We start from the raw sequence: 65,358 nt of genomic DNA on the forward strand, positions 1-65,358 counted from the left end.
AGTGTTTTCATTATTACCACCAGAGTGCCAGACAAGCACAATGGAAAATAGTTTTATCACTTGGAAGACTGAATGATGTGGAAAGCTGGGAGGATTTTTAATAACGATGTGAACTGTGAAGTAAGCGCAATCTAGGACACCATTTGTAGACCTGATAATGCCTCATCTCGCAAATTGTGGAAGGTATCTTATTGTTTAAAGGCAAAACTATTACTACAAGATAGTTCTACAAAGACAGTGATATTTTTGGGGAAGAAGGTAAACTCCAGCCTGGAACGAAGACTAAAAAGAATGAATTGCATCTCAATGGCCATTTCTTTTGAGCCTATTATATGGCGGATGGTCTACAGAATTTCCTGCGCCTTCCACCTGGTGACTTTGCTGCGTTTGCATCAGAATTATTTAAAGCGTGTCAACCCCCCTTCAGAAATATACCAGCATGCCTGGCTAGAGACTGTTCTCTCTGTGTAATTTCCCCCTCACTCTCAGCCAGATCCGCTGCGGGAAATAGTCACTTATCAATAGTAACGACGATGTGCCACTCAGGGAAGGAGAATAGACTTAGAAGTTCACAGTAAAATAGCTATAATGCAAGGCGGGCACCCAGAGCAATTGGAAGAAAAAGCTGTTATTACTCAGCCCCGGTGGCTGTATAATAATAAAGCAAAGGCAATGTTTCCCTGCATAATGCTAATAGAAAGGCCACTGGCTCTGACCCAGAATCCTTCTGTTGAATGACTACAAGATTCACATATCAGAAGCAATATGCAATAATGAACGCTCACAAAGGAAAATGCAGAGGCGACACAGTCACACTGACACTGGAAGGGTTATAGCTGACATTTCCCAGAATCCTCTGAGGGACAGACATCTCGAAAAAACGACCCCTGGAGATAGTGGGGGTCAGTAAACAGTAGAAGGTTTTTCTTATTCTATAAGCAAAGCATAGATATTAGCTAAAGGTGACCTTTTATACAGCTACCAGCCCCTTTGACAGAGCATAAATATATGAAAATATGTGTTTTGGCTACAATGTATGTAGAATGTATGAAGTCGAGGCTAAGGTTCCAGTGTATGGTGCATGGTAGTTACTGCAATAATTTGCAATTGCTATATACAGTAAATATATATATATATATATATATATATATATATATATATATACACAGTATATATATCCCCTGAAACTTGTGTGGTCCCCTAACATCATCCAAACTTAAGGGGTACCTAACGTGACCCTGGTCACTCACCGTTCTTCCACGTTCCTCCACTCAGCCGATGTCCCCCTGCTAAATCTGGCTGACTCAGCCAGGCGCGGGCGCGGGAACTATCTCTCACTGCCTGATGGTTTCACAGGATGGGGGCAGCTCTAGTGAAGTCCTATAGTCGTGCATGGGAGCGTGAGATGCGTGGGGTGATTAGGAGGAGGTTGTTGAAGGAGCAAAGTGGGTGGCCAGGTGTGTATCTGCTAACCAGGTCAGAGATGCAGGGTGGGCAGGACTTATGTATAGATTTGTTGGCCAAACATAGGATCTTGAAGCTGATTGTGAAGCAAATTTGGGGGGGTTGAAGGAGAGGACAGAGTTTAGAGTGACACCCAGGCAGCGGGCTTGTGTAGCAGATGATTGTGCCATTGACAGGGACATACTGTAGATGTCTGTGGGGGGTGAGACTGCACAGGATGGGAAGATTAGGAGTTCAGTCTTATCCAGGTTTAACGTTAGGAACCTGGCAGATAACCAGGATGAGATAGCTGAGAGGCAGGAAGATACCTTCTCCATGGTGGTGGTGGAGAGGTCCATGGTATGGAGGTAAATCTGGGTATCCTCTGCATATAGGTGATAGTTAAAGTCCAGAGAGGAGATAGGTTTGCCGATGATGAAGAACAGAGCCTTGGGGGACCCCAACTGAAAGGGGGCGGAAGTTGAGGAGGAACCATTGAAAGAGGTCTTACAGAAGCAATTTGAGAGGTAAGAGGAGAACCATGCCAGGACAAGGTTTTGAATACCCGCAGATTGCAGGGATTCAAGAAGCAGGGAATGATCAACAGTGTCAAATGCTGATGAGAGATCTAGGAGAAAAAGGCTGGTGTCCTTCACTCATTGTTCCCAAATAGCTGCTCCATTAGTCACATGACTCTCCACTAAGCTGCCACAGCCTGAAAATTGCCCGCACAGTGCAGTCTGCTGTTTTTGCTTGCAGCAGAATTTTTTTTTACCACACCAGACGTAAGAGGGACCAGGCCCGCCATCAGGGGGGGACATCCGTGACTCCCGTCACGGGCCCCGGGCCTGCAGGGGGGCCCCATCCCCGCCGTGGCCCTGGCGGGTGCCGCCCGGCCGCTGCTCAACCCCCCCTGGCCGCTGCTCCCTCCCTCCAGCCGCCGCGTCAGACCTCGATCAGGCGGCGACCAATCGTGCGGGCGCTAGGACCCAGCGCCCGCACTGATATGCGGAAGTGACGTCACTTCCGCATATAGAGCGGGTGCGTCCAGCGCCCGCTCTCACTGGTCGGGTCGCCGCTGATCATGAGGTCTGACGCTGCTGGCAAGGTAGGGGAAACAGCGGCGGCGGCTGGGGTGGGCTCCCTGTCACTCGCTCACTAGCTAAAGGGGCTCCCTGTCACTCGCTCACTAGCTAAAGGGCCTCCCTGTCACTCGCTCACTCCCTAAAGGGCCTCCCTGTCACTCACTCACTAGCTAAAGGGGCTCCCTGTCACTCACTCACTACCTAGAGGGCCTCACTGTCACTCACTCACTCCCTAAAGGGGCTCTCTGTCACTCACTCACTCCCTAAAGGGGCTCCCTGTCACTCACTCCCTCCCTAAAGGGGCTCCCTGTCACTCACTCACTCCCTAAAGGGGCTCCCTGTCACTCACTCCCTAAAGGGGCTCCCTGTCACTCACTCACTCCCTAAAGGGGCTCCCTGTCACTCACTCACTCACTCACTCCCTAAAGGGGCTCCCTGTCACTCACTCACTCCCTAAAGGGGCTCCCTGTTACTCACTCACTCCCTAAAGGTGCTCCCTGTCACTCAGTCACTCCCTAAAGGGGCTCCCTGTCACTCAGTCACTCCCTAAAGGGGCTCCCTGTCACTTAGTCACTACCTAAAGGGGCTCCCTGTCACTCAGTCACTACCTAAAGGGGCTCCCTGTCACTCAGTCACTACCTAAAGGGGCTCCCGGTCACTCACTAACTACCTAAAAGGGTTTCCTGTCACTCACTGCCTAAAGGGCTCCATGTCACTCACTACCTAACCTGGGGGTCCCTGTCAGAATCCAGGTGAGAGGTGTCTACCATAATAAGGGGGCATTCTGCCTATTTATGTGAAATGCTGTCTATTTATGTGCCTCATGACTGCTGAATTTGTCTTGTTGGGGGCCTAATGATTGAATTTTTACTTGTTGGGGGCCTCATGATTTGTTGGGAGCCTCATGATTGCTGAATTTGTCTTGTTGGGGGCCTCATGATTTGTTGGGGGCCTCACGATTGCTGAATTTGTCTTGTTGGGGGTCTCACGATTGCTGAATTTGTCTTGTTGGGGGTCTCACGATTGCTGAATTTGTCTTGTTGGGGGCCTCATGATTGCTGAATTTGTCTTGTTGGGGGCCTCATGGTTTGTTGGGGGCCTCATGATTGCTGAATTTGTCTTGTTGGGGGTCACATGCTTGCTAACTGCGAGACTATGGGAAAAGCTGAATCATTACCATATGAGACAATAGCATTAAACCTACTTTTTTAGCTTTTTTAAACAGAAAATAAAACTGGGAGGTTCTAAAAAAATGATGGAGCACTTCCTCCTTCCGGCTTGAAGGAGGAAGTGCTCGATATCGAGGCTTGCAATGCGTCCATTCGGACACTTGCACCTCGTTGAAACGCTGGGCGGAGATCGGCGTTCTGGGTAATTAACCCCGCCGCATCTAGCCGCTCAGCTGTGGCAATTAGAGCTAACTTGAATCACGAGTATCCACCGTGGTTATTCGTGATTAATTTGTGGACAGCAAGCCTCCAACTACCTCTGCCAACATGTAATGGCTACGCACATTTCTCAGTTTGGGGGGAGGGGGGGGCCCGGACTGATGATTTGTGAGGGGCCCCAAAATTTCTGATGGCGGCCCTGAGAGGGACACGGCTTGTCCGGGGCGATGGTGATGGATTTTCTGCTCTGCTGGTAGCGGGAATTACACTCTCTGTTCCCTGACGCCCCTGTTAGAAGTAATTAAGCTTGCGGCAGATGAGCGAGCTTCACTAGAAGGGGCCTGACTCGCTCACATCAGCCCGCGAGTCACGTTCCCGTGAATTGTATCTCTCTCTCTGCCTCTGTCCGTCATTCACACCTGACTGAAACCCATCTATCAACATGTCAGCCACGAACACTTCATTCTATGTGTGAGAAAGAAAGAAAATTCCCAGTCCGAATCCAGCCCTTCCACAAACACGTTGGACGTCCAATCTCGTATCTATCAGCCGTGCCGTGAGAGAGCGTTTGTCTTCCGCGGATGGCAATGAATCATACGCCAAGCTCCAGTTTGACTTGACACAACCGGGTTGGAATTATAATGATCTTTAGGAGAGGAGAGGATTGGAAACGTGACTTCTTTTTTTTAGCTTGAAGACTATTATTCATTTTAAAGAGAACCTGACGTGAGTTTTAAAAAAATCCAGAGGCTTAGAGTAAAGCCTCTGGATTCCATAGAGCCTTCCCAGTCCTCTCTCCATCCCCTCAGTCCACCGCTGTCCCTCCAGGGGAAACTATTGGATCTCAAAAAGGAGAGAAAAAAAGAGAAAAAAGGACTGGCACTGCGGTCATGGGACTAATATGGGGACGATTCTCCGGTCAGGAGGGATCAGGGTGGATCAGGGTATAAGCCTTCTGTGTGCTCAGGATGCTGAAGTAAACATCAAACGTATATACAGAGCAAGGAGATAGATTTATCCGGCACTACATATAAAAGTTAAGCATGTCTGTCATTTATTGTATCCATCTTGCTGATCATACAGAAATAGATCCATTGATGTTATATGTACAAAACGGACATACCCTTCTGGTGCTTGCTGTGGGGCAATGTGGGAGCAGCGGCCCGCCTGACAGCTGCTTCGCTCAAAAACGAGCTTCTTCTGAGGCTCCGTGCACGGTATCATACCCATCATTGGGTTGTTAAATAGTGCCGGGCATCCCCTCCGGCTTCCGCGTACGTCACGCCGCAAAGACGTCACTTCATGCCGTCACTATTGCGTCTTGTGCGCATGTGTCTAATAATCCGCATGACGCATGAAAAATACTGGTGGGCACGCGTACCTTTCTACGCATATGACGCATAACTCAAAAGGAGTAGGAAGGGGAAGTGTTTATGCACTCCACAGTGGTTTTTTGGTTCCAACTCCATTGTGGAAACTCAAAAAACCACTAGATGGTGCTAAACCCAGCAAGAAGCATCTGCTAATATAACCAAAGTTATTAAATAAAAACCACATCTTTATTCTATACAATTAAAAATAATATATTTAAAAAATGAATGGCTAAAAGGGGTGTGGTATGTATATTTAATTCTTAATGGGAAAAGGGGAGCTCGGTGATGCTAAACCCTCAAAGTTAACTTTGTATCCATGTTCTATGGATCCTTCTATCCTATTTCCACACCAATATTGTGTCCTAAGTTTAGCACCTCCAAAAATTAATTTGTTTTTCTTGTCCCACAATACCCCACAATCACAGCTACAACTCAATCCCCTTGGAGTTATGCATCATATGCGTAAAAAGGTACGCGTGCGCACAAGTATTTTTCATGCGTCATGCGGATTATTAGACACATGCGCACAAGACGCAATAGTGACGGCAGGAAGTGACGTCTTTGCGGCGTGATGTACGTGGAAGCAGGAGGGGATGCCCGGCACTATTTGAGAACCCAATGATGGGTATGATACCGCGCACGGAGCCTCAGTAGAAGCTCGTTTTTGAGCGAATCAGCTGTCAGGCGGGCCGCTGCTCCCACATTGCCCCACAGCAAGCACCAGAAGGGTATGTCCGTTTTGTACATATAACATCAATGGATCTATTTGTATGATCAGCAAGATGGATACAATAAATGACAGACATGCTTAACCTTTATATGTAGTTCCGGATGAATCTATCTCCTTGCTCTGTATAAAAGTATTGGATCTGTATGTCAAATACATCTTGGTCAGGTAGCCTTCAGCATTACTCCCTCAGTCCCTCAGTACTTCTGGAGATGGGCGGGTCTGTGGTGTGTATGCACAAGTCCGTTCTCACACATGCACTGTATGGCTGTGTCTTCAGAAGTGACTTATGGAGAAGTTAGATACTTACCTCAGTAGATGAAAGCCTCTGGTGGTGGACTGTAGCTGTGCAGAGTCTATATTCCACACCATTTATTAAATAGGTTTCTTCTGGCTGTGTATGCGGCTGTGGATGAGAGCATGTGTGAGGAAGGTCTGCACATGCCCAGTTCTTGCACAGAGGAAAAAAGTTGTGTATGAGAATCAGGGGCGTAACTAGGCCCCACCGGGCCCCCCTGCAGAATTTCAGAGCGCCCCCCCCCCCCCTCCCTGGGGCCCGCTCGTGGCCCGTTTTGTGGGGGCTGGAGGGGTGGCAGCATGAGGGGAAAGCCTTGGCCACAGTCAGCGGGGAGAGGGGAAGTCCCCCCCCCCCCGCGGTAGCATGGGCTGCAGGGCCTATTGTTACGCCACTAATGAGAATCTTCGTTGTACTAGGCATGATCGATCCAGATGCGCTCAGGGAGCTGGGAGTATTGCCAGAAGATTAAGGGGAACTTTGTGCTGGAACGGGGAGCTCTATGAGGATCCGGGAAGCCTCTGGACCATCCTACCCAGGTAAGTTTCTAACTTTTTGCCCCTCCCCACTTGTCACAGTCAGGCATGGGCTTTCGATTAGTAAACTCGGGATTCATATGAAGTCTAATGACTTCACCTGTGACCACAGGCAACAGGAAGCTAACATACTCACAAGTCTTTGGGGATGTCTGCGTTTCATTACGCGTCATAGGTATAATGAAAGCCACGTTCCACAACTCACTACCATGCTTCCTCTTTCAAGCCAGAAGGAGGAAGTGAGGAAGTGAGCCTTGGAATGTGGCTTTCATTACACCTATGACGTGTAATGAAACGCAGATGTCCTGAAGACTTCTGGGTATGTTAACTCCCCATTGCTTGTGGTCACAGGTGAAGTCATTAGACTTCATTTGATTCCTGAATTTGAGTAGTTTATTACTCGAAAGCTCATCCCTGATCACGATCCATATCTGCTGGTGATACTGTTATGAACTTGTTGCCTGAACTTCCTCTATTTAGCAGCAGAGGTCTTGCATTCCCTTCAAGAACTCTGGTAATTTATCATGATTCCTCCTGTTCACCAGCAGGGGGAAAACCTCCTCAGGAACTGTGTTTCCTGCAGATTTTGAATGAGAGGAAATATTAATCACCTGACTCCTCCTCTGCACAAGTTATAAGCCAGCACCTGCAGACCCAATGTTGCTAGTTCATTGATGCTGCTTAGCCTGTGTGCTATCCCTTCCTGTTTCCTGTCTGTGATCCTTTTGCCTTGTGATTATTATATCATATCTCCCAACTTTTTGAGATGAGAAAAAAGGGACACTTAAGCCACACCCCTGCCACACATCTGACCACGCCTCCAGCACACCCCTAGTCATGCATACTATAAAGATTCATAAGAAAAATATGTTGTTTTATAATTCAAACCACACTTGTCCTTTCTATCCTGGTTTATTATCCTTCATATTAACATTTTAAAATGAGTAATATACAGTGGGATGCAAAAGTTTGGGCAACCTTGTTAATCGTCATGATTTTCCTGTATAAATTGTTGGTTGTTACGATAAAAAACGTCAGATGAATAGATCATACAGGGGACACACACAAGGATATTTGAGAAGTGAAATGAAGTTTATTGGATTTACAGAAAGTGTGCAATAATTGTTTAAACAAAATTAGGCAGGGGCATAAATGTGGGCACCACAAAAAAAGAAATGAAATCACTATTTAGTAGATCCTCCTTTTGCAGAAATTACAGCCTCTAAACGCTTCCTGTAGGTTCAAACGAGAGTCTGGATTCTGGTGAAGGTATTTTGGACCAATCCTCTTTACAAAACATCTCTAGTTCATTCAGGTTTGATGGCTTCCGAACATGGACAGCTCACTTACAATTGACAACCACATGAGGACCAGGGGATTTTTCCCTGCACTGTGCTGGGTGGGCTCGTCAGCCCGCAGCACAGATCGTGTTTGCTGCAGGGCGATCAGACTTCCCCCCTTTTTTCCCCACTAGGGGGATATCCTGCTGGGGGGGGTCTGATCGCCGCCGCCTGTTTGTGCCTTGCGGGGGGGGCTCCTCAAAGCTCCCCTGCGCAGCGATATTCTGCCCTCCCTCTCCTTCCCTCCCTCCCCTCCTCGCTTTGGGCGGCACAGGACGGCGATCCGTCCTGTACCGCCTCTGATAGGCTTTAGCCTATCAGATGCCGGCGATCCCTGGCCAATCAGAGGCTGGGGATCGCCGATCCGTACGCTGTAAACACCGGGGATTTCTTCCCCGGGTGCTTACAATTAGCTTGCGAGCCGTGATCGGAGGCTCGCAGTATGTTCACGGAGACACCCTCCGTGAACTGACATGGAACGTTACCATGGAAACCCGCTTACGACCAGCCGCCGCCTATTGGCGTTAGGCGGTCGTTAAGTGGTTAAATACTCTTTCTCATAATGGGATTCACCTGTGTATGTAGGTCAGGGGTCACTGAGCTTGCCAAGGCAATTTGAGTTCCAATAATTAATTTTAAAGTTTTTGGAATCAATAAAATGACAAAATAAATAAAAACTGCCCAAATTTATGCACCTGCCTAATTTTATTTGAACAATTATTGCACACTTTCTGTAAATCCAATAAACTTAATTCCACTTCTCAAATACCACTGTGTGTGTCTCCTATATGATATATTTAATTGACATTTTTTTATCGTAACAACCAACAATTTATACAGGATAATCATGACAATTAACAAGGTTGCCCAAACTTTTGCATCCCACTAATGGGATTTGATTTTTATGGTGACAATCCCGCTATTTGTTCACTTTGCTTGTATTAGCACCTCAGTTTACCATTTTCATATTATCGCTCCCAGTGATGTTTAGCTTAGGCTGTTAAGCTATTCAGAATTGTCCTCCCAGAACAATCTGGGAGACCAGGTATTATTTTCACTGGCTTCTAAATTCTCAGGCTGGTTTCACACTACTAACCAGCGTTTTTAGTACGGTGCGATTGGATGATAGCAATGCACCGCAACACAAAAAAAGCCTTCCCAAATGCCTGCTCTAATGCGCGGTAATGGAAATTATGTATGCTAATGAGAGCCTAAAAGAAGCTCTCTCTTCTTGTGGTGGAAACACATATTGCAAGGAAAACAAAAGTTTGCTTTCCTAAAACAGAAAAAATTTGCGATAATTCAGGCTGGAGTGAGCTTGAGATGTCTCCCAGAGCAACACTGCTGAATATATGCAAATTAACCATTGTACCCTTAGAAGCTAAACACACCTCCAGAACCGCTGGAATGCAATGATGTGTCAGCTTGTTAAATTTAATTAAATTAACAAGCTGACACATCATTGCATTCCAGCGGTTCTGGAGGTGTGTTTAGCTTCTAAGGGTACAATGGTTAATTTGCATATATTCAGCAGTGTTGCTCTGGGAGACATCTCAAGCTCACTCCAACCTGAATTATCGCAAATTCTTTCTGTTTTAGGAAAGCAAACATTTGTTTTTCTTAACATCTTAGTAAGGGGGCTTTTAGGACCATTGTAGTCCCTTACACACTCCAATGAGTTCTGGGTCACCATGAGCTTGCTGGTTAGTCTGTGCCATATTGCAAGGAAATGTCCCGAAAAAAAAAACGTGCTCCCTGTACATGCGCCCTGCAACGTGAACACTTAACAGTTTAAAAAAGCTGTGTCACTATACACTTACATGACCTCCAGTTGCCGCACCTCACCGCGCATGCTGGCCCCTAACACGCTGTTACCGCGATTCAATTTGAAGACTTCCGGCGCATCACACCACGCCAGGTAGGAAATGCCCCATGGACTTGAATTGGTTTAGCGCAGTGATTTGCAAACTTGGCTCTCCAGCTGTTATGGAACTACAAGTCCCACAATGCATTGCAGGATTCTGACAGCCACAGTCATGATTCATAAAGGCAAATGCATTGTGGGACTTGTAGTTCCTTAATGGAAACCAGAGCTTAAATAAATAAAATGATTTATACATACATGGGACTTCCTCCAGCCCCATCCACTTGGATCGTTCCCACGCCGTCATCCTCAGCTGCCCACAACTTTGGTACCGGGTCCTGTCACTTCCGTCAGTCGGAGCCAGTCTACGCAGGAGAAGTGCGTATCTCACCAGCGGCTGCACTTCTTCTGCACGTAGAGGGCGCACTTCTTCTGCTGACAGAAGTGACAGGACCCAGTACCGAAGCTGTGAGCAGTGGAGGACAGTGGCGTGAGAGCAATCCGAACGGATGGGTCTAGAGCAGTGGTCCTCAAACTAAGGCCCGCAGGCCGAATGCAGCCCCCCAAGGCTTTTTCACTGGCCCCCAAACAGATAATGTATAACTTATAGATGCGGCCCACTGCACCATTTAATATCGGCGCCGGTGGACCACATATAGAACAGCAGTGCTGCCACCACCCATCCACATACTGTAGAAGCCAGCAAGCAGTCATTCGCTGGCTTCTAATACAATTCTGCATCAGGTGACACTGCTGTCCAACTGGACGGCAGGTTGTCCCCTGGGTGTGCTTCATTATCTGGTGCACAAAGACATTCTCCAGGTGCTGCGTGACTTAATGGCTGCTGCTGGGATTTCTCCTCCAGGCATGATAGGGGGGAATCAATACCTAGATTCAATGGAATGTTTTTCTACAACATTTTATGTATTTTCTGGCCCCCCAGCAGTCTGAAGTATGTTGACCCGGCCCTTGACCAAAAATGTTTGGGGACCCCTGGTCTAGAGGAAGCCCCAGGTGTGTATAAATCTTTTCATTTAATTGAGCTCTGGTAAACTTTAACAGCTGGAGAGCCAAGTTTGCAGGTTACTGGTTTAGTGCACCCCTGTGACAAGACAGGGTAATGCAACGTGCCAGTGTGAAAAGGGCTTCAGAAACAAACATTCCGCAGAGCTGCACCTGACGGGACTACATATGTTGGCACTTATGATAAATTTCCCAATCTAAAGTAAGATTGTAAAATAAATAAATAAGCATATTAGAAGCAATATTGTAAAAAAAAAAAAAGAATCAAAAAATGTTTTAATTGTTATTTTCACTTTAACATTCGACTTTAATGTAGCTTGTTCGTAGAATGCGTTTGCTCATTCCTATTCTCCAACCTCTACAAATCAATCTGTGTCTTCTGTATCCGAAGCACATCCCCTGTAGGAATGCGCGGACGCCGCAACCATCTCATCTGATTGGCCAATGCGAGATATTGGCACGCAATGCATGACTGATTTCCGATACTTTGTGGGATATCGTTCTGCGATTATAAAAAAAAATAATGAATGTTCTCTCCACACCAGAGAGATCTATTCATTTGTTTGGGTTTGTTTTTTGTTATTCCTGTGAAATATGTTCCTCTTTCCAGCTAATTTAATTTAATGAGAAGAGTCATATGGAAGCGGCGCCTATCTAAACAGTTTATTGATAATGTGACGGAGCAGGGAGGAAACAATTACGGGGCGCCCGCTGCCCGACAAGCACCGCGGACCTTTCCATTAAATTCTCCAAAATGGCCCTATTTGCAACAATATCGCCGAGCCTTTCAATTATAAAGTCATTTGTGAAGCGGCCGCGGCGCGTACATGCTAATATGCCTAGAGCCGATCTTCGTATTACCTTCTAAGCATGTTTGCATTTTTTTTTTTTTTATCAGTTAGCTGAATTGGCGAATCTTCCAGACAGTCCTGAGGACAATAAAGAGGTTTCGATCATTAATAAATGGAAGAAAACTGAACCAAAATAAGATTCAATCAGCATTCTCAGTTTAAAAAATTAAAATTGATTTCTCCTCATAATTATAACAACCTGAGTGAACCTCCACCAATATTGTCATTCTGCATGCTAAGTTTTAAAAAATAAATTCTCTGAAATACTTTTTCTTGAATCAAGAACATGATCACTCTGGTTTCAGCTTCCTGTGCCGTGGACCTCTGATCACTTATGGCCATTGTAGAGGTCTGGGGCAAGCCCATTTGCCAAGTCTAGTTTCCAAATAGATTCAAATGGAAAACAAAAGTTTGCTTTCTTAAAACAGAAAGTATTTGTGATAATTCAGGTTGGAGTGAGCTTGAGATGTCTCCCATGATGCATCACTGCTGAATATATGCAAATGAACTATTGTCGTGCTTAGAAGCTGAACACACCTCCAGATCCCCTGGAATGCAGTGATGTGTCAGTTTGCTAATTGTACAGAGCCACAATAAACCAACATGCATACAGACTGTTTCAGACTGGTTGGTCTTCATCAGTGCATGGCATGGATAAATGTGGCTCTATGGAGTAGGACTTGAAACACCCAGAGGTACAGATTACAGACTAACCAGCTCAGGGTGAACCAGAACTCAGTGGAGTGTGTAAGGGGCTTACATTGGTCCTAAAAGCCCCTTACTAAACTGCTATGGAAAACAAAAGTTTGCTTTCTTAAAACAGAAAGTGTTTGCGATAATTGAGGTTGGAGTGAGCTCCGAAATGTCTCCCAGAGCAACACTGCTGAAATATGCAAATTAACCATTGTCGTCCTTAGAAGCTAAACACACCTCCAGATCCGCTGGAATGCAATGTGTGTCAGCTTGTTAATTAGATTCAATAAACTGTGCCACAGGGCAGTACTACAACATGATAGTGCCCCTGAACACACCTCCATGATGACTTCTGCCTTGATAAAGAAGCAGAGGGTAAAGGTACTGGACTGACCTGAGCTCTCCCACTACTTACTGTCTCTATGACTCTCCCTTGGCACCTTCTGTGCATGTTGCATTCCCCTTTGTATGTGCGTAAGATGATGTCATGTTGATTGGCTTGCAGAATGACAGTCTATGACTTCTTGCAGAGGGAGGACATTGTCTTGGGCTAGCGGTAAGTTGACAATTGAAGATGGCCACATGATGAAAGGGTCATCCCCAAACCACATAATGACATAATTCACTCTGCGGCAGGGGACAGTAGTGTCCAGAACTGGTGTGCATCTATGATGCCGGCATTGGCATAGCCAGAGATCATGGGACCTCATAGCTAAACTTATAATAATATATAATAATCCGAACATTTGTATAGCGCTTTTCTCCTGTCGGAATCAAAACGCTCAAGTGCTGCAGCCACTAAGGACGCACTCAAGGGGCCACCCTGCAGTGTTAGGGAGTTTTGCCTTGAACTCCTTACTGAATAGGTACCAACCCTAGCCAGGATTCGAACCCTGGTCTTCCATGTCAAAGACGGTTTTATGCAGCCCTCAGATTTAGGCACTCTTAAGCAATGCCACCTACCTCTACCCTATGTCTATGAGTTAATTGGGCAATTTACATTCTCATGCAATCAACACTGCACATAGTTCATAGGCACTGAGACAAAGTCAGAGGCTGGAGAAACCCAAGAAAGTTAATGGTGATTACGTCAAGTACCACCTGGGCCCCATAGCTGTTGCTATGGCTATTGCTATGCCACTGGATGCAGAGCAGAGAGGGGGCAATCCAAAGCTGTCGCTGGCCAGGGCCCCATTCCAGATATCGTCTTCACAGGCGGTTTGATGCTTTCCCTAGCTGCTGAAGAAGCAACTGAAGAAGGGTGCTTCTGCTTCATCCCTTTTGTTTAGTAATAACTACAGTCTTTGGTTTTAGGGGCCATTAGGAGAGTAATAGGAGGGATCGGGAAGGAGGAGGGGGGGGACCTTTGCCATAGTTGCTCATAATGAGAACTCTAATCCTTTAACTTTTTGCTTACTGGCCTTACGGGCAGAGGTGCAGAACATTAACTTTTAATTTAAAAAGTGGCAACGTGCCCTGGATAGTCTTTCAATTATTCTGGCAGTCTAGATGGCAAATATTGGTTAATAATTACCGTCGGACAACGTTATCCCGCATTAAAGACTTGATCCGGGTCCCATCACATAAAATCAGTCTATTTAGATTGCAGAGTCTCTTCTCCCTCGGGAAATCCCACCACGCTTTATCCAGACGGTCTATCAACGTTTCGAAAGGGCACCTCAATTAATTTTCACCTACCACTAATGAAATAAAAAAAAACTCCCAAGACATAGATATTTCCCATCATGCTCTTCTTAACAGCGGTAAATGTGTTAGAATCAATGCCTTGCTTTTAGGCCTACTCAGCATTAAGACATAATTCCAGAGATGCTGATGTCCATTACCCACAGAAAGTTGGCAAGTTCAGAATATAAACATATTTCCCAGCGAACAAACTTTCCTTTTATCTAATAATCTTTATTGTTTTCTTTTCCTGATTGAGGATCCTCTGACAAATCTTCCCTCCGCAGCTCCCATTTATCTCCGTTACTCCGGCAGTCTGAAAGCCTCGAAACAAAATAAACTCTCAGATTAAAGGAGAACTCTGTGACAAGTCCTTCATTTGGGGAGTGCCCTGGTTGCAGAGATGGATTAATATGGAGCCCTAGGCAAGGTTTTGGCACCCCTTTGCGGTCCATTTGGCTAGCTGAAGTGGAAAGAAGTCAGAAAAGGTGGTAGGTAGGGCCCTTGACTCTCACGAGGCCCCGGGCATTTGCCTAGGCTGCCTGGTGGATGATGCTATTCTGCCTGGCTGCGATCGAGAGAAGACTCCGTACACTGGAGGAGGTGCGCCAGTGGACAGGTGAGTGTAAGTTCTGCTGCCAGCACTCTGCAAGTTGTTCGTCCCAAAATCCAATGCTGCACTCCCGACCCGATAACACCATTTTGTGCAATTGACCAATTGGAGTGATTTCAGGTGAAAACTTACGTTGAAAGACATCCATGGCTACAATTACTAGGTAATGCCTAATGATGTTGATCCGGGGATTTTATCTGATTGCCATCTGGAGTCAGGAAGCAGGGTTGCTCGTAAACTACGGCAGCGCGAATCTACGCATCGTAGTACGCAACTACGCATCGTAGTTCGTAGGCGAAGTTTAAGAACTACACGTACGCATTTCCGCGTAGTCGTAGTCCCGCTATGCGTATCTTCGCCCGCTACGCGTAGTTGACATATGTATTGCGAAGTCAACTACACGTGCGGTAACTGCATTTATATGGGTCATTGCACATGCGCAGAAATTTTGTTGCCCTTTATACGCATACAATTCCGCATTGGATGGTGGAATGTATGCTTATATTAGTTTGTGTATGCGCATAGTTAGCAGATTATTGCGGAAATTTTTCCGCATAAAGGCATATGCGGTCGCATCAACTACGCTACGCAATACGTGAAGCTTGCGTATTTTAATACGTAGTCTACGGTATGCTAACGTAGCGAAGTGGCTGATTTCGGAGCCGTAGATTGCGAAGCGTATTTGCGTAAAAATACGCGTAGTTCCAGCGTAGCGAAGTTGGCTGACTACGACCATCCCTGTCGGGAAGGAATTTTTTTCCCTTTTGGGGCTAATTGGACCATGCCTTGTAAGGGTTTTTCGCCTTCCTCTGGATCAACAGGGATAGGGAGCAGGCTGGTGTTGTACTTTGTTCTCTGGTTGTACTCAGGGCTGGATTTCTACTCTTTACTGCCCTAGGCCACTGTCACCAACCTCCCCCCTTCAGTATAGGTAGTGAGATGACCTCTCCCCCCTTCCCTCTTGTATAGGTAGCCTGATGACCCCCCCACCCCCCAGTATAGGTAGCCAGAGGACTCCGCCCCCTTTCCCTCCAGTATATGTAGCCAGATGACTCCTCCCCCTTTCCCTCCAGTATAGGTAGCCAGATGGCTCCCTTAATCGCTTGTCTCCAGTGCAGACGTTTCCTCTTCCTTTCCGTCTCCAATGCTGCCCATTCCATACTCGTGGCCACAATGTAAACATGCACAGAGTGCAAGGTGGCTGCTGCTCACCGAGTACCACGGTCAGGCCCTTGCCAGATCTCCCTGAATTGCAGCATTTGCAAGCTTGCAAATGCTGCACCAGTTTAGCCTGCTGCTTTGGTGCCCTTCCTCCTGTGGTGCCCTAGGCCATGGCCTAGGTGGCCTTGGCCTAAATCCGTCCCTGGTTGTATTCGATGGACGTATGTCTTTTTTCAACCCAAATAACTATGTAACTATGTAACTATGCATAGTTGAGGCATCGACTTCCAGCAAATTTAATCAGAGTGATCGAATCTGCCAAACGTTGATGGTAAAAATTTAAAGTGTGTGGCCACCTTAACTAAAAAAAGGACCACTGCCTAGTGATTTTCATTGTCATTAGATGTTGTCCAATGTAAGGAAAGTTAAGACTAAGTAACAATGGTATTGTGATGTTAGCCACTTATGAAAAAGAACTTTTTTGATGCAGAAGGAGAAGATTTCTTCAATACAAGCCCCTTTGATGCAAGTTTGTTAAAGAAGGGACACTAGCTTCCTTTATTATGTATGGTTAATCATTTTTGGTTATTTCCTTACTAGTTGATTTCTGCTGTCCAGACATCTCTAAAGCAGCAGGGACAGTCATACTATCCCTGGAAAAAAGAACACATATATAAGAAGATACATACTTGTTCTATATACAGAACATACAGTATGTATTGTACTGTCCATGTTTTGCTTTCAGTGAATTTTATATACTAAATAAAGAAAAAAAAACGTTCCAGGCATTTTCACTCTTTACTGCCTCTGACTGAAGCTAATCCTGATGTCATTTACTCCCTTACGCTTTTTTTTCTCCTGCCTGAAATGGGTTGTGCTGCGCATTGCCCACTCTCCTCCCCACTGAGCTCTATGTTAAAACTGCACTGTTATATCTAGCTTGCTTTGTAAAGACATGTGAGCACAGCATAGATAAACATATTTCAGCAGCTTCTGCAGAGGGATGAGGTGTATTTCCCTTTGCAGCCTCCTGTCACATTGAACTGCCCTCAGCTAGTCAGTGAGGAGCAGGAATGTGGGAGGGGAGACACAAACTTCCCTCTTCCATGCAATGTACCAGAATAGAGTCAGGCTGGCTGTTGATATAAGATTCATTACAACAGACACATTTACAGACACATTTACAGACACACAAAATTTGGGGTAATCGTAATTAGCAGATTATGATCATCACTAGTAGGCTGTGTTCCTTTTCTCTCTCACTGAAAGAGTTAAGAATTCAGAGCTGTGAATCACACTGTCACTGGACTGCAGGGTAAGTCTAGCTGATAAGTAATTGAAAAATTCTCTGTTGTAGGAAACACACATCTGAGTTCAAAAGTTCAAGAATCCTCTTCATGGGACAGCATTTTATACCATTTTCACTATTATCTTCATGAAAATTATCACGAAAAGAATATCAGCATTTTCACTCATCACTGATTTAATCCTTTTGTTTGACTCTAACTACCTAGTGAGGAATAGAGACGGTCAACAAGATGCTAAAAGTTCTGAGCTGATGCAAAATTATGCTAATGTATGCTAACACTCTAGAGGAGCTATCTTGCCTGCTGTTGCCTTAGAATTGCTTCCTGTGAACTGCAGACTTCCACTTTGCATGTAGGCCATGCAGGAAGACTGGGAAATGTAATCTGGCGTCAATTGTTCTCTCTACTTTGGGTTTCACAGGATCATTCCTTCCTGATTGACCCTTTCCAGCAGCTAAATCCAGTCAGGAGATGAAGCGAGCTGTACTGCAGTGATAAGCTCATTTTGAACAATGAAACAGACATTCTGCTCAATGCTTCTATAAACTATTTATAGTCACATCAAGTGCAGCAGCTGCTATATTTAATTTATTGGATTTCCAAGCTCCATATATTTGCAACAAATTTGCATTCAACTTGCGTCAACTCAGAATTATTAGCATTTGACAGGCCATCCCTAGAGCAGAAACATGTCGGTTTGAATCCCAGCCAGGTCAACATCTGCAAGGAGTTTGTATGTTCTCCCCGTGTCTGCGTGGGTTTCCTCCGGGCAGGGCTGTATTTCTGGAAAGGCAATAAAGGCCTGGGCCTTGGGCGGCAGGAGTCCATGGGGGCACCTGAACAAAAAAGAGGAATTGCTACATAGGAAAGAGGAGGCTGAAAGTGGGGAGCAACACATGGAAAAGGGAAACTGATGCCTAAAGGAGCTGTTCTTGAAGAGAAGAGCTACAGTAAATGCATAATACACATGGAAGAGTGGGCTGCACATGGAATGGGAGGGGGGCTGCTGCACATGAAGGCGGAGCCACAACATACTTGGCCTAGGGGGCACAAAAAGTATAAATCCGGCCTTGCCTCTGGGCATTCCAGTTTCCTACCACATCCCAAAAAACATGCAGATAAGTTAATTGGCTTCCCCCTAAATTGGCCCTTGACTATGATACATACACTACACGATACATCCATAGACATAAGACTATGGTAGGGATTAGATTGTGAACCCTTCCGAGGGACAGTTAAGTGACAAGACGATATATATTGTGTACAACGCTGCGTAAGATATCTGCGCTATATAAGTACTGAATATTAATAGTAATAATTCTTTGGACAGAACAATAAATAAAGTTTCCAAGTTCACAAGAGTCTAACTTGTTATAGTTGTTGAACAGAGTTGAAGTTCAGAGAGAAAGATTTTGATTGGCTGCCACCGTGCAGTAAGTGCAGTTCATCATTCTGATGTTTGGTCGCGAGGGATAGCGAATAGAATGACAAATATTTGCGGATGTATGAAAATCACAGTTCATAGAAACCTTACGGCACAATTTATATGCAGATATCGAGCCTGAGTCAACAGAATAAAAGGCAGTAATAGAGAAATACGCATTGCAATCAGCGATAACTGAGAGACACAAAGCTCTCGCCGTCGCGCACAGATTCTCATCTGGAGTAGAAAGCGCTGACGGTTATGTACAAAGCTCTTGATTTGTCACCGTGCCCCAAAGGAAAAGGACATGTTCTCTTCTTATAATTGTCATTGTTCGGTTAGGCGCGATAACGGGCGCGCTGTGACAATGAGACACAATTTATGTCAACCGTTTAACACCTTCGGGGGAAGCTGCCTTTCAGCATCCTATTTAGGAAGGGAAATATTTCAGTGAGACTCCAGTTTTGCTGCACTGACAAAAATAACGCATAGAATAGGGACACGAGATACCTTTTAGTCAGTATGATACTATCATTATAATACTGTTAAAACAAACTTGAGATGTAAAAAACAAAAAGCAAAAGTCCAATGCATGCATGAAAAAAGGCGTGCATGAAAAAAGGGCGCCAGGAAAAAAGGGCCCGGCTGGATAACGAATTGGCGCCGGTGGATAACGAAATCTCAATAATGATAAACATCATTAACGAAATCGGTTAATGATAAATACGGTTTTAAAACAGAGGGAGTTGATAATGAAAATATATTAACGTTAAAAATCGTAGCGTAATTATTACTATTTATTGCATTTATATAGCGCCAACGTATCACGCAGCGCTGCACAATACATAGGGTTACAGACAATGACAACAGGGGTGACTGACAGCACAGTAAAGATAATAGACAATAGATACAACAATACTGGTAATAAGCAATAAGGTACACAACACAATACAGGTAGTAATACAATGTCAGATAAAACACTGGAGTGGTAGTGCTAAATATACAAGTTCAAATATTCTGGGTAGAGTGCACAATCAGGTATGATACACAAGGGGAAAGGGCCCTGCCAAAGGCTTACAATCTAGAGGGAGGGGTGGTGACACAAAAGGAGAGGCGGGGGGTGCATCTAGAGGTTCTTCGCAGAGAGAGTTAGGGCAGCATCAAGGTGGGGTAGGCCTCCTTGAAAAAGTGAGCTTTGAGTGCGGTTTTGAAGGTGTTGAAGGAGGCAAGCCTGATGGGCAGTGGGAGAGAGTTCCACAGGATGGAGGCAGCTCTAGTGAAGTTCTGTAGTCGTGCATGGGAGTGCGAGATGCGTGGGATGGTTAGGAGGAGGTTGTTGGAGGATATACTGTAAGTGGGTGGCCAGGTGTGTATCTGCTGACGGAACTTAACCCAACCCTACCCTCACACAGAACCCTCCCCTGGTGGTGCCTAAAACTAACCCCCCCGGTATTGCTTAAACCTAACCACCCCCTAGGAGGTGCCTAACCCTAACCACCCCCTCTGGTGGTGCCTAACCCTAACCACTCGCCCTGCAGAAACACCCTTTTACACATAGAAACATTAATCTCTTTAATAATGTAGAATCTGTACATACAATTAAAATAATATGACAAAAACTATAACGTCACAAGCTTCTAAAACGATAACATACTTTAAAAACTTTAATGTTCTAATGTTGTTAACGATATTTATTGGGTGCCCTTTTTTTCAGCTTTTTAACAATATTGCCGTATTAACGATAATTGTATTAGGGTCTATGACGGCACCCATTTCGTCCACTAGCCACAGACGCCCTTTTTTCTTGATTCTGAAAAAAGGGCGCAGGATACAGCCGAATTCCTTATTTTACAATAATAAGTATAAAATATCGGTTTAGAAATAAATTTGGTTTTAAATTATCACTTTGTTTAAAATTCATTTTTAACGATTGTTATTATCCCAGATACACGTACAAGTTTATGTTTAACCACTTGAGGACCACAGTGTTAAACCCCCCTAAAGACCAGCCTGTTTTTTCTCTAATTGGCCACTGCAGCTTTAAGGCCAAGCTGCAGGACCGCTCAACACAGCACACGAGTGATCCCCTCCCCTTTTCTCCCACCAACAGAGCTCTCTGTTGGTGGGGTCTGATCGCTCCACATTTGTTAATTTTTTTTTAATATAAATATTTATTTCCTTTTTTAAAAAAATAAAAATGCTTTTTTTTATTAGTCCTCCCCTGCTCCTCCCCCCCCCCGCCAGCCAATCAGGGCTGCCTATGGCAGCCGATCACTGTGCAGCCTCAGGAGGGGACAGCCGTTTTCTGCGGAAGCGGAACTTGCCAATTTCGGCCATCCCTAGTTATCCAGCCGGGCCCTTTTTTTCCTGGCGCCCTTTTTCATGCACCTCCTTCAGTGCTAGCTAGGACCCCCGAGCGTGGCTGCACTGCACATATGCAGTAGCATGGACCCATTTGGGCTTCAGTGGACAAAACCAACCCTGATCGGGAGTCGGGTCCCTGCTACTGGGCAGGTGCGAGCTGTCGACGAGAGCTTGTCAACACTTTTTGGGACGACAAAATGCTGGAATAGCGATGATTGTAATCTGTTATTTTTGACAATTCCAGCCATACATAATTGTGATTTGGAAATGCAATTGATTTGGCGTAATCCATTCGTAATTTCACATAATTTTGCATAATTTTTTTTATTGATTTTTGCTGAAATTCGGCAAACAATTATGCAAAATTACGTGAAATTATGAATGGATTACGCCAAATCAATTTCATGTCTGGGTCCCCTTTCTACTCCCCAGCCATGTGCTGCTCCTCCCACATGTATATCACCCCCCCCACACACACACACACGAGGTGCATTAGCTTCCACTTGTGCAGGAGCAGCTCTCTTGTTCATGTGAAGCCCCCTCTTCCCTGCAGAACCTCCATGGATAGCAAACCCCTCTTCCATATGCAGCCCCTTATTCCTTAGGTAACAGCTCCTGTCTTATGTGCCGTCCCACACAGGGCCAGATCAAGGTCCACCAGTACTAGAGGTGGAGATTCCCCGCCCCCGTGTAGGCAGCCAGATGTGCCCCAAGTATTAGGTAGCCGCACTCCCCAGTATAGGTAGCCCCAAGTATTAGGGAGCCCCTCTACAGTAAAGCTAGTCCAATGTGCCCTTATTAGGCAACCCCACCCCAGTATAGCTAGCGAGATTTGCCACCAATATTACGTAGCCCCCCTCCCCAGAAGAGATAGCTAGGTGTGTCACCAGTTTAGGCAGCCCCCGAGCATATGCAGAGCAGAATGAACAGAGCAAACATCACTCACCAGCCGGGATCCCTCTTCAGGCATACATATGAATTCGCCGCTGGGAGACTTGGGTGCAGGATAGAGGCGGTATGGCTTAGCCTGCTCCTGCACAAGTCCTGGCGGCGTTAATTACTATTCCCCCTCTAGGTCAACGTGGATAGTGGGGAATGATGTAATTTGGCTTTCAGCTATTGCTGGAGGCCGAATTACAGTGTTTTAAATGTAACTAGTGGAACGCAGCGTGACCAAGTGTCTTAGCGACACGAAACGGCCTAAATCTTCTGCGCTGTAATTACAGCGCTTGCTCTTCAGCCCTGTCTGTCGCATAGTCTCCAGTAACCACTAAAGGGCAGCATTTGGTGTCACAGGATTGCAACAGATAGGGCTGAAGAGGGATCCCGGCGGGGCCGACTGGTGAGTGAATCCAGCCATAGGCTCAGAATTAACTGGAAGCATCACTTATTTTTAGAAATGGAGGTGCAATAAAATGGAATTTTTGCAAGGTACTCATTTCCTCAATTTTCACAAGGTAAATGTTGAAAATGTTTTATTTCATGCTCATAAACGTCATTGCCTTTGATGAGGATGTGTTTTCTCATGTCACGCTTTCGCAAAAAATGATCACTAGTGAGTAGGTTGACTGGAGGAATGGAGGTTTCTGACATCTCGGAGATGGGCGTGTTTTGCTTTCGCTGAGCATGTTGTCTCCTTAATAGCGTGCATTAACTACGCTGTTGACATTGCTTAATCCATCAGCAGAATGATTCTGGAAGACGGGTTACATGAGCAGCTGAGCATAACATTGGCCCACTGTGTACCCGCTAATTACCGCAGCCATTTACAGGCAAATTTATTATCAAAATAGACTGATGGGGGGATCTGGATCCTGCTCAGCGCAATGGATTGGCTTCAAGAGATGTCAAGGATGGGCAACCGGGAGCTTCTTCGCTGAAGTGCCGGAACGTCAGCTGGATCAGGCGTTCTTGGCAGGCTGTAACATGAGATCTTCATGTGAGGAGCTGAATTAAATAATAATAATGATCATTGCAATAATAATGGTGTTTATGACTGTGGCAACACGACAGTGTCCATTCCTCCAGGGCACAATATTCTCATTATCAGTCTCTAGAGACTTATTTAAATACAGCATCTGACAGGTTACCAATCGTAACATTGTAACAAATGTGACTATTCCTGTGGCAAATCAGGCTTCTGAGTTTACAAATCCTGCTTGGATATTCACTTGACCTGAAACAACCCAGCTGAATAGCGAAATAACTAAATAAGGTAGTTTAACTATTCCCGCCCACAGTATTTTTCACCTTATGGACAAGAGGAATTTTCACATTTTAGTGCTCCTCCCTTTCATTCCCTAGTAACTTTATCACTACTTATCACAACGAAATGATCTATACCTTGTTTTCTCTGCCACCAATTAGGCTTTCTTTGGGTGGTATCATGCTAACAATTATTTTATTCTAATTGCATTATAATGAGAATAATAAGAACTTTTTAAACAAAAATCACTATTTCTCAGTTTTCAGCCATTATAGTTTTAAAATAATATGTGCTACCATAATTAAAATCAACACATTTTATTTGGCCATTTGTCCTGGTTATTGCAACATTAAAACAATGTCCCTAGTATAATGTATGGTGACAATATTTTATTTGGAAATAAAGGTACATTTTTTCAGTTTTACATCCATCTCTAAATTTCAGCCCGTAATTTAATACTAATAAGCCCTCTTGACATACATATAAAAAAATGTTATTTCCTAAAGTCAGTAGGTGTAATTTTACTATTTGCCCACAAGATGTGCCCCCTGAGTACTTCCTATTAGCGTACAATAAGTACGCTATAGGAAATAATGTGTGGCTACGAGTTACATTGTAACTAGGGAAGTGACGCAGGCATCAAAGGATGCCTGCAATCACGGCGGCCTAGAGGGGAGATTAAAGAATGAATCTAACGATCGGCGGTAAGTGATGGAAACCGGTGAGCAGGAGGAAGAGCGGCAACTCTATTTAGGAATAAACTCTGCTTTTGAACTAAAGCAGTGTTCATTCTCGGCGGACATGTACGGATTGGCTTAGGGGACTTTTGCAGTTTCTGGCAACATCACGATCACCGGCATCTGCTCACACGATCGCAAGCACAGTCCCCTAAGCTGCAGGGACTTGACTATCACGACCCTGTGGCTGTAGCAGCTGCCACTGCGGACGTGAGGCTCACGTCCCAGCGGCAGAAATGGTTAAAGGAAACCCAAGGTGGAAATAAGCTGATGAGATAAACAAAATAAATTGTATCTATCTCCCTAGTACTGAAAATTACTTTTTTTTTTCTTAGAATCCCAGTTTTACATCAGATGATGTATTGGCAGATCGACCAAGAGACAGGACTCTCTCTGATGGAATCTGATCGTACAGAGAGATCTGTAGCCCATCCATTTACCACAGGCCAATTCCCTATCGATTTCAGCATGAAATCTCTTGGGAATCAGCCTTAGGACGATACATCCGCTGCCCCATTTTTTCCTGGCTGCTTTTTTCCTAATGTAAAATGTGACCCTCCCGGTGCAGTATACTTTACCTGTTGGTGTCCGCTGCTGGCTCTGTGCTTCCCCACATCCACATGCCCCGTGTGGTTGCCGGCGTAAGTTAGGGAAGAGCTCCTTGTCCATGGATTGGACAAGGGCTCTGGGGGAGAGGGAGAGGCTTGGCCTCCCCTCTCTTCCAGAGCCCCCCCATACCACAGACCATGTGGGCTGGTATAGCTCAGGGAGGGAAGCCCCACGCGGCCAGGGCTCCTCATTCTGGCTATCCCAGCCTGCATGGGTAACAAGGGGTTAAAGAGGCTTGAAAGGGGGGACCCCATGTCATTTTTATTTTTTTTGTTATACTTGTTTTTAAAAAGTACTGATTTCATGCCAACTAAATTACAAATTATCCACATTGTGATAACGATACATACATAAAACCAGTGAGAAATGGTGAAACAAAAGTAAGCTGTGAACATGGTAGAGTCTTGTTCAGTAACTTTTTAGTAAGAACTTAAACAAACTGGGTAAACTATATAGGGAAAAAAGTCTCGGATCATGAATGAGTAACTTCAGGTCCACGTCATTTTTTTAAATTTAACATTTAATTGTCCAAAAATATGCTAGAATCACCAAATTTGCAAGGTATGTTAAGGAGAACTGTAGAAATAAGAGGCACATATTTTTCCCAAAAAGACCTTGTAGTTTTTGAGAAAATCGAGTTTAAGGCTGCGAGAGGAAAAAAAAAGTATTTTTTGAAAGTGGTTAAATGGATGTGAAACAAGCTCTGTTTTCTGTACAAAACATTTCCCACACTCTGAAAAAGATGGGATTTCTGTACAAAACCATTCTCCACACTCTGAACAAGATGGGATTTCTGTACATAACCTTTTTCCACGCTCTGAACAAAATGGAGTTTCTGTACAAAACATTTTCCCACACTCTGAACAACATGGGATTTATGTGCAAAACATTTCCCATACTCTGAACAAGAAGGAAATTTTGTGCAAGACATTTTCCCACAGTCTGAACACAATAGGATTTCTGTGCAAAACAGTTTCCCTCACTCTGAACAAGATGGCATTTCTGTGCAAAACATTTTCCCAAACTCTGAACAACATAGGATTTCTATGCAAAACATTTCCCATACTCTGAACAAGATGGAATTTCTGTGCAAAACATTTCCCATTCTCTGAACAAGAAGGAATTTCTGTGCAAGACATTTTCCTACAGTCTGAACAATATGGGATTTCTGTGTAAAACAGTTTTACTCACTCTGAATAAGATAGCATTTCTGTGCAAAACATTTTCCTACACTCTGAACATTAATAGGGATTTTCACCAGTATGAGATCTCTCATGCATGACAAGATGTGATTTCTTTACTAAACATATCCTCTCGGAACCTTACAAATGACGGAGAACATCTCACATGTCGATCCCTGCCCCAACGATTGACACTCACACATCAATCCCATTTCCATACGTGCCGTGGCTATACTAAGTATAGCAAGCTACAAAGCAATGACATTCTGAATTCTGCTGCAGAATGTCATTTTGCTGATTTTAACCCCCTGGGCAGTATGGGCAAGAAAATTTTGCCGGGCATGGCGCTCAGGGGGTTCCACCCCCCCCCCCCAGACAGGGAAAATAGCTAAAGCTGTCCTAGTACAGGTGCCTTACCCCCTCCCCCTGTGATCCTTGGCGCTGTGTCATTTACTTACCATGCCTCCAGCCAGCGCTGATTCCATCACCTCCACTGCACAGCTCAGGTCTTGCATGTCGGGAGCATCGGAACTTGGCGATGTGGAGTCACAACGTCATTACCGAGCCCCAATGCTCCCGACACACAAGACAGGAGCTGTACGGAGGTGGGGATTGGACCGGAGGTGATGCGATCGGCGCAGGCTAGAGGCACAGTGAGTAACTGTCACAGTGTCGGGGAGTTGGGGCACCTGTACTGTGTCAACTATAGCTGGCTATACTGAAGCAGCTATAGCTGGCTGTATATACAGTGGGCACCTATACCTGGCTAGCTATCCAGCAAGCACCTGTACCTGGCTAGCTATACAGCAGGCACCTATACCTGGCTAGCTATACAGCAGGCACCTATACCTGGCTATCTATACAGTGGGCACCTATACCTGGCTATGTATACTGCAGGCACCTATACCTGGTTAGCTATACTGGGGTACCTCTATAGCTGGTTAGCTATACCTGGCTCTCTATACAGGGGGCACCTATACCTGGCCCTCTATACTGTGGGCACCTATACCTGGCTATGTATACTGGGGGCACGTATACCTGGCTAGCTATGCTGGGGGCTATACCTGGCTAATAATACTGCGGGCACCTATACCTGGCTAGCTATACTGTGGGCACCTATACCTGGCTACCTATTCTGGGGGCACGTATACCTGGATATCTATACTGCAGGCACCTATACCTGGATATCTATTCCCCCTCATCTGTGACTAATCAAAACTGTAATTTGCAGTGGAGCTCTTCCAAGTAGCTACAAGTCTGTAGCTACTCGGAATATAAATGTTAATAAAGAGCTGATTAATCAGCTGTGACCACGGCTGATGGGGGTCTGTTAACGTACCCATAAGTCCGCAGGATCCTCTGCGTTCCTTTGCCTCCACGCGTGATGTGTTGGCCGCGTTCCTCCCTGAAACCGGAAGGAGGAAGCACAGTAGTGAGTCGTGGATAGCGGCCAACACTTCGCGTGTGAAGGGAATGGGTCCCTATATTCTGAGTAGCTACGGACTTGTAGCTACTCGGAAGAGTATCACTGGTAATTTGATCCCTCAGCTGTGTCACTTGCCTGCCACAGCAGAACTAATTGGTAAACACAGGATGTTAACCCTATCTCTACTGCCATGAAAGCAGGAAGTGTAGACACTGCAGATTTATTGCAGGATTTGTATCAGCTGTAGCAGCTTTTTAAAGGTTATTATGCTGTTGCTGATCTTTTAGAACATAGAGGAAATTCTTAGTTCAGGTCCGCTTTACAGTGTCTGGCTTGCCTCATTAAAATAATGATATTTAAATACCAGACGTAATCAATACATAGACTGTAAACACGGGCTGTACACATTTATCTAAGCATCTGCTGTCTTGATGATGATGACAGTTGTGGAATGGCCCCGAGGTGATGAAATGTCGACAGAGGTTGCGGCTGTGTATCACGACGCGTCCGCTATTGGATGTGACACTAAGTGACACGGCTTCACTTATTAGGAGAGAGAAGTGCTTCCTGGCTCCAGGGCAATGCATAAATCACGGCTGAATGTAAATAGGAAAAAGCGCTTTCCTATAGCGAGATTAATATCGCTGCTCGGCGCTGGGAGCTTTGTGTCTCCGTAATGCGCCGCTATCGCCGGCTGCCAATATAAATTCTCTTTTAACGCTGCCTTTCATCCTGTGACCTTTTCAGATTCTGCATTGTCGCGGGTCACTTCCTGTGATATGGCGGTAAATGCTTAGATAGGCGACGATGTAAATGCTCTGATAGGCCAATATAGGCGCTCTGCCTCCAGGCACAGAGCTTAATATCCCATCTGAATCTGAATGCATGGAATGGAATGTAAATAGAGTGCCCAGATATGCTTACATTTGATTTTAGTGAATTTTTTTTTTAGCAATAGTTTGAATAATGGTCACATTATGTTACTGATATTCTTGTTTAATTAGGGTCTTTTTTTTTTTTTTTTAAATGTTTTTCCCAATGATAGCCTTTTAACCTCACCCTACCCTATCCTCTAACACTAAGGGCCCACTTCCACTGCTGCAAATTCTCAGCATTTCCAAACATGCAGTTTGGAGGGGGAAACACACCATATTGAAATCAATAAGCTTCTGTCAAGGCTGGGGGAGAATGGAAATGGACAGCATGCTGGATAATTTTTGCATGCGAATCCCAATAGCCGTGCTATGAAAGAATCACATGAGTGCACGCATTGTAACAAGTGCCAGCATGAGATTCAAAAATGCACGCCGGGCACAGGTGAAAACAGGCCTTATCCTCCTACCCATACGCCTAACTCTAACCTTCCTACCAATACACCCAACATTAACTTTCCTATCGATACACCCAACACTAACTCTTCTACTGATACACCCAACAGTAACCTTTCTACCGATACACCCAACACTAACCTTCCTACCGATACACCCAACACTAACCTTCTTACCGATACAGCCAACACTAACTCTCCTACCGATACACCCAACACTAACCTTCATACTGGTACATCCAACACTAACCTTCCTACCAACACACCCAACACTAACCTTCCTACCAATATGCCCAACACTAACCTTCCCACAGATACACCTAACACTAACCTTCCTACTGATACACCCAACACTAACCTTCCTACCAATATGCCCAACACTAACCTTCCTAAAGATACACCCAACACTAACCTTCTTACCAATATGCCCAACATTAACCTTCCTACAGATACACCCAACACTAACCTTCCTACCGATACACCCGGCCCAACACTAACCTTCCTACAGGTACACCCAACACTAACCTTTGTACTGATATGCCCAACACTAACCTTCCTACAGATACAATAACACTAACCTTCCTATCGATACACCCGGCCCAGCACTAACCTCCCTACCAATATGCCCAGCACTAACCTTCCTACCGAAACACCCAACACTAAACTTCCTACTGATACACCTAACATTAACAGTCCTAACACTAACCAATATGTCAAACACTATACTTCTTACTGAACATTCTTGCCAATATGCTTAATAGAGATGGCCCAAAAAGTTTCCCGACAAACGTGGTCTGTACAACGAATGCATTTTTTATAAAAAATTTGCATTCGCATTTTTTACATTAAAGTCACTGACTGCTAACTTTAGTGGTTAATAGCAAAGCCCCCTTATGTGCTAGAAACACCAAATTTGCAGGGTATGTGGAGGAGGACAGTGGGTACAAGAGGGAAACAAATATTTCAAAAATACATTATATTTTTTGAGAAAATAATTTAAAAAGTTCTTATTCTGAGTGTGGGAAATGTTTCAACGGCTGCAGAGGAAATCGAAAGACAGAAACTGGAAATCTGTTGAATTGGTAATTGGCGTTGGTGGAAATCAGAAGTTCCTTTAAATCACAAATCAACATTTCCGACCATCTCTATTTAATATTAATTGTGGCTGTAAATATGCCCTGATGGTTGTTGAAGTACACCTGCCTTTAAAGCAGAGGCGTCAAACTCAAATACAAAGTGGGTCGAAATTGTACACTGGGACCTAGTCGAGGGCCAACCTAAATGTCTGCTGGCTACCTTCTTCTCTTATAAAGTTCCCAGGTGTCTAATGACACCTCTCCTTCCTCTATACAGTTCTCTGGTGTCTAGTGGTCCTCCCTCTCCTATACAGTTTCCTGGTGTCTAGTGACCCCCACCCTCCTTTATACAGTTCCCTGGTGTGTCTAATGGCACCTCTCCTCTATACAGTTCCTTGGTGTCTAGTAGTCCTCCCTCCCCTATACAGTTCCCTGCTGTTTAGAGGCCCCCGCCCTCCCCTATTCAGTTCCCTGGTGTCTAGAAGCCCCCACCCTCCTCTATACAGTTCACTGGTGTCTAGAGCTTTCTCGCTACCACCCCCATATGGTTTCTCTGGTGTTCTAGGGCTTCACCTCCAATATAGCATCCCTGGTGGTCTAGAGTGGGCCAAACATAATGCAAAGTGGGGAAACCACTTGAGGGCCAAATTTAATGGCTCTGAGGGACAGATTTGGAGTTTGACATGTATGCTTTAACCACTTAAGCCTGAAGGGTAGTTTATTTTTTGCATCCGAGCAACTTTCACCATTCATTTTCCAATAACTTTATAACTATTTTCCAATAACTTTATAACTTTATAACTACTCATCACAATGAATTGGTCTATATCTTGTTTTTCCATACACCAATTAGGCTTTCATTGGGTGATACATTTTGCTAAGAATTATTTTATTCTAAATCAATTTTAACTGGAATATTAAGAAAGAAATAGAAAAAAAATCATTATTTGTCAGTTTTTGGCCATTATAGTTTAAAATGAATACATTCTACGGTAATTAAAACCCATGTATTTTTATTTGCCCATTTGTCCTGCTTATTACACCACTTAAATTATGTCGCTGTCACAATGTATGGCGCCGATATTTTATTTGGAAATAAAGGTGCATTATTTCAATTTGCGTCCATCACTATTTAAAAAATTATATTAATATATTCCTTTGACATGCATATTTAAAAAGTTCAGATCCTTAGGTAACTCTTTATGGTTTGTTTTTTTTAATAGTAATTTTTTTTATTTTTTTTGTATTAAAAATTGTATGTGGGTAATTTTTGATGTGGGAGGTAAACAGCTAATTTTAAATGTAAAAAATGTATTTATTTATTAAAAAATGGATGTGTGTGTAGTTTTACTATTTGGCCACAGGATGGCCACAGTGAAAAAGTCCTGGAAGCGTGATCATACGCTTCCAGAAAGAAGAATGAAGATGGGGATCTTTTTATAATGCAGAAAAACCACAGCGTCTGATGAGACACTGTCGGTTTTTCTGTGGGGGGCTTCGATCAATGAAAGGGATCTAGAATCCTTTTCATTGATCGCTGGGCTAACGGCCAGCAGCGGGAGCACGCCCGGCAGTGCGCGCGGCCCACAGGAGTGCACACAGCCCAACTGGACGAGAATGTTCGTCCAGTTGGGCTTAAGTGGTTAAGGTCAATGGGATCCACTGCAAACTTTCGTGGGAAATGGTCGTGAACAGTCCACAAACTTTCATTAGCGATGTTTGTCCATAGCTTGTCATAAGGCACCAGAACTGTAATGTAAGCAGCCATCAGTCTCCTTCCCTTCTTCCTAAAAAAAAAAAAAAAAGCTCAGCCATCAACAATGATGAGTGTGATATCAGGTGGGTGGGGCCTGCTTTGAGCTCCACTAAAGCCACACCTCCCTAGTGACTGCAAGTGTCTCCATTGGCTTGGCACCAGGACTAAGCAATCATGTGACCCCAAAGCTGAAGAGCCTCGGAGGTGAGTGGAGAAGGTCTTTCTTTTTATTCTCTGAAGGGGGAAGGGGGGGGGGTGTTTGTATTTCTTTTTATTGGCGGGAAGGGAGGAGGTAAAAAAAAGCTGTGAAGTGTTCTGTAACGACATTGTTGGTTATCCAGGAATATTTGCATGTGAAGCTTTTTACTGACCGTCATTATGGAGGTAATTGAATTTATCTTTATTTCATGCAGATAATTATCCCCTAATTAGAAGATCGTAGTCCTACAAAAATGTACGCATCTAACGACCCTTGTGCAAATTAGCACTCCCGCCTCGCTTTCACGTGTCAAAATCCTCCCCCCTCCCCTGCCCCTCTAATTGTTGTCCATCTCATTATCTCAAATGGAAAAATGACACAAAATTAATGCATAATGATGATAACCAGGCATGATACGTTTAATTAGGTGACTCTGGGGTTCTGTCATGTTGGTACGGCGCAGTGTATCTGATGTCATCACCGTATGCCAGATGTAATGAATACTTGTATTCCCCAAATTCCACTCTTATAACCTTAAAGTGAGCATCCCTTTAATTCAGCCTTATAAACTGCTAGGATTAAAGCGGATCTGATCTTCCTCTCTGCTGTATAAGATACACAACAGGATAATAACCTAACATTTCTTTGTTACAGTTGATACAAATCCTGCAATAAATCTGCAGTGTATCTACTTTCTGCTTTTATGGAAGCAGACATAGGGGTCAATTCATAAAAGGTTGTGCGGGGAAAAAAATCTTCTTGGGAAAATAACACATTCGGTATTTTAGACTTTTGTGTGCTAATTCATAAAAATGTTCACAGGTACGGTAGAAGTGCAGTAAATTTCAGAAGCCCATTGACAAAAACATATTCTTAACATCAGAAGAGAGTGGAGTATCACTGTGATGTTACAAGCTGTTCCGTGCAGTGAAGGCATTGCAAGGCATCCTGACATCCCTTTATATGTACATGCTTTGTTATACTGCCTCTGCTTGCTCTGAATCTGCTCTGAATCTGTCTATTAGTCTTTCTTCACATTCTAAACAATTGCCACAGCTTAGATTACCTTCCAAGAAACTTTAGACATGCCTTGCTTAGGTGATTTTTCCCCACTAGCCCCTACATACAGGTACCCAAGAGGTTAAACAGCCACACAGCCTGAGGTATTCAGGAGATGCCTGGCTTGTGCGTATCTCACTCTGCTGCTGCTGCCTGGGGGGTTGAAAAGCTTGTCCCACCAGCGAAGGCTGCGGGTCCTATCAGATTCCATCATCCAGACTTGCAGAAGACAGGGGCTGTTTCTATTGGCTCCCTACTCCTGTCAATCACAGCTATCATTGCTTCTGCTTGTGAGTCAGGCTCCTTGCACAGATGCCACATTCTTTTCACCACTTCAAAGCGGACGGTATTGCTTTGTGGCTTTACCGCTTGTTGTAGGCTTTATGAATTGACATTTACTGACGTGTGTTGAGATATTTACTGCACAAGACGGTAATTTACCTCACTGCTCGGTAATTTCAGCTTTTCATGTGGTAACAGCTTTTATGAATTGACATTTTCCTAAGTGCTCGGTAAAGTCAGCTGTTTTCTGCATTACCAAATGATTTATGAATTGACCCCATAGGGTTAACATCCTGTGTTTACACAGCTGAGGGATCAAATTACGACTTGTGCTTAGCCACAGATGAGGGGGGATTAGTAAGGCTAAACTCTCTAAATACATACAGGGTGCATTTCTCTATGTTTTCCTTCTGTTCTGCGCAAGTTCAGGTCCTCTTTAAAGGCAAGCCTCATTTCAGTTTGCTTATTTGTCTGTGTATAAAAAACACAGCCCTTCCACAATGTGTCTGTTTCACTATTTATATACTGTGAAGGGTGGCTGATTTTGTGGATGTGGTCTAATTCTTGCCAAAGTAATTTTTGCATAAACATTTTTATATTTTAAAGCGGATCCGAGATGAAAAACTAGGTATAGCAAGTAACTTGTCTTTATATCTTTTCTAAAGTTTTTAGTTGGTTTACAAAGTAAATCTAGCTGCAAACAGCTTCAACAGTATATGATTATTTCTTCCTGTGATCAAATGAGAGCAGCCATATTCTGCTTGTCATCATTACACAGGCAAGCTGCTCTACATCTCCACCCCTCAGCCTGTGAAAACTCCACTCCCCTCTCCTCCACTCTCCTCCTCCTTGCCTCTGAAATCTCAGTAGCTCCCAGCTGGTAACGCCTCCTCCTTCGGGACAAGCTTCCTACTTCCTACATGAGACTCGGAACGCCTAGGTGCTGGAGGAGCTGTGGGTGCGGCTTGTTTAAATTATAGGGAATTAGGGCATTAAAAGAAAAATGTATTTGGCTTGAGGAATGCCCTATAAAGTATATGTAAGGGGCACAATTATGACATTTGTAAAAGTGTATCACGGATCAACTTTAACTTGACTTTTTCACGAAAATATTAGTGACAAGGTGAATAATCATTCTTTGTTATGCTGTTCAAGAAAATAAATATAGATTTTTTTTATCATTTTTATTTCCACAAAGTATTGTTTTTTTTCTTAATATTGTTTCTGTAAGTGTTGTCTACTAACCATTTATTTTTGCTCTCCTCACACACTCTCACACTGTAACTTCTTCTGCTCCAGCTCCTCCTCTCATGCTCCTCCTTCCCACTTATGCGTCTAACACTGTGAATGCTTCTGCTCCAGCTCCTCCTCTCAAACCCCTCCTTCCTACTTGTGTTTCGCTCTGCTTGAGCTCCTCCCCCATTTAGTGTAGAGCTTATTTTCACCTTTCTTAGTGGGACATATATAACCCCCCCCCCCCCCCCTGAAAAAAACATACAGGCTTTCACTTCCTTGAAAATGTGGTATCACCTGCCTGGTGTATTTAGCAAAAATGAGTTTTCTTATGCCCATAGATTTCTTGAGAATATTTTCATCTGTGCGAAAATGCGAAGCGTTTTGGCTCATCGCTGGTTGATCTTGCTTGGAATTTTTGCTTTCAGGCTAGAAAGCAATATAGCAAACTGCCCAGCGGCTTTGGAAATAGCAGGTTCTGATTTCCACAGCTGCGCAGAATTTAAATCGACTCTGAACAGAGCAATTTTCAGAACTGCGTTGGAACTTGGCACAACCCATTGGCTGAAGTTAACCACATCAGACATAAAACAATATTTTCTCTGTCATATGCTCCCTGCTGGTCTGGTAAACCACCGTCAACGTGTGAAAGATGGATGGACCTGTCGCGGGCTAGATGCTCTGTCTACGTGGTCGAATCACGAGTGACGGGTTGGGAAAAGCTATTGCGTTCTGCAGGCCTATTCATCCTTCGAACGCTGAAGTCGGACTGAAATGTGTTTACAGAGTCATGTAAATCATTGGCTTCTGTAGCGTGAGGCTTTATAAATGATTTCTTTATGCTGGTTGACTCTTACAGGTAGTCCAAGGGACATTTTTATTCATACAGTCACAAAGTGATGAGATGGGGAGACAGGGAGAGCGATGAACTTGACTGATTCCATCTGACGGAAGATCGGAGAGATACACCAGAGGAAGAAATACAAAAAAAACACAAACAGGAAACGCTTATATGTTTATCCCTTTTGATATTTTCCAGGCTGGCGGATCTCATGTTAGTCTGGGAGGACTCCACTTCCCTAAAGTGAATGTCAAGTGGATTTAAAAAAAAAACAGATACTAACCTAAGGAGGGGGAAAGGCTCTGGGAACTATAAAGCCTTCTCGTTCAGGGATGGTCGTAGTCATCCAACTTCGCTACGCTGGAACGTAGTTTTACGCAATTACGCTCCGACAAACTACGGCTTTTGAAATCAAATATTCTCTTATTATGCATTTCGTAGACTACGCGTTAAAATATGCAATTACGCGTAGTGCGAAGCGTAGTGTATGCGGATGCTTATGCCCGTATGCATAAAATTTTACGCATTAATTCCTCTTTAAATGCTTATGCCGGGAACTCTTCTATGCGTACATTCCCTTTCCATTGCGTAAATTTGTAAGCATGCAATCGCACGCGGAAAATTAGACGCGAGTAACGCATTCGTAGTTCACTAATAAACTCTTCCATGGAACGCATGGCAAACCCAGATCGCGGTTTTTGCATAAATGTGTCCAGGAGTGCCGATTCAGGGCTGAGGAAGATGGATTCATCTGCACAGTCTGCTGCTGGTAGTTCCTTTTGCTGCTTTGGAATAAAATTTACAAGCTCTGTTCGGCCCAGAGAGAAGAGTTTTACAACGTCTCCGAAATCAAACCTTCAAAGTGCTTGCTGTGGAAGTTTTTGCAGTATTTAATATTGACGCCATAAACACGGGATGGTGAGAATTCTGTGATTTAATAATTCTTACAGCTGCACTACAATAAAATAGTACATTTTTGGAAAAGACGATGCTTGTTGCATCCAGATCTACTGCAGTAGTGGTTGGCTTCTAAAACGCAGAGGAAAAAAAGAAGTGTGAAGTGTGAATTGTATCGTTACCGTTTATTGCTTTTAGTTTGTTCTAGACATATGCAGCTGGAAATGGAGGATTCAGGCCTCGTCTGAGTTGACACTGTGAACAGCTGTCTATCTCTTGGCCCTCAGTGCATTCTGGGATTGAACTTCAAGTGCAATAAGCTGTCCAAGTATTTGCCTGGGAACTGTAATAAAGTGCACCTGCTATGTACATTAAAAGCATGTGATTTATCGGTGTTCAAATAAATGCCACTCGCAAAGTGCCAGCTTTACTGCAGTCTGATTTCCCATTATCGCAAACTCAACTGCTATTGCTGTGACTTGTAGTCAGAAGGCCAAGTAATGAACAGTGGCTATGTAGAGAGAACAAAGGCACAGGGAACAACAACAAAAGGACTAGAAGAGATCCTGATATACAGTAAAATGCAGAGAAGTAAACTGAAACTAAAACATACTGGAGGCCTAATCATCACATTTTCTCATTTTTTTAATTATATATTTATATAGCACTGACCCTTTCTGCAGTCTTCTGCAGCACTTTACAGTACAAAGTAATATTTGTGAAAGTCCTCAGAGGAGTTCACAATCTAATTCTACCATAGTCATACTCTAATGTCCTACCATACTATCATTATGTATTCATATAGCACTGACATCTTCTGTAGCACTGTACAGAGTACATAGTCTTGTCACTGACTGTCCTCAAAGGAGCTCATGATCTTATCCTACTATAGGCATAGTCTAACTTCTTACCATATTATTATGTACTAGTCGACCCGCGGCGTAGCATACGCCGCATAAGGGGGTAGCGTGCAGAAGGGGGTATTGGGCAGAGTGGCGTGGGAGGAAAGTCGGACCCCCCCCCCTCCCTCACCTGGGTCCCCCATCTGCGCTTCCACTCTAGCTTAACTTAAGCTGCAGCCGCCGCTATTACTAAGAGGCAGCAGGCGGGGATGACTCACCTCTTCTGCTTTCCAGTGTGCGTTCCACTGTCGTCACTTCCTGCAATGCCGCCCACTGTATTGTATGTGGACGGCATTGCAGGAAGTGACGACAGTGGAACGCACGCTGGAAAGCAGAAGAGGTGAGTCATCCCCTCCTGCTGCCTCTTAGTAATAGCGGCAGCTGAAGTTAAGCTAGAGGGGGAGAGCAGATGGGGGACCCAGGTGAGGGAGGGGGGGGGGGGGGGGTCCGACTTTCCTCCTCGATTCACAAACCTGGGATAAATGCTATCATGGCCGTGATAAGCTTAGCATGCGGGGTAGCATGCGTACAGGTTTGCGCGCATAATAGTAAAGGTTTGCGCGCATTTAATTTTCCCGTTCACGCGCTAACATATGGGTTAGCGCATGACCGGGGAAATTTAATGCACGCAAACCTTTACTATTACACGCACAAACCTGTACGCATGCTATCCCGCGTGCTAAGCTTATCACGGCCGTGACAGCATTTATCCCGGGTTTGTGAATCGAGCCCCTAGGTGTGAACAAGCCCTTTCTGAACAGCAGTTGCTCAGTCCAACTGCCAAAATAGTGTGCAAGGAAGCTGGCTGACAACTTGTATAGATCTTTTCCAGGAAGTGCTTTTGTAAAGCATAAAGGAAATGTTGAGAACTCCTCATGAGGAGATGGACTGGTCCAAAATATGTCAGATTTTGTACTGATAACTGCAAGCGACAGAAACATGGGAAAAAGGTCATTTATAGTGCATTTTACTCATGGCGAAATGTAATTTTTTGTAAGTATTTAAATTTTACAATTTAAACATAATGGTCCTTTAAACATATTTAAACTGCCAACTCATGTTAAGCAATGGGCACTCACAAATAGGGATGGTCAGAAATGCTAATTTCCGATTACATAGAAATTACAATTTCTACCAATAACTGATTACAGAGTCCGCGGATATCTGATGTCCATTTTTTTGGGGTCATTTTTTGCAGTCTCTGATTGGCCAAATACCTCTGAGTTGACTCTGCAGTCTCTGATTGGTCCAGTGTTTCAGAGTTTTGTGATTGGGGTAAAGTTGACCAGTTGTGGTAATGGAGTATTTCCACTGAAATCTCCTTTCCAATCGGAAAGGCGGAAATTTCAACTCCACGAAATCCGAATAATTGTCGCTACTCACAAGCAGGGGCACAGCTTCCAGTGTAACATTTTTCCTTTCAGAGATGCAGCACCATCCCTCCATCATTAGTCCCCTTGTTAGCAGTATCAGCAGAATTACTTTAAACTGCAGCATAGTAAAGCAACCACAAGATGTCACTGATGGGGGTGTATGCTTTACCTCTGCATGTTTTTCTTCAGTAAAGAATTCTAACTTGTTATAGTAGGTGCCCCTCACAACCATGGATATTTCCAGTCTCACCCCTGCTCTGTACAATTAGGCTTTTAGGTTTTGTTTACTTTAATTTCCCCCCTCCGCCACTAACATGGGCGGCGCTACACTGGGGCACTGGCTCCCACCAGGAACTGTGCCCCCTGAGTCCCCCCCAGCTCAGTAACATACAGTTAACTGTTTCCACTCTCCAGCAGAGTACAGTGAACAGGATGTCAGCCTGAGTCTGTGTGTGCTTTAAAGGGACCCTGAACAGTCAAAAATGAAGTTGGTACTTACCTGGGGCTTCCTCTAGCCCACAGTAGGCCACAAGATCCCTGGCATCCTCCTGGCTCCTCTCCTGGTCCAGCTGGCGGCTCCATTAATGCCGACTTTGGGGCTGAAAGCTACACCTCATCACGCCGGCCAGCGTGACAGTTCAGCACATGCGCGGTTCAGAGTTAGAGAACTGTGCATGCGCAGGACTGTCATGCCGGCCGGCACGATGACGCATAGCATACCGGTCCACCAAGTATACGGCCGACCTTTAGCCTAAAAGCCGGCAATGGTGCCTCCAGTGGGTTCGGGAGAGGAGCCAGGAGGACGCCGGGGGGACTCAGCGGCCTACGGTGGGCTGGAGGAAGCCACAGGTAAGTACCAATTTCCTTTTTATTGACTGCTCAGGGTCTCTTTAAAGTAAGTAAACAAGAGTCTTATATATTTGCCATAAATACCTCACAATCCTTGCAAGATCCCTTGTAATTAATGTATCTGGATGACACTTATATTGGCAAATAAAGCTCTCTACCGCCTTCTGATTGTATGTTCTAACATTGTCAGTCAACCAGAACAGAGTCTTGCTTGTAGAGTCATGAGACATAGGCTGGGGGCTGGAATGATTTCTCTGATTTGTCCACCTAGGAGCAGCTTGATAGCAAGTAAGGATTAAAGCATGCCAGCCAACTACCCAAGTACATCTGTAGGTACTGTACATCTGTTCTTCAATAATAGCACCATCATTTGGACAAACTGCTCTGCTCAATCCTCTGGGTTCTGTTTGTGATGTTTACATATGGTTCCCATCATTGCTAAATTAGTTAGTCTTAATTTTATCACCCGAGCTAGGCAAAAAATATCAAAAGTCCACTATACAAACATTGATTTTGATCACCCAAATGGGCCCCACCAACCAGCCATCATGCCCCTTTTGTGCCCCCCAAAAAACTTGAACCTGGAGCCGCCACTGCCTGCTAAATGCCCATATGATGAAGTTATTGTTTAATAAACTGAAGAGACACAAAGCTGTGAATTTCCGAGACGTCACTTTTCCAGCAGCGCTTTTTTCAATATTTGTTAGTAATTGAACTTTTTATCTCTCTTCCAGATGGCCACCAATTTAAATAACCTCTCCAATTCTACCTGCAAGCCACACAGAGGGAAATGATATTATTTACCGACATGGAAGGCATCGTCTTTTATAATTATTGTGTCTGCTGTCACAGAAGCAGATGTTGTGCATATATCGGCAGGCCACCGGAACGGGGAGACGCTCCAAGCAAGCGATGATCTTCAGCATATGGATTTATCTAAGATCCCGACTAGTAAAAACATCAGTAATATCCCTGCTGACTGTATTTATCACAAGGACGTTTCATCCTTCCCGATGCTTAGTTGAAAATTAAAAGTTCAGTTCTTCGATAGCTTGAGAGATACCTGGAATTATTCTGGAGCTAACTGCTGAAATGAATCAGTATTAGGAGAGCAGACTGGTAATGGCATTACTGGAAAAGCTATAAAACAAAATCTGAGGTTTATTACCAGAGATGGTTAAAGAGGCACTGCAGTGTGCATGTATGCAATAAACTGTGTTGAAGTGGACCTGAACTCTTGCACGGGGCAGAAGGAAATCAATAATGCACCCTGTATGTATTTAGACCCCATTCACACCTAAAACTGCAAAACGCCGGCAATAACCGCTAGCGGTTTGCAGGAGTGATTTTTCCATGATTAACGTAGAAAAAGCACTGGGCACTGCAGCGTTTTGGGGACGATGGCGATTAGCGGTGCTATGCATGCTAATCGTGATCGATTATCGTCGGCAAAGCGCTGCATGTCACGCGTTTGCGGTTAACTGTAGCCCCAAACGCAGCAGTGAGAACACAGCCATAGGCTTACATGGGCTAGCGGTTTTTAAAAACCGCTAGCGTTTTGCGCTGAGCAGGAATCACGCGATTCCCGCTCAAGTGTGAATGGGGCCTTAGAGCGTTTAGCCTGTCTAATTCCCACTCATCTGTGACTACGCACAAGTTGTAATTTGATCCCTCAGCTGTGTCAGCTGGCTGCCTTGCCAGAGGTAATTGCTAAACACAGGATGTTAACAATATGTCTGCTTCCATGAAAGCAGGAAGTAGACACACTGCAGATTTATTGCAGGATTTGTATCAGCTGTAGCAAAAAGATGTTTTTCTTTAACCACTTGCCGACCAGGGGATTTTTCTGTCATCGGTGCTGCGTGGGCTCTACAGCCCGCAGCACCGATCAGGAGTGCAGCAGGGCGATCAGACTTCCCCCCTTTTTTCCCCACTAGGGGGATGTCCTGCTGGGGGGGTCTGATCGCCGCCGGCTGCATTTGCTTAGCGGGGGGGGGGGGCTCTTCAAAGCCCCCCTCCGCAGCGTTCTCCGCCGTCTTGTTCGCTCCCTCCATCTCCCTCCTCCTGTGAGCTGCGCAGGACGGATTTCCGTCCTGCGCATTGAAGGATAGGCTTCAGCCTATCATATGCCGGCGATCCCCGGCCAATCAGAGGCCGGGGATCGCCGATCTGCCTTACGGCGCTGCTGCGCCGAATGATGTAAACAGCGGGGATTTGTTCCCCGCCTCTTTACATTTTGCCGGCGACCCGCGATCGGCGGCTCTCCGGCTGTTCACGGAGACACCCTCCGTGAACTGACATGGAAAGGCCGCTCGATCGAGTGGCCGTTTCCATGGTGACCCGCAGACGACCAGTTTACGCCAATCGGCGTTAGCTGGTCGTCAAGAGGTTAAAGATTATTATGCTGTTGCTTATCTTTTGGAGCAGAGAGGAAGTTCTGAGTAAAAAGGCAACTGAAGTGAGAGGGATATGGAGGCTGCCATATTTATTTCCTTTTAAGCAATACCAGTTGCCTGGCTATCCTGCTGATCCTCTGCCTCTAATACATTTAGACATAGATCATGAATAGGCTTATGCAGATCAGATGATCCTGACATTATTGACAAGATTATCTGCATGCTTGTTTCTGGTTTTATTCAGACACTACTGCAGCTAAATAGATCAGCAGGGCTGCCAGGCAACTGGTATTGTTTAAAAGGAAACAAATATGGCTTCCTCCATATCACTCTCACTTCAGTTGTCCTTTAAGGTCTGCTTTAAACATTTAGAAAGTAGGTTGAATGTTTTACTGTCTGTAATCAGCAACAGCTTATTAAGTGTCTCACAGTTAAAATACATTTATTTATTGACCTTTTTTTATGTCTCCCTGTCCTCAGAAGTTGTATTCTGCCAGGAAAACTTTTATGGCTGTAATTTGCTTATTTGTGATGTTTACTACATTCCTGCCAAGGTACCGACAAGACAGAAGCTGTCACTTCCATGCCTAGAAATTAACTCTTTCAGGTAGCAAAATAAAATAAGTAAATAGCAAGGTTACTGTACATACACACATTTATCTCATAATGTCACATATCACCTCGGGTACACTTTAAGGGCTGATTCAAAAAAATTCTGTGGAATTATCTCACCTTACTTACACAATTTATGTCTCCTTAAGGAGTAACTGTATGGAATAAAAATGCCCCTATGGGGTACTTTTCTCAGGAGGGACAAGCCTCTGGATCCTAATAAGGCTTCCTCCATCCTCTTCATGCTAGGGGATCCAGCGCTGGTAGTAGCCCCTGAAAATCGCAGATGCAGTAGGGGCTTCAGAGCCCCTACTGGGCCGCTCTACTGCGCAGCTGCACGCAACAGTAGAGCGGACCTGATTGGGTTCAGCTATATTGCTTGCTCTGTGCCTGCACAGGAGGGCAGTTGGTAAATATTTTGCACACTGTTCAAGGGCTGCCATCGCTGGATCCCCGATGCCAAGGAGGATGGGGGAAGCCTCATTAGGATCCAGAGGGGACACAGAGGCATGTTCTCTGCCTAATGACATGGCTCTGTGTCCCCCAACCCCTGCTCTCTGCCCCTCCACCGCCGCGCTATAGCCCCCAAGTCTAGCGTCAAGTTTTGTCCCTATCTCGGAGGTAAACACAGGGGAGAGGAATTCCCTGTTTAAAACGCCCACCAGGGGCATTCCTGCAGGGTTTCCTGAGCTGCCATTGGGCAGCTCTCTCTCCCTGGCCGCGCCCCCTGCCGTTCCACCGCCTCCCTGCACGCTATGAAAGACACACCGTCTCTCAGTGCAGCGTCGTGACCCAGGTCACAAAAGCGAAAGAGGGCCATTGTGGCACATGGGAGCGTCGGGGAGCGGCGGTTTTTGTGGCTACCTGATCAGCTCAGCCCTGCGGATCAGGTAGCTTACCTTTTTTTTCATTTTTTGAGCCTACCTTGGGCTCCCTTTAACTTATGAGTATTCTCTCCTCTAACTTACTTAGCTCATAATTTATCTTACTTTAATTGACTTAAAGAGAAACTCCAACCAAGAATTGAACTTTATCCCAATCAGTAGCTGATACCCCCTTTTACATGAGAAATCTATTGCTTTTCACAAACAGACTATCAGGGGGCGCTGTATGACTGATTTTGTGCTGAAACCCCTCCCACAAGAAGCTCTGAGTACCGCGGTACTTTTGGCAGTTTGTTACAATGTAACAAGGTGCACAGACAGGAATTAGCTGTTTACAGCTGTCTCTAACAGCCAAAACAGCTAGGAGCAGCTACATAACCTGCCCACAGTAACAATGTCACCATGTAATAAATGTCAGAATGTAAATCGGGGAGAGGAAAGATTTTACAATGAGCAAACACTGACTAAATCATTTATACATAATTATTGTAAAAATGAAGCACTTTTTTATTACATTATTTTCACTGGAGTTCCTCTTTAACTTATGGTTTATCTCGCCTTATTTGACTTAACTCATGATTTATCTCTCTTTTGGGTTGACTAGCAAAGCTTACTTCTTTTTTTAAAGAGAGCTAATGCATTAGATACACAAATAGGGAGAGATAAATAATGAGATAAACAAATAAGAGGCCTGATGCAGTAGCTTGCAGTAATACTTGTGTGCACACACAGCACACGGCAATATTGCACTGCAGCAAGTAACACGAGTTACACTATAAGTGCGACCCACGGTGCTAGAGCGACGGGTTATGCTATAGTAACGAGCCTTACTAACACCTGTTAGCGTTAGTTATGCTCGTTACTGTAGTTACGGTAGCGCTACTCAAGTATCACTCGTCGTGCTACTAGAGTAACTTGCGGTACCTGCTGCAGAAGTAAGTGTAATATTGCTGTGTGCTCTCTGTACATGGCAATATTACGGTAAGCTACTGCACCAGGCCCCAGAAGAGATGAAACAAGACTCTAGACCAGGCATGGGCAAACTCGGCCCTCCAGCTGTTACGGAACTACAAGTCCCACAATGCATTTGCATTTATGAGTTATGACTGTGGCTGTCATACTCCTGCAATGCATTGTGGGACTTGTAGTTCCGTAACAGCTGGAGGGCCGAGCTTGCCCATGCCCGGTCTAGAGGCGTCACAGACCATCTTCTAGTCTTTTTTTTTCCACGTGGGGCCCTCTTGTGTCCGCTCTCCCATCCATTTAGCGCTTCCACATTGGGCATGCACAAGTAAGGTCTATATATGCCCAGTAGAATGAAGCACCTGTGCCTGGAGGAAAAAAAGCTATGCAAAAGTGCCTACTGGTCATGCACATAACTTGCTTGCTCCTGCCCAGTACGACAATGCTTCTACAAGGATGGGAGCAGCCAGGAGAGACAGATTCATCAAGCTCTTATTGAATATGTTAAGAGAGACCCTGTGCTGTAATTGTGAGATTAAGAAGGATTGGGAAGCCTTTGGACTATCCAGAGACTTTCTTACTACTGAGGTATCTACTGTTCTCATTTATGTTCAGGTTCACTTTAACCACTTCAGCCTACAGTGTTGTTTCACCTCATGCATCCGAGCAACTTTCACCTCCCATTCATTCGCCAATAACTTTATCATTACATATCACACTGAAATGATCTATACCTTGTTTTTTTCACCACCATTTATGATTTCTTTGGGTGGTACATTTTGCTAAGAATTATTTTGTTCTAAATCCATTTTAACAGAAAGATAAAGAAAGAAATGGAAAAAAATCATTATTTCTCGGTTTTTGGCTATTGTAGTTTGAAATTAGTACATGCTACTGTAATTAAAACCCATGTATTTTATTTGCCCATTTGTCTTGGTTATTACACCATTTAAATTATGTCCCTATCACAATGTACGGCGCCAATATTTTATTTGGAAATAAAGGTGCATTTTTTCAATTTGTGTCCATCACTATTTACAAGCTTATACCGGTAATTAAAAAAAATTATAGTAATATACTCTCTTGACATGCATATTAAAAAAAAAGTTCAGACCCTTAGGTAACTATTTATGTTGTGTGTTTTTTTTTTCTAACTGTAATTTTTTTTTTTATTAAAATTTTTACTTGGGTAATTTTTGGTGTGGGAGGTAAACAGTTAATTTTAAATGTAATAATGTTTATGTACTAAAAAATGTATGTCGATGTAGTTTTACTATTTGGCCACAAGATGGCCACAGTGAAACATTTTTTTCTTGTCCTGGAACCTAACACTCTCGCTTCTAGGACCCATAAAGAGGACGGAAAACTTTATTTTTCGCGCAGAAAGACTGCGGCCTCTGATAAGACTTAAATCAATGAATTGGAACAGTGTTCCCATTCATTGATCTCGGCGCTAACAGAAGGCGGCAGGAGCGCACGCGATCGTGCGTTCGGCGCAGCGGCAACAAGGCAGGCTATCTGGACGGATATATCCATCCAGATAGACCTAAGTGGTTAAAGTGGCATGAAACTCAGCATTTCTTGTTTGCTCTAAATGATTCTTTACAGCAAAAAAAAGTACTACCAGAAAAAAAAACACTGGAAGTAGAACAGCATTCAAATAGTTAAACACAGCACTTTTATTCCTTAGAGGGAAGCTTAGCATTGTTTCAGCACTTGAGGAAGTGATTACAATAGTAGCTGATAAGAAAACAAACAAGATAACATAAACACTGCTAGCAGAGTCTCAGCTAAATACAAGCCAAATGTGTACACGTGAGAAGACGCATTCTCACTGGATACATTGTACTATATAAATACAGCAGCTATGCAATAAATTACAATGGCAGATTTCAGTGCAGATAAACTGTGGGAACTTGTCATTTGTAAACAGTCAATAATACTTGTGCACAAAAGCAAATATGATAACTATGGGTAATAAAAAGTAAGAGAACACATTTTTACTAAATGGAAAACTCCTTGCTTCAGTGAAAAGCTTCTGGCCTCATCCAAAGAGTTGATAAGATTCTCTTTTGTTTACATTCCTTTGTCAGAAATATTTAGTAAGCATTAGAAAACTGCAGAAGCTGAACTGTACTGAGCTGAGAAGCAGAAAGAGTGGAGAAGTGATCACTAGTTTTTAGTATATGAATACAGCAGCTATGCAATAAAATGCAATGTCAGCTTTCAGAGCAGATAAACTGAATTTGTGATTTGTAAACAGACAATATTACTTGTACACAAAAGGAATATGGTAACTGTATGGGTAATAAAAAGTAGGACAACATGTTTTTACTGAATATTACATCAGAGTTTATCCCTCTTTAACCACTTCACCACTGAGGGGTTTTACCCCCTGAGCACCAGAGCAATTTTCACCTTTCAGCGCTCCTTCCATTCATTCGTCTATAACCTTATCATTACTTATCACAATGAAATGAACTATATCTTGTTTTTTCCGCCACCAATTAGGCTTTCTTTAGGTGGGACATTATGCCAAGAATTATTTTATTCTAAATGTGTTTTAATGGGAAAATAGGAAAAATGTGGGAAAAAATTATTTTTCAGTTTTCGGCCATTATAGTTTTTAAATAATGCATGCTACTGTAATTAAAACCCATGAAATTTATTTGCCTTTTTGTCCCGGTTATAAAACCGTTTAAATTATGTCCCTATCACAATGTTTGGCGCCAATATTTTATTTGGAAATAAAGGTGCATTTTTTCAGTTTTGTGTCCATCCCTAATTACAAGCCCATAGTTTATAAAGTAACAGTGTTGTACCCTCCTGACATAAATATTTAAAAAGTTCAGTCCCTAAGGTAACTATTTATGTATTTTTTTTAATTGTAAATTTTTTAATTTTTTTTTAATTACAAAAAGAAAAAAAATGGGGAGTGTGGGAGGTAATGAGTTAATTTTTTGTGTATAAGTAATTCATTTATACGTGAAAAATGTTTAGGGTGTAGTTTTACTATTTGGCCACAAGATGGCAACAGTATCTTTTTGTTTAATGCGACCTCCAAGCGTCCCTCCGGATGCTTGGAGGAAGTACTAGGAGGCTGGGTAAGCTGTTTTTTTTTTCACAATGATCGCGCTGCTTAGCGGAAAAGCAGCAGATCATTGCGGGGCTTAGATCGGGAATGGATTTTCCCGTTCATTGATCTCCGGGCGAGCGGCGGGCGGCGTGTTTACCCGCTGGAGTGCGCGCTAGAGCGATAGGGAGCACGGGCAGCGGTGGGAGCGCGGAAAGTACGGATTTCTCCGTCCCCGGGGGTTAAAGGGTGGAAAAAGGGACGGAGTAATTCGTACGGGCGGGGGTAAAGTGGTTAAAGTGTAACTGTCGGGCATAAAATCAAAAATCAATTCTTTATTTTTATCTGGTAAACAAGTAATAAGGATGCTAACCAGGCAATCCAAAAGTTAAAGTCACTATTACTTTTCTTGTTTATAAATGATCATTCCCCAGTTTACCTGACTCTTATTTGGTACGTTGCCGCACAAAAGAAAGTTGCAGGGCATGCTGGGTTGTCCTTTTTTGCTTCCTTACATTAGTTAAGTCTGAGGGAAAATAAAGAAGCAAAAAAAGACAACCCAGCATGCCCTGCAACTTCCTTTGTGCGGCAATGTACCAAATAAGAGTCAGGTAAACTGGGGAATGATCATTTATAAAAAAGAAAAGTAATAGAGATTTTAACTTTTGGATTGCTTGGTTAGCATCCGTATTACTTGTTTACCAGATAAAAATAAAGACTTGATTTTTGATTTTATGCCCGACAGTTACACCTTAAAGGGACTTAGAGCTCCCGAAAAAACAAAAAGATTTATACATACCTGTGGTTTCCTGCAGCCCCGTCAGCTTGGATCGCTTCCATGCTGCTGTCCTCCGATGTCTGCAGCTCCGGTACCGGGTTCCCGTACTTTCCGTCAGTCGGAGCCAGTCTGACGTAAGGGAAGTGCCCCCTCTACGTATCTCTCAATCCAAGCTGATGGGGCTGAAGGAAGCCCCAGGTATGTATGAATCTTTTTGTTTTGGGGAGCTATGGTACACTTTAAGGACAAGAGGAAGAACTAGAGTAAAAAAAAATAATAATAACTTTCATGAAGCAAGTATGTTGATTAATGTAACCTTTTACCTATAAACATAAGCACTCTGTACCAGATCATAGGTTGATTTGTCAAAGCTGTTTGTCGAGCTGTCTCCTACGATTTATCTCTCAGAAAATCCCCCGCAATTAACACTTGGTTAGCTGTAGTGATGACCCATTTTCATTTGTTAATGGCTGAATTCAGCAGGGACTGGGGTGTATCTCCCAAGCGGTTTTCTCTTTGTGCGTTACTTCTGCCAAGCCGTCAAACATGAAACGTCTTGATTGGTGTTCTTGCGTCCTCGGGGTGAAAATCCAGCCAAACATGACATTTTGTGAGGCCGGCCACAAACGCACGGCGGGAGAGGAATTACTGCCACTTTCTGTTGCTTGCAGCCCTGCCGGCGTTCTCTGCATCTGAATTGGAATGGCCTCATTTTTTCCTGGTAAAGTAACATGAAAATGAAGTATGATTATCTTGCCATAAGGAACATACTGTTGCTTTCATCAGCACTCTGGGCTCTTGTCAAGTCATTCCCATGATGCTGTGCGGCCAATTGGCTAAACAGGTGTCTAAATGGTTCCATTTTACATAGCATGTGACTAACACAGGGATGGGGGTTGGGGATACTGGCACATAAAAATAGATTAATACCGAAAAAAAGAGACAACCTCGAAAAACAGAGCTTGCTGCATTGCTAATGTGACCACTAGATCTCTGAGCATTTACAGTGTACCTGCAGTGGAAAAAAGTATCCAAATCCATACTCACCTCAATAGAGGGAGCAATTGAGAAAAGAGGTGCCCAGAAGTTTGATAAATCTGTGTTTAAAGCCAATGGGTACTGATTTAAAAATAAAAAAGTCAGATACTCACGTAAGGAGAGGGAAGGCTCCGTCCTATTGAGACTTCCCTCTCCTCTCCCGGTGCCCAGTCCCGCTCAGGATCCCCCGTAGCAGTATTCGACCAGTTCAGTCAAATACTGCAACTTCCGTTACCAAAGGGAGGTTTCAGAAGTCTTCGGGAGCACTCGGGCTCCCGAAGACAGGCTGCTCCATACTGCGCATTCGCGAGCGCCGTCTATGACGCACTCACGTGGGTCTATGATGCACTTGCGCATGCGCAGTATGGAGCGGCCCGTCTTCGGGAGCCCGAGTGCTCCGAAGACTTCCGAAGTCCCCCGCGGCGGGGGATTTGAATGGAGGATCCTGAGGGCACCGGGAGAGGAGATGGAAGGCTCATTAGGACCAAGCCTTCCCTCTCCTTAGGTGAGTATCTGACCTTTTTTATTTTTAAATTGGTAACCATTCACTTTAAAACAAATAAAATGGAAAAAATAGGGTGGCTCACCTCAATGAAGAACAATTCATGCGATAAATGAATTTTAGCATGCACTGGCAACACGTTTCGCGGGGCTATGCCCACTTCCTCACGCCGATTAAAGTGCCAAAGGGTGCTTTCAGCCAAAATAATAACAACTTATTTTGGCTTGGAGACGCTCTTATTTGGCTCCCAGCACCCTTTGGTTCTTTATTTTTTTCATGTTAAGCTTGATCAGTAACACACATGACCTCTCAGCAGCAGAGGGAGACAGTGGGTGGGGTGAAGTGATGGCCCTGTGCTGGGAATGGAGGGCTAATCACAAGATGAGGAACACCCACTCCCCTACTAGCTGCCAGTTTCCTTAACGTGTCTCTGAGTCACATGACAGACATTTTCAAAGTGAGTTTCTTGGAAACGGCTGCATCAAATGCGAAAATTATGCAAGGAATGTCAGAGTCCCCTATTCACTTTAACAATAAAAAAAATCCCCTGAGATCATGTTAACCTAAGGCTTTAAAGAGGAACTCCAGTGAAAATAATGTAATAAAAAAAGTGCTTCATTTTTACAATAATTATGTATAAATGATTTAGTCAGTGTTTGCTCATTGTAAAATCTTTCCTCTCCCAGATTATCATTCTGACATTTATTACATGGAGACATTGTTACTGTGGGCAGGTTATTTAGCTGTTTCTAGCTGTTCTGTGTTACAGACAGCTAATAACAGCTATTTCCTGTCTGTGAACATTGTTACATTGTGGCAGTTTGCCAGCAGTACCGCGGTATTCAGAGGTTCTTGTGGGAGGGGTTTCAGCACAAAATCAGTCACACAGCGCCCCCTGATGGTCTGTTTGTGAAAATCATTGTATTTCTCATGTAAAATGGGGTATCAGCTACTGATTGGGATAAAGTTCAATTCTTGGTTGGAGTTTCTCTTTAAACCACTATTGCGAAAATGTGTAAGTCTGTAACTACATACGGTACATATAATGTACATTTCTCCCTGAGTAAAATACTTTCTAAATTACTTGTTTTACTATGTTGCTGTCACTTAAAGGGAACCAGAGACGAAGCACCCTTGTGTATTTTACCATATATATCAGTAAGAACATTGGAGAAAACACTTACCATGCTCTCTATTTCATCCTCACTGCTAAAAGTGTCTGTTATCAGCTGTGATAAGAATCCCGGACTGAGCATTCAGTCTGGCTTTGCAGGGAATAATTATAGCTGAGTCATTATAGCAGAGCCACAAGGGGGCAGGCTTGGGCTTGAAAAGACACCAGAGAAGACAGACTCAGCTATAATCTTTCCTTAGCAAAGCTAGACTGAGTGCTCAGTCGGGGATTCTTATCAGAGGTGATAACAGTCAGATTAAACAGAGAACAATGAAACAAAGAGCAGATTAGGTGTTTACTGTCATGTTCCCACTGATTTATAGGGTAAAATACAAGAGGGTGCTTAATCTCTGCTTCTCTTTAAAGTTAGCAGTACAAAATCTTACCAGTTTTGGACTAGTCGATATTCTCATGGGGAGTTCTCAGCATGTCCTTTATTCTTGTACAAAAGCACTCCCTGGAAAAGATCTATACAAAGTTGTCAGTCAGCTTCCCGACTCGTTTGCACACCATTTTGGCAGTTGGACTGAGAAAGTGCTGTTCAGTAGGTGCTTTTGTAAGGAAAGAAAACAAGAATCCCCATGAAGAGATGGACTAGCCCAAAACATGTCAGATCTGTCAGATTTTAACTACCTACTGTAAGTGACAGCAACATAAGAAAAATTACATTTATAGTACATTTTATTCTGGATCAAATGTACATCCTTTAAAGCTGACCAGAACTTCCTCTCTGCTCTACAAGATATGCAGCAGCATTATAACCTTTAAAGAAAAACATTCATTTGTCCTGCAATAAATCTGCAGTGTATCTACTTCCTGCTTTCATGGAAGCAGACATATTGTTAACATCCTGTGCTTTCAAATTAGCCTCTCTGCCATAGCAGTTAGCTGACACAGATGAGAGATCAAATTACAACTTTTGATTAGACACAGATGAGGGGGAATTAGACTGGCTAAACTCTCTAAATACATACAGGGTACATTTATTTATGTTTTCCTTCTGCCCTGTGCAAAAGTTCAGGTCCACTTTAAAGGAGAACTGAAGAGAGAGGTATATGGAGTCTGTCATGTTTATTTCCTTTTAGACAATACCAGTTGCCTGGCAGCCCTGCTGATCCTCTGCCTCTAATACTATTAGCCATAGCCCCTGAACAAGCATGCAGCAGATCAGGTGTTTCAGTGGTTCAGACTTATAAGTCTGATCTGACAAGACTAGCTGCATGCTTGTTTCTGGTTTTAATCAGATACTACTGCAGAGAAATAGACCAGCAGGGCTTCCAGGCAACTGGTATTGATTAAAAGGAAATAAACATGACAGACTCTCTCTTCAGTTCCCCTTTAAAGAGAATCTGTATTGTTAAAATCGCACAAAAGTAAACATACCAGTGCGTTAGGGGACATCTCCTATTACCCTCTGTCACAATTTCGCCGCTCCCCGCCGCATTAAAAGTAGTCAAAAACAGTTTTAAAAAGTTTGTTTATAAACAAACAAAATGGCCACCAAAACAGGAAGTAGATTGATGTACAATATGTCCACACATAGAAAATACATCCATACACAAGCAGGCTGTATACAGCTTTCCTTTTGAATCTCAAAAGATCATTTGTGTGTTTACCTTCTGTCCCCTTCTTCTCTCATACACTGAACATTACAGGCTTCCTGCAGACAGCTCTGCCTGTGCCTGTGTTTGTAATTGCTCAATATGTGTCAGCCAGCTACTTTCACAGCCTAACAGAGGAGGGTTTTTATCCAGCTCTCTTCTATCACTGATAAGATAGCAGAGAAGCTGCTGGCTTATGTAAATAAAACACACACTGGAGTGTGCATAGAGGAACAGACCAGCAGGAAGAGTTGGCAGCCTTCCAGACACAGGCCGACAAGTCTGACAGGGGAAAGATACATTGATTTATTACAGAGACAGTGATAGTACAAAGTGCTGCAGTAAGCCAGAACAGATTAGAATAGGTTTAGGAACTTGTAGGATGGTAGAAAAAATGTTGTAATTTTTGTTACAGAGTCACTTTAACCTAAACTTAACCTATTACTTCCATCACAGGGGCCTATAGGCACAGATGTCCTGGAACCTTAGACTTTGCCCTCCATGAACCTAACCCCCCCCCCCTCCCCCCACCACCAAACTGAACCGCAAGTGTGCTGGATGTCCCAGTTGTCACCTCTCCCTTACTTCCCTTACAGGTGTCCCTTAGTATTAGGTAGGTAAAGTACAGGATCTTCTCAAAAAATTAGCATATTGTTTTAAAGTTCATTATTTTCTGTAATGTACTGATAAACATTAGACTATCATATATTTTAGATTCAAATACACACAACTGAAGTAGTTCAAGCCTTTTATTGTTTTAATATTGATGATTTGGGCATACAGCTCATAAAAACCCAAAATTCCTATCTCAAAAAATTAGCATATTTCATCCGACCAATAAAAGAAAGTGTTTTAAAAAAAAAAAAAAGTCAACCTTCAAATAATTATGTTCAGTTATGCACTCAATACTTGGTCGGGAATCCTTTTGCAGAAATGACTGCTTCAATGCGGCGTGGCATGGAGGCAATCAGCCTGTGGCACTGCTCAAGTGTTATGGAGGCCCAGGATGCTTCAATGGTGGCCTTAAGCTCATCCAGAGTGTTGGGTCTTGCGTCTCTCAACTTTCTCTTCACAATATCCCACAGATTCTATATGGGGTTCAGGTCAGGAGAGTTGGCAGGCCAATTGAGCACAGTAATACCATGGTCAGTAAACCATTTACCAGTGGTTTTGGCACTGTGAGCAGGTGCCAGGTCGTGCTGAAAAATGAAATCTTCATCTCCATAAAGCTTTTCAGCAGATGGAAGCATGAAGTGCTCCAAAATCTCGCGATAGCTAGCTGCATTGACCCTGCCCTTGATAAAACACAGTGGACCAACACCAGCAGCTGACATGGCACCCCAGACCATCACTGACTGTGGGTACTTGACACTGGACTTCAGGCATTTTGGCATTTCCCTCTCCCCAGTCTTCCTCCAGACTCTGGCACCGATTTCCGAATGACATGTAAAAGTTGCTTTCATCCGCAAAAAGTACTTTGGACCACTGAACAACAGTCCAGTGCTGCTTCTCTGTAGCCCAGGTCAGGTGCTTCTGCCGCTGTTTCTGGTTCAAAAGTGGGTTCATGCTTCCATCTGCTGAAAAGCTTTATGCAGATGATTTCATTTTTCAGCACGGCCTGGCACCTGCTCACAGTGCCAAAACCACTGGTAAATGGTTTGCTGACCATGGTATTACTGTGCTCAATTGGCCTGCCAACTCTCCTGACCTGAACCCCATAGAGAATCTGTGGGATATTGTGAAGAGAAAGTTGAGAGATGCAAGACCCAACACTCTGGATGAGCTTAAGGCCACTATCGAAGCATCCTTGGCCTCCATAACACCTGAGCAGTGCCACAGGCTGATTGCCTCCATGTTATGCTGCATTGAAGCAGTCATTTCTGCAAAAGGATCCCCGACCAAGTATTGAGTGCATAACTGAACATAATTATTTGAAGGTTGACTTTTTTTGTTTCAAAAACAATTTTCTTTTATTGGTTGGATGAAATATGCTAATTTTTTGAGATAGGAAATTTGGGTTTTCATGAGCTGTATGCCCAAATCATCAATATTAAAACAATAAAAGGCTTGAACTACTTCAGTTGTAGTGTAATGAATCTAAAATATATGATAGTCTAATGTTTATCAGTACATTACAGAAAATAATGAACTTTAAAACAATATGCTAATTTTTTGAGAAGATCCTGTACAGTCAATATTAAAGCGGAATATAACCCTGCATTTCAACTTTGCTCTAAAATATTATTTACAGCATATTATATGCAAAAAGCATTTTTTTTTACTAGACCAGCATTGGAAGGGTTAAACACAGAGGTTTAAAGTTCCGTGGAGAGATATGCGGAAGTTCAGATAGATACATTCTATTTAGTTGAACGTATCTATTGATAAATGTTACACACTCTTTGGCTGTCCTCCAAGCTCCTTCTCAGTCAGAGAGATGAGTCACATTCAACACTTAGATACATTTATGTAAACAAAATGTATCTATTTCAGCTTCGGATGTGTCTGCAGAAATCTCCAGGAACGTTAAAGCCCTGTGTAACCCTTCCAATGCTGGTCTAGTAAAAAAAAAAAAAATGCTGGTTGCATATAATATACTGTAAATAATGTTTTAGAGCAAAGTTGAAATGCAGGGTTATATTCCACTTTAAGTAGCTAGAAGTGGCCCTGACTGAATAGAGATTTTGTCAGTGGAATGCTGAGAGGTGGGTGAGAAACCTCTCATTTACGCTCAGCTCCAGACTCTGCATAGGGGAGGAGGCACTCGGGGAGGGGAGTGAGCCGTCTTTCTATCATCAGGCGCCTGTTGGCACCTGCCTACAGTGCCTTATGGTAAATCCATCCCTGACCCAACCTAACCCTATCAATTCCTGTCACCCCCATGACGAGAAACAGTAAAGCTTACTTACCGAGACGGGATCATGTCCTCAAACTTCAGCATCCGGCACTGTAATGACATCCTAAAGCGCCATATTGGGCCGTTTTGCTGCTGTGATGACGCTATTAAATAAGGGGGGGGGGGGGGGAATCATGAAACAATTGGTAATTAGCGACAGAAGCAGATTTTCATTGTAAAATAACATCCTGTCTTTCCATTAGAACGCACTCCCAGCCTTGCTTTCGGCACGCTTCTGTAGTAAATGGAAGTAATGAAAGTTAATATCCTCTATTAGAAGACAGGATCCGGCGTACTCCACAACTGTTCAGCTCTAATGAGAAGTAACCAACCATCCGCTCCTGAACTTCCACCGTCGCTCTGTTTTCCACGCCGCTTCCAATTCTTCTAATCCTGCCTCTGAGTCTTCCCGTGGAAAACCGCTCGGCAATCGTGCCAATAAATAACGATAACATTCACCCTAATTAAAACAGCATGCAGGGATTTTTTTTCTATCATTTTACACAGGGTTGGAGCAGAGGAAGCACATATTAATGGGTAACAAGCATCTGAAATGGTGGAAGCAGGTTGGATTTGACTCTGTGCTAGTGCGGCATTGCGTGTCGGGGGCACTGGGCCAAAAATCAGTCCTTGCCAACACGAATCGCGCCAACAGCCTATTCCAAGTAATGGGATCCTGGCTCAGAGATTGTGATTCTGAATGATGACCTCTCGCCTGAGTGCGCACTGTGAAAAGCGGTTGTGAAACCCCCCCTGGTATCTTTTTTTCAGTGTGTTTACATGAGGCACCACTCCGGTCCCCCTATATGGTGCACCTCTCCTGCACATTTCAAAACTTCTTTTTTAGTAAACATGTTTTTTGGCCCCTTACGTCATGCTGACTCTGGATATAGTATAAAGTAGGTGGTGCATGCGTCATATGTCAGTATGAAACCCACAGTCTGCTGCTCTCTTCAGGCTGGTGTTGCAAGTCCCGCCCGCAAAGGTATCGGATCCAATCAGAGGAAGCGATTGGCTTTCTCTTTTCAGTGACAGCTGCATTTTTTTTAAGAAGCGCTGGATACTGTACCAGCATTTTTTCCAGCCTGGCTCTGCAGCCCTAAGGTATACTTAACCTTGTAGTCCACCATGGGCTTGATTCACTAACCGGCGCTAAGCCGGTTAGTGTGCCTTATCTGAGGTTAGTGTGCCTTATCTGAGTTAGTGTGCTTTATCTGAGTTAGTGTGCCTTATCTGAGTTAGTGTGCCTTATCTGAGTTAGTGTGCCTTATCTGAGGTTAGTGTGCCTTATCTGAGGTTAGTGTGCCTTATCTGAGGTTAGTGTGCCTTATCTGAGTTAGTGTGCCTTATATGAGTTAGTGTGCCTTATCTGAGGTTAGTGTGCCTTATCTGAGGTTCGTGTGCTTTATCTGAACTTAGTGCCCCTTAAGTAGCTTTGTGCACACTAAAAGATGCACAAAGCCACATTGCGCACTGCACGATAACATCGCACCCGCTATACTGTACATGATGCGACCTTAAGGTCGCATAGGATGCAACCTAAACGACACATCAGGGCACCGTTATCGTCGCATCCTATGCGATCTTATGGTCTCATCATATACAGTATAGCTGGTGTGACGTTATCGTTGCACCGCGCGCAAAGATCAACGCATTAGGCTGTGCGCGGTGCAGTGCGCGATGTAACTTTGTCTATCTTTTAGTGTGCACAGAGCTACTTAAGGGGCACTAAGTTCAGATAAGGCACACTAACCTCAGATAAGGCACACTAACCTCAGATAAGGCACACTAACCTTAGATAAGGCACACTAACCTCAGATAAGGCACACTAACTCAGATAAGGCACTCTAACTCAGATAAGGCACACTAACCTCAGATAAGGCACACTAACTCAGATAAGGCACACTAACTCAGATAAGGCACACTAACTCAGATAAGGCACACTAACCTCAGATAAGGCACACTAACCTCAGATAAGGCACACTAACTCAGATAAGGCACACTAACCTCAGATAAGGCACACTTAGTGCCGGTTACTGAATCAAGGCCCATATGTGCAAGTGCTTGTACTGTACCTCCAATGGGTTAAGTGCCTGAATTTTGAGTGTTTACAATCTACGCTGTCGCTTTGCAGTTTGCAAAAACAAAAGTTTTCATTATGCTCCATGTTTACTGAATTGGCGTTCAAGCAAAAACATGTCATTTTTTATTTTTACAAATCTATATCGCCGTGAAGAGCCAATGTTCTTTTTCTCTTACTCAATTGGCGGAATAACAAATGGATTAAACAAAAAATGATTTTATAATCAGCCGGGTACATATGCACAATTTAACATTTCTCTGTGCGATGATTACACAGCACAAAACATGTATTTAAATTCCCAGCGATTTGTGCTGCCTCGTAAACAAACACTTAAAATGTCAATTGTTTCAGTTTCTTCCGCAAACAACGAATCGAAGAACAGATGAATTCACTCGTAAACACCGATGCAGAGAACTGTTGTTTTGCTTGAACTTTTTTCCCCCGTTTAATTCTCCGCTGTCATTTGTAATTTGTGGTTCAGAATGGATAGCGCTGTTGTTAAAACTCGCCATCTGCAGAGGGTTTATTGCAATCCCCTTCAGTGGTGGATTCGGCTATTTAACTGTTTTCACTCCAGTCTTGGCTTAGAAATGAAGGCGCATCAGTGTTGGAATCTGCAGGTCTGTCTCAAAGAGGAAGGGCTGGACTGAGAACGCTGCGATACCAGCACAACTCCAGCTTCAGCGATCTTCATGCAATCCTCATATCCAGGAGGTCATTGGTCAGCAATTGTAGTGCATAGGAATTCAAGAGAAACTTTAATGCAAAAGTGAACTTTATCTCAGTCAGCAGCAGATATACCCTTTCCAATGAAAATGTTTTACTTCTTCTTGAATAGATCATCAGGGCGTCTGCGTTGCTGAGACTGAGGCGAAATCCCTCCCTCAGTGTGATGTGTCATGGCCAACTTCCTGTCTGTGAATCCATTGTTGCACTGTGGATTGGAGGATAATGGCTGTTGTCAACTGCCAAGCAAGCATATATCTTGCTAATATTATAAACTAGCTGGACGCCCGGCGTTGCCTGGGTATGTATTTGGCTAGTGTTGGCTCTGCCAACTTTTCCTAACCCTAACACACAATTACTTAATGACCAAGTATGTGAACTCTGCGGTCTTTGGCATCAATAATTTGCAATGAAATAAAAATAATCTGATTGGATGTGGCTCCACCCCTTTTCTGAATTTGAACCGCAATTACCCAATGGCCAAGTGTACCAGGTACAGGTGATTAACAGTGCAAGAAAGGCAGCAATTAAATATTCCCCTTAAAAATCAATAGGTGTATTTTGATTGGCTTTTATAGGCTCCACCCACTTTTCTGAATATTAATCCCAGTCACCCAGTGACCAACTGTGCAAAGTTTGAGAACCCTACCATTAACAGTGTAAGAATGGCTGCAGTTTACATTTGCGCAATGAAATTTGTATTTTTCTCCACCCACTTATTTCCTAACATTGTTCAGGCATGTATTTGGCTGGTGTTGGCTCCGCCTACTATTTCTAACCCTAACACACAATTACTCAATAACCAAGTTTGTGAGCTTTGCGGTTTTTGGCATCAATAATTTGCATTGAATTTAAACAAATCTGATTGGCTGTTTGTGGCTCCACCCCTTTGTCTGAATTTGAACCCCAGTCACCCAGTGACCAACTGTACCAGGTTTAAGGCTTGTGCCATTAACAGTGCAAGAATGGTAGCAATTACATATTCCCCTAGAAAATCAATAGGTGAATTTTGATTGGCTTTTGTAGGCTCCACCCACTTCTCTGAATATTAATCCCAGTCACCCAGTGACCAATTGTGCAAAGTTTGAGAACCCTACCATTGAAACTGTAAGAATTGCTGCAGTTTACATTTTCTCAGTGAAATTTGCATTTGTCTCCGCCTACTAATGACCCGGCATTGCCCGATTATGTATTTTGCAGGTGCTGGCTGCGCCCACTTTTCCTAACCCTAACACACAAATAATCAATTACTCAATGACCAAGTTTGTGAGCTTTGCGGTCTTTGGCATCAATAACCTGCATTAAAATGAAACAAATCATATTGGCTGTGTGTAGCTCCACCCTGTTTTATGAATGTAAACCCCAGTCACGCAATGATCAACTGTACTAGGTTTGAGGCTTGTGCCATTAACAGTGCAAGAATGGCAGCAATGAAATATTCCCCTGAAAAATCAATAGGTAATTTTTGATTGACTTTTGTAGGCTCCACCCACTTTTCTGAATATTAACCCCAGTCACCCAGTAACCAACTGTGCAAAGTTTGAGAACCTTACCATTAACAGTGTAAGAATGACTGCTGTTTACATTTTCCCAGTAAAATTTGTATTTGTCTCCGCCCACTTATGACCCGGCGTTGCCCGCTTATGTATTTGGCTGGTGTTGGCTGTGCCTACTTTTCTAACTCTAAACACAATTAATCAATTACCAAGATTGTGATCTTTGCGGTGTTTGGCATCAATAATTTGCATTGAAATGAAACAAATCTAATTGGCTGTTTGTGGCTCCACCCACTTTCTGAAATTGAACCCCAGTCACCCAATGATCAACTGTACCAGGTTTGAGGCTTGTGCCATTAACAGTGCAAGAATGGCAGAAATGTAAATATTCCCCTTGAAAATCAATAGGTTAATTTTGATTGGCTTTCATAGACTCCACCCACCTTTCTGAATATTAATCCCAGTCACCCAACGACCAACTGTGCAAAGTTTGAGAACCCTGCCATTAACAGTGTAAGAATGGCTTACATTTTCCAGGGACATTTGTATTTGTCTCCGCCCCCTTTATGGTTATGGGAATAAAAAGTATCCTATACTTTATTCCAGGTAATGTACTATGTGTATGCCAAATTTAATTCAAATCCGTTCAGCCATTTTTGCGTGATCGAGTAACAAACATCCAAACATCTAAACATCCAAACATCCGAACTTTTATTATATTAGTAGGATGTGAAAGTTTGGATGTTTGGACGGTTAGATGTTTGTTACTCGATCACGCAATAATGGCTGAATGGATTTAAATGAAATTTGGCACACACATAGTACATCACCTGGAATAACATATAGGATACTTTTTTATCCCCATAACCAAAAAGTGGGCGCAGATAAATACAAATTTCACTGGGAAAATGTAAACTGCAGCCATTCTTACACTGTTAATGGCAGGGTTCTCAAACTTTGCACAGTTGGTCACTGAATGACTGGAATTAAAGGGGCACTATGGTGAAAAATTATGTTTTATAGCCACTGTACTATGCCTAGCTGTTTGTAGAGCATAGTGGCTTACATGTAGTGAGGCACAGGGGCTTTTTTTTTTAAACACTGACATCACCTTGTATACATTATCAGTCACGTCGGCAGAAGTACCTTTCCGACGCCACTTAGCCTGTTCCATGTAGTTGTAGGGAGGCAACTTTCCCTGTTGCTGTAACTGACGTTACAGTTTTCCCCTCTCTGCAGCGCTGGAAGGTTTGTTCTAAATTTTAACTGCACGATCGTGCAGTTATAGTGATCCCCTATAAGCCGTAAAGAGTAGTAGCTGATGTGCTGTGAGGGGAGTGGAACGCACCCTCCCTCTTACGTGGGACGCAACTGCGGTGTGAGCCGAGGAGGACTTGCTGCCCGGCAAGGACCCCTGTAGCTGAAGCTGGCATTGAAAAGGACACCTAATGTTGTCCGTTTCTATGGCTACCAGGCTTTGCTCTGTGAAGAGCGCAGACAGAGCAGCGGCAGCTTGCAGAGCAGACACAAGTGCTGTAGCTGTGTCCTGCTAATTGTACAGTAGTTGTGATTTTTGTTTTCTGTGGTGAATTTGTTTTTTTTATAACCAATCGCTTTTTGTGTAAAGCTAATTGCAGGTAGTTATTCATCTATAACAGTTATTCATGTATGTATATATACATATAATTAGGTGTATATACATAGATATATATTTATACATATATGTGTATATATATATATATATATATATATATATATATATATATATATATATATATATATATATATATATATGTATGTATATATATGTATGTATATATGTATATATATGTATGTATACATGTATATATATGTATGTATATATATATATATATATGTATGTATATATATGTATATATATATATATATGTATATATATATATATATATATATATATATATATATATATATGTATATATATATATATATATATATATATGTATATATATATATATATATATATATATATATATATATATATATATATATATATATATATATATATATATATATATATATGTATATATATATATATATATATATATATATATATATATATATATATATGTATATATATATATATATATATATATATATATATATATATATGTGTGTATATATATATATATATATATAAGTACAGAGGGGCTGCAGCACACAACAGGAAAACAGTGACAGGGGCTCTTGGTTACGCTTTAACGCGCTTAAGCTCACCAACTGCGCCAAAGTGTCCCCAATCTGGTGAGTCCTACTCTACCATGCAAAATGCCAGTTTTTATAAGCAGTCTAGTGGGAACTAAGCCAAAAACCCTAAAATGTCAACTAGATGGGAAAAAAGGAAATTAAAAACACCTCACCCTTCACCTAGCTACCAAACGAACTCTCTTAACATGTGCAAAGCACTCATTTATATACTTAACTGTGCTAGAGGTGGGCGTGGTCATGCAGGCTCACAGGGGAAAATTATAAATAAATTACCAAGGGGTGAGCAGCACAAACCAAATTTTTTTATGCAATTCTATGCAAAGCATGCACGCAGCGCTGGAGGTCCCCATACTCCATAAGAAATATATAAGTACAGAGGGGCTGCAGCACACAACAGGAAAACAGTGACAGGGGCTCTTGGTTACGCTTTAACGCGCTTAAGCTCACCAACTGCGCCAAAGTGTCCCCAATCTGGTGAGTCCTACTCTACCATGCAAAATGCCAGTTTTTATAAGCAGTCTAGTGGGAACTAAACCAAAAACCCTAAAATGTCAACTAGATGGGAAAAAAGGAAATTAAAAACACCTCACCCTTCACCTAGCTACCAAACGAACTCTCTTAACATGTGCAAAGCACTCATTTATATACTTAACTGTGCTAGAGGTGGGCGTGGTCATGCAGGCTCACAGGGGAAAATTATAAATAAATTACCAAGGGGTGAGCAGCACAAACCAAATTTTTTTATGCAATTCTATGCAAAGCATGCACGCAGCGCTGGAGGTCCCCATACTCCATAAGAAATATATAAGTACAGAGGGGCTGCAGCACACAACAGGAAAACAGTGACAGGGGCTCTTGGTTACGCTTTAACGCGCTTAAGCTCACCAACTGCGCCAAAGTGTCCCCAATCTGGTGAGTCCTACTCTACCATGCAAAATGCCAGTTTTTATAAGCAGTCTAGTGGGAACTAAACCAAAAACCCTAAAATGTCAACTAGATGGGAAAAAAGGAAATTAAAAACACCTCACCCTTCACCTAGCTACCAAACGAACTCTCTTAACATGTGCAAAGCACTCATTTATATACTTAACTGTGCTAGAGGTGGGCGTGGTCATGCAGGCTCACAGGGGAAAATTATAAATAAATTACCAAGGGGTGAGCAGCACAAACCAAATTTTTTTATGCAATTCTATGCAAAGCATGCACGCAGCGCTGGAGGTCCCCATACTCCATAAGAAATATATAAGTACAGAGGGGCTGCAGCACACAACAGGAAAACAGTGACAGGGGCTCTTGGTTACGCTTTAACGCGCTTAAGCTCACCAACTGCGCCAAAGTGTCCCCAATCTGGTGAGTCCTACTCTACCATGCAAAATGCCAGTTTTTATAAGCAGTCTAGTGGGAACTAAACCAAAAACCCTAAAATGTCAACTAGATGGGAAAAAAGGAAATTAAAAACACCTCACCCTTCACCTAGCTACCAAACGAACTCTCTTAACATGTGCAAAGCACTCATTTATATACTTAACTGTGCTAGAGGTGGGCGTGGTCATGCAGGCTCACAGGGGAAAATTATAAATAAATTACCAAGGGGTGAGCAGCACAAACCAAATTTTTTTATGCAATTCTATGCAAAGCATGCACGCAGCGCTGGAGGTCCCCATACTCCATAAGAAATATATAAGTACAGAGGGGCTGCAGCACACAACAGGAAAACAGTGACAGGGGCTCTTGGTTACGCTTTAACGCGCTTAAGCTCACCAACTGCGCCAAAGTGTCCCCAATCTGGTGAGTCCTACTCTACCATGCAAAATGCCAGTTTTTATAAGCAGTCTAGTGGGAACTAAACCAAAAACCCTAAAATGTCAACTAGATGGGAAAAAAGGAAATTAAAAACACCTCACCCTTCACCTAGCTACCAAACGAACTCTCTTAACATGTGCAAAGCACTCATTTATATACTTAACTGTGCTAGAGGTGGGCGTGGTCATGCAGGCTCACAGGGGAAAATTATAAATAAATTACCAAGGGGTGAGCAGCACAAACCAAATTTTTTTATGCAATTCTATGCAAAGCATGCACGCAGCGCTGGAGGTCCCCATACTCCATAAGAAATATATAAGTACAGAGGGGCTGCAGCACACAACAGGAAAACAGTGACAGGGGCTCTTGGTTACGCTTTAACGCGCTTAAGCTCACCAACTGCGCCAAAGTGTCCCCAATCTGGTGAGTCCTACTCTACCATGCAAAATGCCAGTTTTTATAAGCAGTCTAGTGGGAACTAAACCAAAAACCCTAAAATGTCAACTAGATGGGAAAAAAGGAAATTAAAAACACCTCACCCTTCACCTAGCTACCAAACGAACTCTCTTAACATGTGCAAAGCACTCATTTATATACTTAACTGTGCTAGAGGTGGGCGTGGTCATGCAGGCTCACAGGGGAAAATTATAAATAAATTACCAAGGGGTGAGCAGCACAAACCAAATTTTTTTATGCAATTCTATGCAAAGCATGCACGCAGCGCTGGAGGTCCCCATACTCCATAAGAAATATATAAGTACAGAGGGGCTGCAGCACACAACAGGCAGGGCCGGATTTAGGGGCATGCACCCAAGGCCTGGGACTAGGGCGACAGAATGAACTGTAATACATGGGGCGGGTAACAGGTTTACTGTACCTGTTACCCTCCAAAAGCCGCTCCATTGGTTCGCAGCCAGCTGCCCCGTTTGCACAGTGTGTCTGCAGACTGCTTGCCCGTGTTGACAGGCAGATTAGCTGCCGGGGGCTGCCGCCCTGTATACAGCAGAGCCGGAGCAAGCAGCAGTGAAAGCTGTGAGAGCCTGCATTTGCAGCAGACTCTCTCTCCTGCTCCGGCTGAGCCCCGATTCCATTGTCCTGGCTGATGTCACAGTCGCCCAGTGACCCAGGTGACAGCTCTCAGCTCTGAGCTGCTAAGACAGCGGGCAAGGAGTGCATTGGCTCAGCCCGCTGTCAATCAAAGTACTGGCCGGCTGTGATGTCACCTCCCTGAGCCCGCCCACCCAGGAGTATGTGTGTTGTGTATGGGGAGATCTCGTGGTGCTGCTGGAGCTGAAGACAGTCCAGAATCCCAGGGCACAGGTGCAGCACAGATGGTCTGGAGACCCCCTTCTCCCCTAGAAAGAATGTTTTACAGCTTCCAGACTTTCTGGCTTGTGTGGTGAATGCTGGGCTCTGATGGACTATTAGTTTGGCAGGTGAGAAAAATGCTGTGAGTGAACTTACTAGTTAGTAAGGTCTCCACCACCCACCTTTCCCTCGCCAGTGTAAAGGGATAAGCATACAAACTTGGAGGGGATGTTTTTCAAAGGATCTCTAAATAGAAGAAAAAAATGCCAAACAGAACTTACCTGGGGCCTCCTCCAGACCCCCCCCCCCCCCCCTCTTGTAGCCCATGAGGTCCCTCGGTGTTCTCTGGGCTCCCTCCGTTAGACCAATGTCAGCTCCATTAGTGTGCGACTTAACCGAAAGTCGTGTGCAACTGCGCATGCGCGGCCTGTTCATGCGGCCGTCGCCTTGAGTGTTCTGCACAAGTAGGAAAAACGCATTTGTCCTTTCGAGATCTGTGTGTGCGCAGAATGCTCAAGGTGAGGGGCGCACAAACAAGACGGGCAGCGCATGCTCAGTTGCGCTCGACTCCTGCCAAATAAATGTGCTAACGGAGCCACCAGCGATCGAAAGGAGGGATCACAAAGGACCCCAAGGACCTCACAGGCTATGGGGTACTG

The 65,358-nt window shown here is 43.6% G+C and overlaps 1 long non-coding RNA gene across 1 annotated transcript; it reads right to left on the bottom strand.

Annotated features, from left to right (window-relative positions):
• Window positions 1–48,118: 48,118 nt before the first annotated feature.
• Window positions 48,119–60,732, bottom strand: LOC137570959 (uncharacterized). Its single transcript, XR_011031256.1, has 3 exons — window positions 60,491–60,732; window positions 55,053–55,143; window positions 48,119–48,546 (listed from the first exon to the last, which is right to left on the bottom strand). It is a non-coding gene; the product is annotated as an uncharacterized lncRNA (long non-coding RNA).
• Window positions 60,733–65,358: the final 4,626 nt, after the last annotated feature.

The sequence above is a fragment of the Hyperolius riggenbachi genome, chromosome 4 (genome assembly GCF_040937935.1).
Source record: "Hyperolius riggenbachi isolate aHypRig1 chromosome 4, aHypRig1.pri, whole genome shotgun sequence".
NCBI lineage: Eukaryota > Metazoa > Chordata > Amphibia > Anura > Hyperoliidae > Hyperolius > Hyperolius riggenbachi.